Source organism: Scyliorhinus torazame, chromosome 5 (genome assembly GCF_047496885.1).
Source record: "Scyliorhinus torazame isolate Kashiwa2021f chromosome 5, sScyTor2.1, whole genome shotgun sequence".
NCBI classification, from domain to species: domain Eukaryota; kingdom Metazoa; phylum Chordata; class Chondrichthyes; order Carcharhiniformes; family Scyliorhinidae; genus Scyliorhinus; species Scyliorhinus torazame.
In genome coordinates this window covers 70,541,671-70,613,759 of record NC_092711.1, presented here as the reverse complement: position 1 = coordinate 70,613,759, position 72,089 = coordinate 70,541,671, and the positions used below count along the sequence as shown (strand labels likewise).

General features: G+C 46.4%; 1 gene segment (V, D, J or C); it reads right to left on the bottom strand.

The window, feature by feature from the left end:
• Window positions 1-17,439: 17,439 nt before the first annotated feature.
• Window positions 17,440-41,999, bottom strand: LOC140418331 (Ig heavy chain C region-like). The segment is given in 7 exon segments: window positions 17,440-17,859; window positions 18,000-18,127; window positions 22,019-22,348; window positions 24,720-25,028; window positions 25,884-26,189; window positions 26,386-26,685; window positions 41,925-41,999. Coding segments are annotated over 7 exon segments (1,425 nt in total).
• Between the last annotated feature and the right edge of the window lie 30,090 nt (window positions 42,000-72,089).

The window sequence follows — 72,089 nt, the reverse complement described above, 5'->3', positions numbered from 1 at the left end:
AACAATGAGACATTGGTTCAATATTTTTATTTCTATCACACAACCCATTCCAGACAGAGACCATGAGATTACTGGACACCGACGGGAGGTCTCATCAGAAAGATCTGTGAGCACGTTATTCTAATCTGATCAATCTGGTTGAAGGTAGATCTGGTCAGGAACACCGAGCTTTTGTATTGATCGTTTTTCACTTTAGTAACGTGTTCTTAACTTGTCAACTCACTCTGGTTATTTATTTATCAAAGTGGAACACATGAACCCATTAATTCATCTGGTAAATTATGTTCTTTAGTCAGTCTGTGTGATCTACTTTTCCCATGGTTTATAACTGAATATCTCCTCTCTTCCTTCTAAACTTAAGAATGTCTTTGTATTTAGTCCATCTTCTGACCCTCTGGCTCAGTGTCGAGAACATACATTGTCTGTACTTTCAGATTATTTAAATCTTCATGTCTAATCTTATCCTCAGTCTGACCTCTGAGAACCTGCTTCTATTGTAGGTCCTTTGTTTTAATGTGTGTAAGTGACATTAGAACAAAGAAAAGTACAGCACAGGAATAGACCCTTCGGCCCTCAAAGCCAGTGCCGACCAAGCTGCCCGACTAAACTACAATCTTCTACACTTCTATTACTGTTGAATAATGTTTATTAAAGTTATTCAGATCTTCTCCGCATTGCCTCCCTCTGTCTACATTCCCCATCATGAGAATCAAGAAGGTTCTTACTTTTGTTGCTTTAGAGTTTTCTCTTGCTCAGTGCAAACATTTCTATTATATTCTTTCTCCTTGTAACCTGTTTACTTGAATTTCTGTAACATTTGGCCTTTACACACACTTCCTTGAGGGGAACTCCGGGATTTTCTATATGTAAACTGTGGTCGCCGAAACCCGAGTGCAGCTAGCCCTCAACCAGTGGTCGGACATGGCGCTGATCATTAAGTCTTCCCTCGCCTACGTGAAAGAGGCGGGAGACGCGGACGTGACTGAGCAGCGCGAGCTGAAATCTTTCCTCGCCCGGCTCCAGGGGAAGCGAAGGGGCCCGCGCTCCTCTGCTCCCTCCAGGCACTCATTCAGAACTTCTTGGTCCTCTGGGACAGGAAGTATGTGGCATGCTTCCTGCAAGAAACCCACACTGTCCCAGGAGACAAAGTCACATGGCTCCTGGAGTGGCAGAGAGGAGGGGGGTGGGGTCTATATGAGTCACCTAACCTTACGTTTAGGTGGGTTGGCTATCTTGATGGTCCCACATTTTCAGCCGGAGATTTTGAAGGTCAAGGAGCCAGTGCCAGGTTGGTTGCAGCACCTGACGGTCCACGAGGTGGGTGAGGTGTTTCACCTTGTGAATGTCTACGCACCTCAGGCTGGCCAGCAGCAGATGACTTTCTTCGAGCAAGTATCCACTCTCCTTGGCATCATCGCCGCAGGCAAGTGCATTGTCCGGGGGGGGGGGGGGGGGGGGATTTTAATTTTAATTGCACGCTCGGGACAAAGGACCGCCTCGGTACCCTGTGCAGCTCTCGTGCGGTGGTGAAGTTAAGGAACCTGGTCGGGTTCTTTGACTTGGTGGATGTCTGGCACTCCATCCTGACTCCAGCGTCTTCACTTTTTTGAGGCCTGGGGTCGGAGTGTGCAGAATTGACCGCCTCTACATTTCAAGGTCACAGCTGCCCCGTTACCATCTTTTTCTTTTTTAATTTAGAGCATCCAATTAATTTTTTCCAATTAAGGGCAATTTAGCATGGTCAATCCATCTACCCTGCACATCGTTTGGGTTGTGGGGGTGAAACCCATGCAAACACTGGGAGAATGTGCAAACTCTACACGGACAGTGACCCAGAGCCGGGATCGAACCTGGGACCTCGGCACCGTGAGGCAGCCGTGCTAACCACTTCTGCCACCGTGCTGCCCTGCCCCGCCCCATTTCCTGATGGCCTCTGTGCAGCAGGTGCCGTGCTCGGACCACAGTCTGGTCTGGGTGGGGCTCGCCCTGTCTCGTGCTCAGACACGGTCCACGTACTGGCACTTCAACAACCTACTGCTGGAGGACAAGTGGTTCCTTGGCTCGTTCGTCGGATCTGGACGGGCTTGAGAAGGAAGTGGAGAGGCTTCCCCATGAGGTTATGGTGGGACGTGGGCAAGACTCCCATGCCTACCTTCTGTCATGAGAATGCGAGGGGGTCGACAAAGAGGCCGAAATCCAAGGTCGAGGAGATGGTCAAGGAGGTACGTTACCTGGAGTCATGTCTCAGTCAGCCCGATGAGGATCTGGCCCCGTGCTTGATGTTCAGGGAGAAGAAGGGCGCATGCGGGATCTGCAACTTGTTGAGACCCGTGGCCCGTTTCTGAGGTCATAGATCCAGATCCTCATGGACCCCAGTTCTCCTACTTCTGGCAAAAATGCGTGGGGTCCATCAGCAGTTCCTTACACTGCTGGCTGATGATTGGTCCCTCATCTCGGGTCAGGGCACAAATTCGAAACATCTAGTGCCCATTTCTCCTGGATCCGTCCAAGGAGGATGCTTTGAGTTTTGTGGAAGGACCTGCCGCAGATCGGCCCAGAGGGCGCCGGGAGGTTTGATAACCCTATAAGCCTGAGGGAGCTGACCTTTGCCCTCGACAGTCTGTCCAGGAGCAAAAACCCCGGGCTGACCATGCAGACTTTCAGAGTGTTCTGGAACTTCTGGGGAGCGACGACGCAGGGGTCCTGGGGGAAAAGTCTCGCGACTGGGGAGATGCCACCATTACCCTGCTGCCAAAGAGGGAGGATCTCCCCCACCTTAAAAAATGGTGACCGGTCTCCCTCCTCAGCACAGATTACAAAATCTTCACCAACATTTATTGCCCATCCCTAATTGTCCTTGAGAAGGTGGTGAGCTGTCTTCTTGAACTGCTGCTGTCGGTGTGGTGTTGGGACACCCACTGTGCTTTTCGAGAGGGAATTCCAGGAGTTTGACCCAGCCACAGTAAAGGTTCAGTCGAAGGGGCGACATGGGAGCACAGTGGTTAGCACTGCTGCCTCGCAGTGCCAGGGACCCAGGTTCGATAACGGCCTTGGGTGACTCTCTCGCGTCCTTTGCAGCCTCCTTAAATCTACTTCACATATTACTTCCCTTCCTGTACGAGTCATACATTCAATCCCGTCATCCAACACATTCGTACAGATTGTAAATGGTTGGGAGCCTAGCACTGATCCTGGTGCCATTCCATTTGTCACACCTTACCCACCCAGAAATGACCCATTTATACCTACTGTCTGCTTCCTGTTAGCTAACCAATCCTCTATCCATGCTGATATGTCCCCCCCCCCCCCCCCCCCACACACACACAATGAGCTTATTTTGTGCAATAACCTTTGATGTGGCACAATGGGAAATACCTTCTGGAAATCCAGATAAAGCACATCTACAGGTTCCCCTTTATTGACATCCCTTGTTACTTCCTCAGAGAACCTTGATAAATTAGTCAATCACGATTGATTCCCTGAACCCCATTTTCATTTTCAAACAATGTATCAAAAGAAAAATCAAATCTCCTCTCCCCCTCTGGCCCCTTTGCCAATTACCTTAGAGGGACTCACTTTCTGTTAAAGAGCCTGCCAACCCCTCTCACCCACTTTACGGAAAGTGAAAAATGTAATCAGGAGAAGTCCAACAAATTCAAATATTTTCCTGTTAAAAGTTTATTGCCGAAACAGAACACGGTTAAAAAAAGTAACAGAAAATTACTTGAGGATGAAAGACAACCAGAGTAACAGGATGGTCACAATGTTCTGGTCCCAAATGGTTTCCCTGCGGCTCCTCTGTACCCTGTTCCCGTGACTTTGGACACGGGGGCACTGAACCCTGGGGGTCGCATCACCGTCAGCCCGTCACCCTCGCTCCTGATTAGTTGGAGATTCATTTCCCAGTCAGGCCTCCAGCACCTTCCTGTCTCTATTAGTGAACAGGCCCCTTTATTCTCAGCTAAATTCAGCCCTCAGCTGTCACTGACACGAGCAATAAAGACAGAAAGGTGCCAGAGGCTCAAACCAGAAGTCCGAATTTGTGGATTACGACCCCCATAAAGGTCAGCAACTTCTTGAAAAAAAATCGAATTCCCAGTCAACAAATTAAAGGATCACACGGCGGGACTTCAAGTTTTATGACTTTTAATGCAACAAACAAACAAACTAGAAGCTACTTTAACCTACACATAGAACTTTGCTCTTTTTTAATAATAATAATCTTTATTATTGTCACAAGTAGCCTTACATTAACACTGCAATGAAGATACTGTGAAAAGCCCCTAGTCGCCACAGTCCGGCGCCTGTTCGGGTACACTGAGGGAGAATTCAGGATGTCTAAATTCATCTAACAAGCACATCTTTCGGGACTTGTGGGAGGAAGCCGGAGCACCCGGAGGTAACCCACGCAGACACGGGGAGAACGTGCAGACTCTGTACAACAGTGGCCCAAGTGGGAATTGAACCTGGGACCCTGGCGCTGTGAAGCACCAGTGCTAACCACTGTGCTACCGTACCAAAGGTTTGCAATCTAAAGTCGAACTGCACGATTATAGTGAGGAATGAGGAATAGCGATCTCTACAGCCACCTCGTTCAACACTCTGGGATATTGATCATCAGGTATTGGGCATTTATTCGCTTCCAACCCCATTCATTTCTCCAGTACCACTTTTCACTAATTCTCATCTCTTTCTGTCCCTCGTGCTCACTTGTCGCTTGGTTCGCTCGTGTTTTGGTGAAATTTTTGCATCTTCCTCTGTGAAATCAGACACACATTGCTTAGTTTCTCTGCCATTTCCTCATTCCCTATTATGAACTGTCCTGTATCTGCCTGGAATGGACCCACATTTGTCTTTGACAATCTTTTCCTTTTTACATATCTATAGAAGCTTCACCAGTCGGTTTTTATGTTTCTCCCCAGTTTGCCCTCATATTCTATTGCTCTTTATCAGTTTATTGGTCCTCCTTTGCTGAATTGTAAAACATTTCCCAATCCTCAGGTTACCACTATTTTGACCACGTTATGAGCCTCTTCCATTGATCTAATGGAATCTTTAACTTTTCTTGTTAGCCACGGTTGCATCACTTTTCCTGTTTGATTTTTATTCCTTAAATAAATCTATATTTGTTGTATATATGTGAAATAAAAGTCACAAAAATCCCAGAGGACCATCGGCTTCTCTCCTCGCTGAAATTCCTTTAGTTTATTTCAAATAGCTTGCAAGCTTACGCTCCCTCTGATGAAGGCAGGAGACCCATGTCTCTTGAAACTCCCAGAGCGAGTGAGACAAAGGGAGGCAACACATACATGTGGTCTCATATACATTCATGCAGCATCACGTGCCACATACACGAATACAAGATTCCGATAGGCCCTTTCCTTGACCTAGTCATATAATCTAACTGCCACTGATTCTGATAGGCTCATTACACATTCCTTTCCTTCCTCTGGGCCTCTGCCTCCCAGCATCCTTTGTGCAAAGAGCCAGTCCTGATAGCCACCCATCCCCCTCTCGCCATGCTTTGCCCATCTCTTTGTTCACTCCCTGCAACCTGAATTAATGTCCATAATGCACTATTCTAACTGGTCATCCCAGTCTAATGCTCTTTTCTTTAGTTCAATTCCTCAATTTAACCTGAGGGTCAGCAAACCTCAGGCGAGGGGCCTGGTTGAGAAGGTGGGGCCTTCATGAATAAACTCAGCCAGTACGGGAGTTGAATCCTCACTGTTGGCCTTGCTCTGCATCACAAACAGTAGTCCAGCCAACTGAGCAAACCGACCCCTGATAAATATGTAATAATTCTTTAAATATTAAGTATTCCCTGCACCAATCATTTTCCCAGTCCACATCGGACAACTTCCTCCTCAAAGCCTGATAGTTTTCTTCGATGAGGAACACTCAGATAACTTAAACAAAAGAACCACGTAACCACCAGGGCCCATCTCCAAGACAACGTGGCCTGGTTCGAAAGTTCCAAAAAGAAATGGAAACTAAATATCTTCAACTTCCAAACACCCTTTCACTCCGAGATCCTTGTGCAATTTGAAGCCAGGAATTAGCAACAAGGCTCAAACAGCATCAGCCCACTGGAGCCAAAGTAGTGAGACCGGCCAGTACAGCAGAAAGGAACCCTCCAACCATCCCCACTGACCACCTGTCAGAATGACCAAAATGCAGTCCTGGGTGTAGAGCAGAAACAATAACAGCAGAATCCAACCCCATAATCAACTGTGAAATTGTTGGCGTCACAGCAGGTGCGATGAAGTATGCAATCCCATCGCACATTGAGAGGTGGATGGCGTCTCTCCAGTGTGAACTCGCTGGTGTCTCCGCAGATGAGATAACTGAGTGAATCCCTTTCCACACTGAGAGCAGGTGAATGGCCTTTCCCCAGTGTGAACTCGCTGGTGTCTCTGCAGGTGAGGTAACAGAGTGAATGCCTTCCCACACTGAGAGCAGGTGAATGGCCTCTCCCCAGTGTGAATTTGCTGATGTCTCTGCAGGGTGGATGACCGAGTGAATCCTTTCCCACACTGAGAGCAGCTGAATGGCCTCTCCCCAGTGAGAGCTCGCTGGTGTCTCTGCAGGCTTGATGAATCAATGAATCCCTTCCCACACTGAGAACAGGCGAATGGCCTCTCCCCAGTGTGAACTCGCTGGTGTGACTGCAGGGTGGATAATTGAGTAAATCCCTTCCCACACTGAGAGCAGGTGAATGGCCTCTCCCCAGTGTGAACTCGCTGGTGTCTCCGCAGGTTGGCTGAATCGCTGAATCCCTTCCCACACTCAGAGCAGGTGAATGGCCTCTTCCCAGTGTGAACTCGCTGGTGTGACTGCAGGTGAGATAACTGAGTGAATCCTTTCTCACACTGGGAACAGATGAACGGCCTCTCCCCAGTGTGAACTCGCTGATGTGACTGCAGGTGAGATAACTGAGTGAATCCCTTCTCACACTGGGAGCAGGTGAACGGCCTCTCCCCAGTGTGACTGCGTCGATGAGTTCCCAGCTCTGATGGGGCTTTGAATCCCTTCCCACAGTCCGCACATTTCCACGGTTTCTCCATGTTTTGGGTCTCCTCGTGTCTCTCCTGGGTGGATGATCAGCTGAATCCTTGACCACACACACAACACGGGGACGGTCTTTACCTGCTGTAAATGGTATGATGTTTGTTCAGGCTGTGTAACTGGTTAAAGCTCTTTCCACAGTCAGTTCACTGGAACACTCTCACTCGGGTGTGTGTTGTGTGGGTCTCGGTGCTTTTCCAGTCACATTGATGTTTCAAATCTATAGAAGCCAACAGATCAGACAAACATTTCTTCTAGATTCAAAGGTCAAGCACGGGCTTGGAGGGCCGAAGGGCCTGTTCCTGTGCTGTACATTTCTTTGTTCTGTACATATTCAGGTTGTAAGGAATCGAGTGACTCTGTCACACCGAGACTTGACTATTGAGATTTCTATCTGTAATTCCTCCTCGTCTAATATCCTGTAAAAACAATTTACAAAAGTCATGACTGTCAATACAGGATAGAAACTCAGAATGGACAATTCTAGTTTTGGTGGCATATTTTTTCCTCTCTTATTCCCCTAAAGTTGTAAACATTCTCCCTCCATTCTCACTCTGCTGACTATAATATTCACCCTCCCTATTCTCCTGAAGGTGCTGATTCAGGCTGATTGACAGATCCAAGCTCACAACTTCCTGTCCAGGAGATCACAACAAATATGAGCTGCAGTTGGCCATTCGGCCCATCAAGCCTGAACCATTCAATGGGATCATTTGCCGATCTACCTCAGCACCGTTTTCCCCACACTATCCCCATGTCCCTCGACATCTTCAATATCTTGAAACCTATCAGTCTGTGTCTTGAAAATACTTGATGACTGAATCTCCAGAATGCTCTGAGGGAGGGAATTCCAAAGCTTCACCACATCCTCAAATAAAGAAATCCCTCCTCATCTCAGCTTTCTCTCCATTTACCTGCCAGTTCCGCATAACACTTGACATCCTGAATCAGAAATATGTCTGTGCCGGGGTGTCTGGTATTTGATACGGGTGCGGGAGCTGCTATTCTGCAGGTTCTAGTGCCGCTCACCTCAAATCTGTCACTGATCCTGATAGCCTGGCACTCATCTACCTAATCCTTGAATTCATATTTGTTACCATGTCTCTGGAAGACTTCAGGGCTCGGATTGGTAGGATTATGCCAGTAAAAGTGAAATCCGTTGATAAACAGCGCAGGTGGATTCAGCGGGAATGGAGCCGCCTTTTCAACATGGCGGCCTGACCCTTGGGAGGTCTCTCGACCCCGCCCTCTCCGGGGCTCTCTGGGAGGCGGCAAAAATGATGACTACCGAAATTATCCGTGTTACTGACCAGAGGCTGAGTGTGCTGACTCAATATCTGTGAGCTCATAAGGCCCAGCTCCAAAACGCCATGAAGATGCTCGATGATCCGGAGGAGAGAATCCTGAACATTCAGTAAGATGCCTACTCGACGGAGACAAGAATTCAATCCTTTGAAAACCAGCCGAGTGGCGTGGCGGAGGTCCTGGAGGACTGAGGGTCGGAGAAAGAACATCCGAGTCGTCGGTCTGTCCAATGGTCATCATAGAATTTACAGTGTAGAAGGAGGCTACTCGGCCCATCGAGTCTGCACCTTGGAAACAGAACCCCATCCAAGCCCATACCCCATCCCTGTAACCCAGTAATCCCACCTAACCTTTTATTTGGGCACTAAGGGCAATTTATCATGGCCAATCCACCTAACCTGCACATCTTTGGACTGTGGGAGGAAACTGGAGCACCCGGAATAAACCTACGCAGACACGGGGAGAATGTGCAGATTCCAGACAGACAGTGACCCAAGCCGTGAATCGAACCTGTGACCCTAGAGCTGTGAAGCAACTGTGCTACCGTGCTGCCCATGAATGCTGTTTTTTTCTGTCCATTCAGTGTGGAGGGTAAGGCTCCCGTTAGGTTCTGCGAGGATCGACTGCCACGTTTTCTCAAGTTGGATGTGAAGCCTGGGCGTTTCAAATTAGAAACGGTGCATCGGTCTTTGAGGCCGAGGGATAGTTTTCATCCCAGGCCTGTAATCATTCACTTCCACAACTTGAAAGAATGAACGGCGAGGTAGCACCTGGCCCCAGGAAGGAGTGAGGATTTACTTCTTCCAGGACTTTTCGGCAGCAACACAAACGAAGCGTCGAAGCTTTGATGAAGTTCAAAGGCAGCTCAGGGCTGTGGTGAGTGAATTATGTCAGGCTTTATCCTGCAACCCAAAAAATGGTATCCAACAACCCCATCAAGTCGTTCAACAACCCAACTATTGCCTTGGCCTTCATTAAATCCATGGAGGGATGATTTGCAGCTCGGACTAACTCAGGTTCTAATCCGGATTCTTTCCCTGTCATAATATTGTCTGAATTTCAGAATCACAGAAATACACATAGGGACAGGAGTAGGCCATTCAGCCTCTCGAGTCTGTACGCCATTTAGTGAGATCAGGCTGATCTGTGACCTAACTCCATATCCATTAATATCTTTGCTTAACAAAACTCTACCTCAGATTTAAACTTAACAACTGATCCAGTTTCACCTGCTGTTTGTGGGAGAGAGTTCCAAACCTCTGCCACCCTGCGTATGAAGAATTTCTTCCTGACACCTGTACTGAACGGTCTAGCCCTAATTTTTAGACAATGATCCCTAGTTTTAGAATCTCCAACCAGTGGAAATAGTTTATCTTCATCGACCCTGTCGTTCCCTGTTAATAGCTCAAATACTTCAATTAGATCACACCTTAAATGTCTAAATTTTAGCAAAAACAGGCGTATTTGTGGTTAAAACTTTGGATCAGAGCCGCTGCATTCTCTCCCTCGCCTCCCACAGCATCCTGGGACACAATTCATCCAGAGCTAGTAATCTAATAATGGCAGGGTAGCAGAGTGGTTAGCACTGCTGCTTCACAGCACCAGGTATCCGGGTTCGATTCCGAGCTTGGTTCACTGTCTGTGTGGAGTCTGCACGTTCTCCCTGTGTCTGCGCGGGTTTCCTCCGCATGCTCCAGTTTCCACCCACAAGTCCCAAAAGATGAGCTTGTAAGGTGAATTGGACATGCTGAATTCTCCCTCTGTGTACCCGAACAGGCGCCGGAATGTGGCGACTACGGGATTTTAATAGTAACTTCATTGCAGTGTTAATGTCAGCCTACTTGTGACACTAATGATAAAGATTATGAATGGGCCGAAGGGCCTCTTTCCGTGCTGTAAAACTCTATGATTCTAAAGATAGAGGTGGGAGAGGGAGGGAGATTGAGAAGGAGTTTATAGAGAAACTGCCAAAGCCACAACATTCACCAGCTCGGAGGACACACCTTAGCTCCCTTTCCAATCTGAAAGCAGCCTGAGCTGGATTTACATTCCCCTTAATTGATCATTGCTGGGTGATAATCCTGTACTTCCTCACCTCACACCACTGTGACAGCACCTTCACTACACAGACTGCAGCAACTGACCAAACATGACCTTCCCAGTTATTTCTGAAGGCACCGCCTTCCCAACCTGGCCCCTTGCCTGAGGTGCGGTGATCCTCAGGTCACATCACCGCCGGTCAGCTCTCTCCCGGGACCAGGCCCTGGTTCACAGACGCCATCTTTGGGAAAACAGAGCGCATGCGCTGGCGTCTTGGTGACGCAACAACTAGTGGGTTTCTGTTCCCAGCCGGGTCCTAGTGTCGGTGAGAAAATTGCAGTGAAACAGGTTTTAAATAAGTTTCACCTACTCCCAGGATCCAGCTGATCTTTGTAGCCTGGAGGTGTCTATGGATCACGGATACATTTAGTGTGAGAAGCTGCAGCCTCTATATAGCTACCTGAAGGGGGTTATACAGCGTTTGATTACATTTCGTGGTCCTTTCCAGTTCATTATCAGGATGTTTGTGTGATATTTTCTTCCCCTCAGAGTGATATTTCTTCATTTAAAATACTTTCAGCAGCAAGCTTACTGGTGATTTTTTAAAGGAAAGGAGGTTATTTATTATCACACTATTTCCTGGACGTTTGAAAATCTCAGTCTCTCGTCTATTTCACACTCACTGACACATACACAGAAATTAGGTACAAGTCAAGTTGAAGCTGTAATGATGAAAATGGAATGTAGACTGCAATCTTTATATTGCTGCAGGTCTGTGGTCTTCTTGTTGAGCTGGTCCTTTAGTTGGAGTCAAGGGTTTTTAGAAACAAATAATTCTCATGAGGCTCTGAAGCTTCTTGTCGATGAATAGCCAGGAGGTTGGTTCTCAGGTGGGCTTGGAAGCTGGAATAAGTTCAGTACTGTGGCTGCACTGGGAGACATTCAGCTCTGCTGGTTCAGCTGCTTCAGATGCTTCTCACACACACATTTGCTTTGTTCAGGGTTTATTATACTGCATCCCTGACAATTAACTGCAGAGTTAAAACTCTGAGACCCAGAACATCCCGATACAATAGCAGTTTACGATGCTCATTCACGCTTATCTATGCCCCAATTCGAGCTCATTCTCCTGTGTTCAATACGGCACTTGGAGACAAACAGTGCCGTGATTTCATATTCCTCAAATGCTGGTTCATACTGACACAACGAGACATTTAAACTTCACAGGTGGTTCTAAGTTTCCTTATTCAGGTCCGTGTTTAACTAATTATTGGTCAGAGAATCGAATATTGCCCACAGTTTAATGTCCATAATAACCTGTTAAATTGCAGCTATCTTGGCAGAGTTTGTGGATCTTACAGTCTATAATATCTAGTATCCTTGTGCTGAGCGTAAGATCTTGAATCTAACCTTGGGCCTGGTTAAAACAGTGAATTGTAGCTGGGTGAGGACCTTGGAGGTGGGTGGGTGGTTACTCTGGCTGCCGACTGTGTTGCGTGGTTTTGTCTATTCCCAGTGGCTCCTCAGAGGGAGCATGCGGTATCCACCGGAATGCTTGACACCTTCCACAACCACCGGAATGCTTGACACCTTCCACAACCACACCTCAGCGGACAGAGTGTTCCAGAGACACTGGGAACAATATTCTGGTTCAGTTAGGAAGGTTCCCGGCACTTTTGTTGGGACTTCTAGCTGATTTTGGTCTTTTTGTTTGACTGGACCACATGCTTGGGGAAAGCAAGAGAGGAAAGAAGGTTCGATAGAAACTAGAATGATCTGTTGTGAATTTCTATCCTATTCATACAGTGCTCATTTTTGGAAACCTCTTTTTCAGAGCATTAGAATGGGAGGTTTGGCAGCTGGGCAACTCGAACCAAACATCATATTGAGATCTGACGGTGTCACTCAATTCATTACGACCTAAAAAGCACAAACTTTCAATGTGTTTGTCTGTTCTGTCTGTGGGCAAAGATTTCAAATATCAGTGTGACTGGAAAAGCACCGACACACACACAGCACATACCCGAGCGAGAAAGTTCCAGTGAACTAACTGTGGAAAGAGATTTAACCAGTTTCACAGCCTGAAAGAACACCACACCATTGACAGCAAGGAAAGACTGTACACGTGCTCTGTGTGTGGACGAGGATTCAACTGATCATTGGATTGGATTGGATTGGATTTGTTTATTGTCACGTGTACCGAGATACAATGAAAAGTATTTTTCTGCGAGCAGCTCAACAGATCATGAAGTACATGAAAAGAAAAGGGTATAAAAGAAAATACATAATAGGGCAACACAAGGTACACAATGTAACTGTGTAAGCACCGGCATCGGATGAAGCATACAGAGGTGTAGTGTCAATTAGGTCAGTCCATAAGATGGTTGTTTAGGAGTCAGGTAACAGCGGGAAGAAGAGGACTTCTGGTGGTGGCTATGAAGGAGTAAGTCACACATTTGCTGGCTCCCACTCGAGTCAGCATTTTGGGCCTTTTCCCCCAATTTTCTACCGGACTTGAATTGTAAAACTGATGACAGAGGCAATTGTGTACTGAATTCCCACATTGGTGAATGGAGAGAAGGACTAGACATGCTCATCAAGGAAGAAACAGAAAGACAGAGAATGCTTGGGCTGAAGCTGCAGCAGGAGACAGCATAGCGGATGACCGGACCTCTGGTTTGTCGACCCAGCAATCTCTGGAGCAGCTGATGCAAGTTATTCAGGAAGGCTTTGCTAAGCAGAAACTGGACAGCTTGGACCCGATAAAAGAGTCAATTGAGCGGCTGGAGCTTAGATTGGACGCCCAAGATTGGGCGATCCAGAAGGTAGAGAAGGCACTGGCTGAGCAGGAGGAACATCAAACTGCGGTGGAGTTGGAGGTGGGGATGCTGAGAGACCAGCAGAAGAAGCCCCTGGAAAAGGTGGAGGACCAAGAGAATAGGTCTCGCCGGCAGAAATTGAGAATTGTTGGGCTCCCGGAGGGGTCTGAAGGAGCGGACGCTGGGGCATACATCACGGACATGTTTGAGAAGCTGCTGGGGGATGGGGCATTCCCCCGACCCTTGGAGGTGGACAGGGCTCACAGAGAGCTCGCGAGGAAGCCGTGAATGGGAGACCCGCTGAGGGCAATGGTCGTGAGATTCCACAGGTACTTGGATAAGGAGCGCATTCTACAATGGGCCAAGCAGACGCGGAGCTGTAAGTGGGATAACAGTATCCTGCGGATCTATCAGGACCTGAGTGTGGAGGTGGCCAGGAGAAGAGCAGGCTTCAACCAGATCAGGTCAATCCTTTTTAAGAAAAAGGTGAAGTTCAAACTGTTGTCTCCGGTCCATCTTTGGGTCATGCATGAGGAGCAGCACTTTTATTTTGAGTCACCTGAGGACGCGCTGGACTTCGCGAAAAGGAAAGGACTGGTGGTGGACCGAGAACTTTTGAACTTTGCTGCAATGTTCATGTTTTTTTTTGGTGTTTCTGTTCTTCTTTTAAAAAAAGTTTCTTATTTCTCGTTTTCTGGAAGCTCTTTGTAATGCATTTTGCATTGATTTGGGACCAGCGGTAGAGCTGAGTGAGTTAAGGTTTTCATTTGCACTGTTGGGGGATGGAGGGGTGCTTGTTTAGATTTTGGTGTTTTCTGTCGGGCAATTGTGTGGGGATTGTATGATGTTGGAGTTTGTTTGTATGAGCAAGGGGAGGGTGGTGAGGGAACAATAGGTGGGAGACTATCCAGCGCCAGGGATGGGGGCCATCAAGCGAGCTGGGCGGGCTTGCTCACGGAAGCGCAATGGGGAGGTGGGGGTGCATATGTTCGGTTTATTAAAGGGTTTGGGTTACAGAGTGTTGTTACTAGGGGGAGGGAGGGGGTGAATGTTCTGCTGACGAAGGAGGGATTTGGGCTAAGGGACAGAGAGGAGGTTAGGGGCGGAGGCTGTCGTGGAGCATGGGCTGCAGGTGGGCCCATAAAAGGGGATGGCTGATCGTTGAAAGGGTGGGTGGGGCAATGAGTCCCCCCACGAGGCTGATCACCTGGAATGTTTGAGGGTTAAATGGGCCGGTCAAGAGGGCACATGTGTTCACGCATCTTAGGGGACTGAAGGCAGACGTGGTAATGTTGCAGGAGATGCACCTTAGAGTAACTGATCAGATTAGATGGAGGAAAGGCTGGGTCAGTCTGGTCTTTCAATCGGGTCTAGACACAGAGACTGGAGGGGGTCGCGATCCTGATCAATAAACGGGTGCTGTTTGAGGCGGGTAGAATAATTTCAGATGTGGGAGATCGGTACATTATGGTCCGTGGGAAACTGGAGGGGATGCAGGTGGTATTAGTATATGTGTACGTGCCAAATTGGGATGATGTGAAGTTTATAAAGAGGATGCTGGGGAAGATACCGGACCTGGACTCACACATTTTGGTCATAGGAGGGGACTTCAACATAGTTATTGGCCCTGGCTTGGACTGGTCAAGCTCGAAAACAGGCAGGGTGCCAGCGATGGCAAAGGAACTAAAAGGGTTCATGGAGCAGACGGCGGCAATATGGCCTCCCCTCTGGTCGGACAATCTACGTACTGTGTTAGAAAAGCTTCCTGGACACACTGCACAAACACCACCCCATCCAAACTATTTGATCTAAAGAGTTTCCACTCAATGTTTGGGAAGTTGAAGTCACCCATGACTACTACCCTGTGACTTCTGCACCTTTCCAAAATCTGTTTCCCAATCTGTTCCTCCACATCTCTGCTACTATTGGGGGGCCTATAGAAAACTCCCAACAAGGTGACTGCTCCTTTCCTATTTCTGACTTCAACCCATACTGCCTCAGTAGGTAGATACTCCTCGAACTGCCTTTCTGCAGCTGTTATACTATCTCTAATTAACAATGCCCTCCCCCCCCCCCCCACCTCTTTTACCACCCTCCCGAATCTTATTGAAACATCTATAACCAGGGACCTCCAACAACCATTTCTATCCAAGTTTCCGTGATGGCCACCACATCGTAGTCCCAAGTACCGATCCATGCCTGGCGTTCACCCACCTTATTCCTGATGCTTCTTGCGTTTAAGTATATACACTTCAACCCATCTCCGTGCCGGCAAGTACTCTCCTTTGTCAGTGTTCCCTTCCCCACTGCCTCACTACACGTTTTCCCGTCCTGAATATCGTCTAACTTAGTTGCTGGACTACAAATCCGGTTCCCATTCCCCTGCCAAATTTGTTTAAACCCTCCCGAAGAGTACTAGAAAACCTCCCTCCCAGGATATTGGTGCCCCTCTGGTTCAGATGCAACCCGTCCTGCTTGTACAGGTCCCACCTTCCCCAGAATGCACTCCAATTATCCAAATACCGGAAGCCCTCCCTCAAACACCATTCCTGCAGCCATGTGTTCAACTGCACTCCCTCCCTATTCCTCGCCTCGCTATCACGTGGCACCGGCATCAAACCAGAGATGACAACTCTGTCTGTCCTGGCTTTTAACTTCCAGCCTAACTCCCTAAACTTGTTTATTACCTCCACACCCCTTTTCCCACCTACGTCGTTGGTACCAATGTGCACCACGACTTCTAGCTGCTCCCCCTCCCTCTTAAGGATCCTGAAGACACGATCCGAGACATCCCTGGCCCTGGCAACCAGGAGGCAACATACCTTCCGGGAGTCTCGCTCGCGACCACAGAATCTTCTATCTATTCCCCTAATCATTGAATCTCCTATTAATATTGCTTTTCCATTCTCCCCCTTCCCTTCTGAGCCCCAGAGTCAGACTCAGTGCCAGAGACCTGGCCGCTGGGGCCTTCCCCCGGTAGGTCATCCCCCCCCAACAGCATCCAAAACGGTATACTTGTTTTGAAGGGGAAGGGCCACGAGGGATCTCTGCACTGTCTGCCTGTTTGTTTCCTTTCCCCTGACTGTAACCCAGCTACTCTTGTCCTGTACCTTGGGTGTGGTTACCTCCCTGTAACTCTTCTCTATAACCCCCTCTGCCTCCCGGATGATCCGAAGTTCATCCAGCTCCAGCTCCAGTTCCCTAACACGGTCTCCAAGGAGCTGGAGTTGGGTGCACTTCCCGCAGGTATAGTCAGCGGGGACACTGGTGGTATCCCTCACCACCCACATCCTACAGGAGTAGCATGCAACTGGCCTAGCCTCCATCCCCTCTTGCCTTACAGAATATAGCTGCCCTCTGGACCAACTGGACCTCCGCCCTCCGACTCTGCTCCCAGTCAGTTGCACTCTCTGTAAACTCCTGGCTCCCTTCTCACTCTTTGAGGAAATGTAGGAAACAAAATGAAAGGAACACCTTACTCCCTCCTCACCCAACTCCCTCAGTCACCAAACTCTCACTATAGCACTCAAATGCACCAAATTCAGCACTCAGTGCAAACAAAATCTGCACTGTCGGAGGATCACTTTTATACTGTGAATCTAGCCTCTGAAAACTGGCCTAATCCAATGAACTAAAGGTTAGTCCCGGATATGGAGAGATTTTCTGATTAGAAGAGGTTGAGTTGTTTGGGCCTGTACTCATTGGAGTTGAGACGAATGAGAGGTGACCTTTTTGAGACAGAAGCATTCTCAGGGGGGTTGACAGGGTAGATGCTGAGAGGATGTTTCCTCTTGTGGGAGAGTCCAGGACCAGAGGGCATAATCTCAAAGTAAGGGGTCTCAAATTTAAGACAGACATGAGGCGACATTTCTTCTCTCAGAGCGCAGTGAATCTGTGGAATTCTTTAGCTGTGCAATCATTCTGTCTCTGGAGTTTAACCATAAAAAGGCAAAGGTGAAGGTGTGTTTACCCGGATGGGCCGCTTGGTGGCGCAGTGGCTCTTTCACTGAGGGGCCTTGAGTTCAGACACATCCCAGACAGGACTGGTGAGAAATATCTGTCTGGGAAAGGGGAGAAAACTGTGTAATCGGGGAAATGGAGCGGTGCCGATGGGCCTGAGAGAAAGGAGTTCAGACAAGTCTTATTTTCTTCATTTTTCATTCAATATTTATTAAAATTTCAGAGAAAATATTCCACAAAAGTTTATTTTGAAGTTGACGAAAGGAAACATAACGATTGAGGGTCACAGTGAGAACAGAACACATACCCTCTGAGCTGCCAAATGTATGTACAACTGTAACAGACACCAGAAAGAGAGAACAGGAGCTCAATATAAAGGGAAGGCCAAAGTTATGAGTAAGGAACGAGATAAATTACTTTACTTAGACATGATATTGAGGGAAATTATTAGCTACAATTACATTACAGCCAAAATTATCTCGTACATTTCAAACTGGGAAACAGAAATACTGTCCAAGATTGTCTCAGTTACAGATGCAGAATAATAAACTGAGAAGATTTTACTGTTAGAGTCACCAAGAGGAGATATTGTATTTGTGCCACACAGAGATCATAATAAACAGTTGAGGAAAATCTACAGCGTCCGAACGTCAACCGATCACTTGATCTGTAAAAGAGAGAGAAAATGATGAAGCAGATGTTTATAATCTGGGACATTGATGTTAGAGTTTTTAATCAATCAAACATTTAGAGATTTTTGAAACGGCTTCTGTCAGTTTGAAGTGTGAGTGGATTGAATCTTCTCACCTTCACCAGAGTGACTGCAGCGCTGTAGGAAATGCTCAGGAAGAACAGGGTGATGAATGTGGAAGCGGTTGTCCAGATGTTCCCGTTATCATCCTCATCGTCTTCAGTCCAGGTGTGCTCTGTGGTATCTATGAGGATAGAGCCAAATAAATATAATTAGATTGTTTATTAATCCACGATTTATTTTTAATATTCTTGTTTCATTTTCTCCCGCTGCTAATTCATTCTTTAATATATTTCCATTGCATATCTACTGTTAAGTTCATGACACTCAGAAATTGATGTCTTTAACTTTTTTTTTCTAATTAAGGGGCAATTTAGCATGGCCAATCCACCTACCCTGCACATCTTTGGGTTGTCGGGGTGAGACCCACGGGTCATGGGGAGAATGTGAAAACTCCACTGGGACAGGGACCCAGGAGCGGGATCAACCCCAGGTCCATGGTGGCGTGAGGCAGCAGCGCTAACCACTATGCCACCGTGCCGCCATTGCCTGACGTTTCTGTTTGTTCCTTAGCTTTTGTGTCTGTGTCGATGCGAAATTCCGTGTTTTGATTTACTCCTCTGTTGTGTGTCCAGATGTCTGTGTAGGTTCACTGTGTGTTCATCGTGTCAATGAGTATTGGTCTGTGTATTTGTGTGTCAGCGCCTGTGTGAGAATTTTTTTTTTCATAGAATTTACAGTGCAGAAGGAGGCCATTCGGCCCATCGAGTCTGCACTGGCTCATGGAAAGAGCACCCTACCCAAGGTCAACACCTCTACCCTATCCCCATAACCCAGTAACCCCACCCAACACTAAGGGCAATTTTGGACACTAAGGGCAATTTATCATGGCCAATCCACCTAACCTGCACATCTTTGGACTGTGGGAGGAAACCGGAGCACCCGGAGGAAACCCACGCACACACGGGGAGGATGTGCAGACTCCGCACAGACAGTGGCCCAAACCGGAACTTTGTTTGTCTTCTGTCAATGTGTATATATGAGTGATATATTGTATGTATATGTGTTGAAATCTATGTTTATATATTATTGCCTGTGTTAATATGTGTTTATACTTTCCTGTCTAGTAATATCTGTGTTAATGTGTCTTTTTGCGTTCAACATGCATGCCAGTGTCTTAATGTTTGTGCCTGGATAAATGCGTTTGTGTGTGTGTGTGTGTGTGTGTGTGTGAATGCGTGTATTTCATCATAGAATCATCATCATATAATCCCTACAGTGGAGAACGAGGCCATTCGGCCTATTGAGTCTGCACCGACCCTTCGAAAGAACACCCTACCGAGGTGCACGGTGCACGCCCTGCCCTATCCCCAGAACCTCGTAACACCACCTAACGTTTTGGGCGCGAAGGGGTGATATAGCATGGCTAATCCACCTAACCTGCACATCTTTGGACTGTGGGAGGAAACTGGAGCACGCGGAGGAAACACGGACACAGGAGAGTGTGGAAACTCAGCACGGACAATCACCTGAGGATGGAATTGAACCCGGGTTGATGGCGCTGTGAGGCAGCAGTGCTATTTGTGCTTTGATGTTTGTTTATAACTATCTATTGCTGTGTATTGATGCCTCCATGTGTATTCATGTGTGTTTGTATGAGCGTATGTACGAATCTGTTAATATGTGACTACGTGTGCCCATTAGTGTGTTAATGTGGATTATTGTCTCTGTTTTAATGGAAATATTTCTGTCATTGTGAAATTGTGCGATTGTGGGCGGCACTGTAGCACAGTGGTTAGCACTGTTGCTTCACAGCGCCAGAGTCCCAGGTTCGATTTCTGGCTTGGGTTCCTGTCTGTGCGGAGTCTGCTCGTTCTCCCTGTGTCCGTGTGGGTTTCGTCCGGTGCTCCGGTTTCTTCCCACAAGTCCCGAAAGATGTGCTTGTGAGGTAATTTGGACATTCTGAATTCTCCCTCTGTGTACCCGAACAGGCGCCAAGAGTGTGGCGACTAGGGGTTTTTCACAGTAACTTCTTGCAGTGTTAATATAAGCCTACCTGTGACAATAAACATAATTTTTACTATTATGTATACGTAATTGCTCACAGTTGTGTTTCATATTCTTGTGTCAGTCTGCGTGTATGGTTTTATATGTTTGTGTTTGCATATTTGTGTATCTGTGTGGACATGTGGATGTATGTGCATGTTTGTGCATGCCGGCCTGTGTGTGTGGATTTGTGCGTGTGTGTCCACGAGTGTCTCTGTGTACATAAACGTGTGCTTCTTTGTGTTTATGTGCCTGTTTGTAAATTTTTGTTCATTTATGTGTATATGTATGCATGTGTTTCTATGTGTACATATATGTGTGTGTTTGTGTGCTCATGTATATGGTTGTGTGTGTGTGTACATGTGCCTGTATGTTTAGTGTTTGTGTCTTTATCTGTCTGTGTATTTGTATCAGCTGCCTGTAGCTTTGCCAGTTGTGGGTATTATTGGTACCGATGTTGAACTTTCTGCTTATAAATGTGTTTTCTGTGAGTTGCAAGCTGACATCATTGACAGAATGCAAAAATACAAGGAAGTGTCTCAGGAGAGAAAAACGAAAACCCAGGCAGAATTTAATCACCAGTCTGGATTTGGATTTTGGGAAATCAGTTGTCGCATATGGATAAGAGGAACAAGGGTGCTGAAGAAAATTATGTTGCGTGAATAGATAGTTTAAGAACATCTTTAGCATGATGGGCTTTTGAAATCTTCAGCCAGTAAGCTACAAGCCATCTTGTAATGTCAGTAACTGAGTCCTTAGTGTAGAGACACATCCACTCCCAAATTCCCCGCTTGGGGAGTAGGTGGATAGTGATTTAATAGTCTCTCCCTCTCTGGCCAGCTGAACAAATTCTCTTTGGGTTCCCCATGCTGAAGAGGTGGAGATACAGAGAGTTCACTCATCACCTTCCTCCTCTTTTGGTCGGGAAAGTGGAGGTAAAATGGGTTTATAATGCCCATCCCTCTCTCTCTGTTGGGGAAGTGGGCGGACAGTGCATTTATTTAGGCCCACCCCCTCTCTTTGTTGGAAGCGGCTGTACAGTGAATTAACTAATGCCCCAGCTCCTTGGTGGGAAAGTGGGGGTACAGGGTTAATTAATGCTCCTCCCCCACTATTTGTTGGGGCGTGGTGATACACTGGATTAACTACTGCCCCCCATGCTTTGGTGTGGAAGTGAGGGGTATAGTGGGTTCACTAAGTCCCTTCCTCTTTGTTAGGGAGTTGGGGTGCAGGGCATCAGCGAACGTCCATTCCCCACTCTCTGTTGGAGAAGTGGGGATGCAGTGGATTAACTATAACCCCTCCCCCTCTTTATTTTGGGAAGTGTGGTTGCAGTGGATTAATTGATGCCCCTTCCTCTCTCTTTTGAGAAAGTGACAGTAGAGTGCATTAACTAATGCCCCTCCTCCTGTCTCTGTTGGGGTGGTGGGGGGACAGTGGATTAACTAACGCCCCTCCTCCTGATTTTGTAGGAGAGATGGAGATATAATGGATTAAACATTTCCCTTTCCCCTCTCCGTGATGGGTGATTGTTGGTCCTTGTTTCTGTTTGATTATCAATTCAGTTCCCAGTGGGTGTGATGTTGCAATTTTAAGCTGACATCAATTTTAAAGGGATGGGCAATGGGAGAAGCAGGAACACCGAGATCTAAATGTGATGTGTTTGTCTGTCTGAAATGGGAAAGTGTCCGATTTCTCCTCAGCGGGAAGAAAGTCAATGAATATATTTTGTGAATCCTGCAATGAATGAATTTTACTCTGTCTCTGACCCAGGGTGTATCTGAGCTGGGAGCTCTGGTTGTATCTGACCTGGGGCTGGGACCTGTAGAAATCTTGGTCTCCTTGAACAGATCTAATATCAGCAAAGTCGAAGCTCCATTAATTAAGCGGCTGTACATTTAAATCACAATTGGAGGAAAAAAACCTTTATTATTTTTAATTTAGTTAGAGGTGCAATTGACAGATTCTCATTGACATGAATTAACGGAGTCCATCAGAGCGAGGGAAATGTTCACAAAACTGGGTTTACCGCTGGATTTATCAACCGTTCTGTTGATGATCTTCAAGGGGATGGCTTCATGTCCCACCACACAGGAGTAAGAAGCGCCGCTGGCCCACTCCTCCGCTGCAATGGATAACAGGCTGTACATGAAGAAGGAGCTATTGCCGTTCTCCGCCATCACCTCGGTGTTCTTGTAGTTCCCGGGATTCACCGGCTTGTCGTTGACGGTCCACTTGACGAAGATCTCTCGGGGGGAGAAACCTCTCACTAAGCAGCTGAGGGAGACGAATCTCTGAGCGGAGACGTCTTCAGCCGAGGGCAGGAGGACAGAGACGGACGGTTCCCGCGGGTTGGGATCTGCAGAAAATGTACAATAAATGTCAGTAAAATGGGGAATTCCGGAGACAATGGAACCGCGGGTTAGATGTGAGAGAAATGTGTTTTGTGTTGGATTTTAAAGGTATTCATTTCCCACTTTGGGATCTGTCCGGTTTCCCAGCTCGGAGCTGAGGTGGACACAATCCTTTACCCTGAGAATTTACGGAAGTTGAATTCGAAAGTTTCAGAAAGTGTACAGCAGGTAAACAGGCCATTCGGCCCGACTGTTCTGTGCTGGTGTATAAGCTCCACACCAAGCTCCTCCCACCTTACTCCCAGAGGATTGTAAAACTGCCAATGTAACACCCTTATTCAAAAGGGAGGGAGACAAAAACAGGTAACTATAGGCCAGTGACCTTAACATCTGTCAGTGGGAAACGGTTCGAGTCCATTATAACGGATCCAATCGCTGAGCATTTAGAAATACTCAATATAATCAAACAGAATCAGCACAACTTCGTGAGGGGTAAATCATTGCCTGACAAATTTAGATGGAGAAAGACTGGAGAAAGCTGAAGTAACTGGGGAATTGGGGGTCCTCGTGCAGAAACCACACAAAGCAAGTTCTACAGGGAATGTTGACATTTATTTCAAAGGAAATAGAATATAAACATGGGGAAGTCTGGCTAAAACTATACAAGGCACTAGTTAGTCGACACCTGGTATACTTTGAATAGTCTCGGTGCCCTTATCTACGGAAGACAGATTGGTTTTGAAGACAGTCCAGAGAAGGATCACGAGGTTGATCCTGAGTATGGAGGGATTTTCTTAGCAGCTGAGGGTAACTTTGCTGGGTTGTACTTATTGGAGTTTAGAAGAATGAAGGCGGCTTAATCGAGACATGAAAGATTCTCAGGGAGCTTGGTAGGATAGACGCTGAGTGGTTGTTTTCCCCTGTGGGAGTGTCTAGGACCAGAGCGCAGGATCACAATGTAAGGGTTCGCCCATTTCAGACCGAGATGAGGTGGAATTTCCTCTCTCAGAGAGTAAGACCATAAGACCATAAGACATAGGATCGGAAGTAAGGCCATTCGGCCCATCGAGTCCACTCCACCATTCAATCATGGCTGATTTCAACTCCATTTACCCGCTCTCTCTCCGTAGCCCTTAATTCCTCGAGAAATCAAGAATTTATCAACTTCTGCCTTGAAGACACTCAACGTCCCGGCCTCCACTGCCCTCTGTGGCAATGAATTCCACAGACCCACCACTCTCTGGCTGAAGAAATTTCTCATCATCTCTGTTCTAAAGTGACTCCCTTTTATTCTAAGGCTGTGCCCCCGGGTCCTAGTCTCCCCTGTTAATGGAAACAACTTCCCTCCGTCCACCCTATCTAAGCCATTCATTATCTTGTAAGTTTCTATTAGATCTCCCCTCAACCTCCTAAACTCCAATGAATATAATCCCAGGATCCTCAGACGTTCATCGTATGTTAGGCCTACCATTCCTGGGATCATCCGTGTGAATCTCCGCTGGACCCGCTCCAGTGCCAGTATGTCCTTCCTGAGGTGTGGGGCCCAAAATTGCTCACAGTATTCTAAATGGGGCCTAACTAATGCTTTATAAAGCTTCAGAAGTACATCCCTGCTTTTATATTCCAAGCCTCTTGCGATGAATGACAACATTGCATTTGCTTTCTTAATTAAGGACTCAACCTGCAAGTTTACCTTGAGAGAATCCTGGACTAGGACTCCCAAGTCCCTTTGCACTTCAGCATTATGAATTTTGTCACCGTTTAGAAAATAGTCCATGCCTCGATTCTTTTTTCCAAAGTGCAAGACCTCGCACTTGCCCACGTTGAATTTCATCAGCCATTTCTTGGACCACTCACCTAAACTGTCTAAATCTTTCTGCAGCCTCCCCACCTCCTCCATACTACATGCCCCTCCACCTATCTGAGAAGTGAAGCTGTGGAATTATTTAACCCAGGGGCGTAGATTCTGGGTTGTTCAGTATGTTCAAGGTTGAGAGAGACATATTTTAAATCAGTAAAGGCATCAAGAGATTTGTGGATAAGGCAGGAAAGAGGAGTTGAAGATTATCACAGCAGATCAGTCATGATCTCACTGAAGGCTGGACCGGTGTTGATGGGCCCAATGGCCTACATCTGCTCTTAGGTCTTGTGGTCTATAGTCTCGCTCCATCTAAACCCAGTATCACTACATTTAATTCATTGTCCATTCATCTGCTTATCAATTTCCCCCTTAAACACTAAACGCCCAGAGTATTTAGTTAGTGGAATTACCAATCAGAATGGACCATAAATACCCTGAATGGTAAATACTGACCACTGCACTGACACTAGAAATAGACACAATGACTCATTTATTGCTTCAGTCTCACCGCTCACCTATTTTTTTGTGGATTGAAATTCTTAAAGGAGTTGGCAGGTCCTGGTGGCTCGCCACACAGTCAAACACAGCCCCACTCAGCCAGGCTTGTGTCGAGATGTTTAATTTGCTGACCACGCTCTCAGTATCTGCCCCAGGCTGCTCGGCAATCTCTGATTTCAGCGGCTTCTTTGCTTCACTCCAGGACACGTTGACTCCATAAGGAGCATTCGAAATGACGCAGGTTAAGGTTACAGTCGCCTCCAGTAAGACCTGTTCTATTTGTGGTGACAGTATTGTTACTGAGGCATCAGTGCAAAGGGAAGGATCTGCGAATGAAAAAAGTGGAAATCAACCCAAGTTTGATCTTCAGAATCAGGACAGCAGGATTCAGCCTGAACTCTAAATGGGAATAAATCAACTTCGAAACATCAACCTCTAAATAATCAACTTCGAAACATCAACCTCTAAAGACCGCCTTTAATCTTCTATACGCAATGGAAAACCAGTTTGGTTTGTGAAAACTATTCTCATTGTGAAATACAGTCAGCCCCGATATCATTCTAACGAATCAGCATTTCAGCATTCCCAATACAAATATTCCATTCCTGATCTCAGGAACGAAGTACTAGCGGTTGATCCATAAATAGGTTGGATGAACTTTCCAACACTTTCCCCCGGAGCTGTTATCAGTTAAGTGTTTGAGACACCCACTGACTCTCAAATATAATCAGCTGTCTCAGGATAAAGCTGGTATCAAGTCCACCAGGGGCTGGTTTAGCACGGGGCTAAATCGCTGGCTTTTAAAGCAGACCAAGGCAGGCCACCAGCGCGGGTCCAATTCCCATACCAGCCTCCCCGAACAGGCGCCGGAATGTGACGACTAGGGGCTTTTCACAGTAACTTCATTTGAAGCCTACTTGTGACAATAAGCGATTTTCATTTCATTCATTCACCTCACTCACTAAATTACTTCAAATTATAGGGATACAGTTATTTCCATATTCATAAAATCGTGAATGATAAGCAACCCTCATGCAGCTCTTACATCAGAATGAAACACAAACTACATGGCAGTAAATTAGAAGTTGTTCTGTGCTTTGCACTAACTTCAGTAAATTCCTGATTTGGATTAACATCAGAGTGCAGGATGATTTATTGTTTCCCCTGTTTGAGTCTCTTACCAGACGCGGTGATGTTGTGACTTTGGGTGACCTCTTGATGAGTGACCTGGCAGGTATAGACGGCTTTGCTGAACCATTCCCCAGCGGAGACTGTCAGCCGACTGCTCGCCGAGAAGTTCCCGTTCACTTCACAGGGGGGCGAGGTGACAAATCCTGAACCCATGGCTTGTCCATTCTTCAGCCACTTCACCGTCATTGACTTTGGATGGAAATCGTTGATTGAACAGACCATGGTTGCAAATTTCTTGCTTGAGATTTCTTCATTGGAACTCACGGTGAGGAGAACATTTGGAGTGTTGACTCCGCCTTCAAGAAACACAAGTTAGACATTTCTTGAAGAAGATGTAACGAATAAAATGACTAATTATATTTGAACAGTTTCTCTGTGGTCACTATTTCTCGCAGGAATCAGAACTATGCAGAGAACCATAAATGTGTTATGACCAAAGATGTAAATAAAGTAATCAAAGCATCTGTTTCTCACAGATTCCACAACACTTACATTTCATTCCAATGCTCTTGTCTGAGCCGCTGTGTCGAACCTCACAGCTGATTTCGCTGCATCCCCCCTCTGACTCGGTGATGGTTAACTGGCTGCTCAGGGTGTAGGTTCCCTTCTTGTTTCTCACTGACGGGTATTTCTTAACTCCAGTGGTGATCAGCTGCCCATTTTTCTTCCAGGTAAGGCTGGTGATTTCTGGGGAGTAGTCCATCGCTAAACAGCCGTAGGTCACAGAGCCGTCGTTGTTGTGTTGCTGACAGGAGGAGACCAGGCTGTAGAGAGTGGGCGGAGATGGTGTTGCTGGGAAAGAATGGCCCATTCAACAAGTTAGACTCTGTTATTTGTGATCTATAAGTTACCAAGCACATCAAAATGTGACGATGCATTTATCCTAACATGTTCTCATTAACTGTTACATCCATATTTCAGCGTCTATTAGTTCTATGATTTGAGAATCGCCATCTTTTGCATCCCTTTCTCCGTTTCGAACACATACAAAAAAAATAACATTTGATGCCGCCTGAATGATGTAACTGTCATTGGATTGAAGGAGAGGAGCAGAGGGTTTCCCCCATTATTTCAGCTACCATGTAAAATAAAATAGAAATGTCACCATAGTCCCGGAGACTGCCCTTTCCTTCTGAGAGCTGACTCGTGGTGATTTAACCTGAGGGTTACCACACCTCAGGCGAGGGGCAAGGTTGAGAATGGGGGTCTTTATGAATATCCTCAGCCGGTACAACAATTGAATCCGCGCTGTTGGGATCGCTCTTCATCACAAACCAGCCGTCCAGCTAACTGAGTTGTGTACGTCACAATCCAGCTAACTGAGCTTTGTACGTCACAATCCAGCTAACTGAGCTGAGTACGTCACAATCCAGCTAACTGAGCTGTGTACGTCACAATCCAGCTGAGTACGTCACAATCCAGCTAACTGAGCTGTGGACGTCACAATCCAGCTAACTGAGATGTGTACGTCACAATCCAGCTAACTGAGCTGTGTATGTCACAATCCAGCTAACAAAGCTGTATACGTCACAATCCAGCTAACTGAGCTGTGTATGTCACAATCCAGCTAACTGAGCTGTGTATGTCACAATTCAGCTAACTGAGCTGTATACGTCACAATCCAGCTAACTGAGCTGTGTACGTCACAATCCAGCTAACTGAGCTGTGTACGTCACAATCCAGCTAACTGAGATGTGTACGTCACAATCCAGCAAACTGAGCTGTGTATGTCACAATCCAGCTAACAAAGCTGTATACGTCACAATCCAGCTAACTGAGCTGTGTATGTCACAATCCAGCTAACTGAGCTGTGTATGTCACAATTCAGCTAACTGAGCTGTATACGTCACAATCCAGCTAGCAGAGCTGTGTACGTCACAATCCAGCTAACAGAGCTGTGTACTTCACAATCCAGCTATCTGAGCTGTGTACGTCACAATCCAGCTAACTGAGCTGTGTACATCACAATCCAGCTCACTGAGCTGTGTACGTCACAATCCAGCTAACTGAGATGTGGACATCACAATCCAGCTAACTGAGCTGTGTACATCACAATCCAGCTAACTGAGCTGTGTACGTCACAATCCAGCTCACTGAGCTGTGTACGTCACAATCCAGCTAACTGAGCTGTGTATGTCACACTCCAGCTAACTGAGCTGTGTACGCCACAGTCCAGCTAACTGAGCTGTGTACGTCACAATCCAACTAACTGAGCTGTATACGTCACAATCCAGCTAACTGAGCTGTGTACGTCACAATCCAGCTAGCTGAGCTGTGTACGTCACACTCCAGCTAACTGAGCTGTGTACGCCACAGTCCAGCTAACTGAGCTGCGTACGTCACAATCCAGCTAGCTGAGCTGTGTACGTCACACTCCAGCTAACTGAGCTGTGTACGCCACAGTCCAGCTAACTGAGCTGTGTACGCCACAGTCCAGCTAACTGAGCTGCGTACGTCACAATCCAGCTAGCTGAGCTGTGTACGCCACAGTCCAGCTAACTGAGCTGTGTACGTCACACTCCAGCTAACTGAGCTGTGTACGCCACAGTCCAGCTAACTGAGCTGTGTACGCCACAGTCCAGCTAACTGAGCTGCGTACGTCACAATCCAGCTAGCTGAGCTGTGTACGCCACAGTCCAGCTAACTGAGCTGTGTACGTCACAATCCAGCTAACTGAGCTGTGTACGTCACAATCCAGCTAACTGAGCTGCGTACGTCACAATCCAGCTAGCTGAGCTGTGTACGTCACACTCCAGCTAACTGAGCTGTGTACGCCACAGTCCAGCTAACTGAGCTGTGTACGCCACAGTCCAGCTAACTGAGCTGCGTACGTCACAATCCAGCTAGCTGAGCTGTGTACGCCACAGTCCAGCTAACTGAGCTGTGTACGTCACACTCCAGCTAACTGAGCTGTGTACGCCACAGTCCAGCTAACTGAGCTGTGTACGCCACAGTCCAGCTAACTGAGCTGCGTACGTCACAATCCAGCTAGCTGAGCTGTGTACGCCACAGTCCAGCTAACTGAGCTGTGTACGTCACAATCCAGCTAACTGAGCTGTGTACGTCACACTCCAGCTAACTGAGCTGTGTACGCCACAGTCCAGCTAACTGAGCTGTGTACGCCACAGTCCAGCTAACTGAGCTGCGTACGTCACAATCCAGCTAGCTGAGCTGTGTACGCCACAGTCCAGCTAACTGAGCTGTGTACGTCACAATCCAGCTAACTGAGCTGCGTACGTCACAATCCAGCTAGCTGAGCTGTGTACGCCACACTCCAGCTAACTGAGCTGCGTACGTCACAATCCAGCTAGCTGAGCTGTCTACATCACACTCCAGCTAACTGAGCTGTGTACATCACAATCCAGCTAACTGAGCTGCGTACGTCACAATCCAGCTAACTGAGCTGTGTACGTCACAATCCAGCTAACTGAGCTGTGTACGTCACACTCCAGCTAACTGAGCTGTGTACGCCACAATCCAGCTCACTGAGCTGTGTACGTCACAATCCAGCTAACTGAGCTGTGTACGCCACAATCCAGCTCACTGAGCTGTGTACGTCACAATCCAGCTCACTGAGCTGTGTACGCCACAATCCAGCTCACTGAGCTGTGTGCGTCACAATCCAGCTAACTGAGCTGTGTACGTCACAATCAATTTGTGTTAAAAATGTCTCTTCATTTGTATCTTTGCAATTTGGGAAATTCCCTTTGTTCAAATTTACTGATCCCTCCCCCACCCCCCCCCCTCTCTCCATTTCACTACCCCCATTCCCCAAACCAGAGAGTAGTGTCTTTGCTTCAAAAATACCTTCGGAATGCACATTTATATAATTACAATAAGGTTCTACATTTGAGTAATTGCAATAGTCTCTCATTTTAGGATCATGAGGGAGTCGGCCATTCAGCCGGTCGAGCCTCCTCCCCCATTCAATAAGCTCCTGGCTGTGCTGATTGTGGTGTTAACTCCACATTCCGCCTGTCACTGAGACCGGGCTGTCTGCAATCCCTCCGCACCCCGCCCCGCGCTCCCTGTGCGTCCCCATCTCTCTGCGGTTCCCGCTGGATCTCTGCACCTTTCTCCTGGTCCCTTCACTTTCGTTTAGCTCTCTGCTCTTTTCCACGGCTCTCTGCGCTTTCCTCCGCATCTCTGCACTTTCTCTCGACTCTGCATTTTCTTCCTGCTCTTTAATGCTTTGCCCAGGTGTGCTGCACTTTTCCCAGTTCTTTGTGCTTTTCCCGGTTCCTGGATCTTTGTGCGGGCTTTTTGAGGTTTTCGCCAGCACTGTGCGCTTTACCCCGATTCTTATGGCTTATCGCCCACTCCATGGACTTTCTTCCGGCTCTCTGCACTTCCCTCGGCTCTGTGCTCCTTCACCCTACTCCCTGCATCTTTCCCCGGCTCCCTGCATCTTTCCCCGGCTCTCTGCGTCTTTCCCCGGCTCCCTGCCTCTTTCCCCGGCTCCCTGCCTCTTTCCCCGGCTCCCTGCATCTTTCCCCGGCTCCCTGCACAGCCCCCGGCTCTCTGCACAGCCCCCGGCTCTCTGCACCTTCCCCCGGCTCCCTGCAACTCCCCCCCCCCCCCCCCGCGGCTCCCTGCACTACCCCCCCCCCCCTCATCCCCCGCCCCCGGCTCTCTGCACTTCCCCCGGTACCCTGCACCCCCCTCCCCCCTTGGCTCTCTGCAGTTCCCCCGGCTCCCCGCACTCGCCACCCCCCCCCCCCCGCCCCTCGCACCCCCACCCCCACCCTGCTCTCTGCACCTTTCCCTTGCTCTCTCCACTTCTTTCCAACTCTTTGTCCTTTTCTACGACTCTCTGTGTGTTCCGCTGCATCTCGGTCTATTCCCCTGCATTTCTGTCCTTTCCCCTGCATCTCGATGCTTTCCTCCCAACTCTGCCTTTTCGCCGCCTCTTTGCTCTTTTCCACCGCCTCGGCGCTTTCTCCCGGCTCCGGGGTCTTTCCCCGGCTCTCTGCACTTTCCCCGGCTCCCGGCAGTCCCATGTCTTGCAGCCACATTCGGGCGCCACTCGTCATCAGTTTCGCTCCAGTTCTCCATTCCTCTCTCGTTGCAGCCGCTCCCTTGCCCATTTCCTGGGCATGAGTGAGAGAGGATGAGTGAGTAACTGAGTGAGGGTAGGAGAGGGAGAGAGGATGAGTGAGTAACTGAGTGAGGGTAGGAGAGTGAGTGTGGGTGAGTGAGTAACTGAGTGAGGGCAGGGGAGTGAGTGCGGGTGAGTGAGTAACTGAGTGAGGGTAGGAGAGTGAGTGTGGGTGAGTGAGTAACTGAGTGAGGGTAGGAGAGTGAGTGTGGGTGAGTGAGTAACTGAGTGAGGGTAGGAGAGTGAGTGTGGGTGAGTGAGTAACTGAGTGAGGGCAGGGGAGTGAGTGCGGGTGAGTGAGTAACTGAGTGAGGGTAGGAGAGTGAGTGTGGGTGAGTGAGTAACTGAGTGAGGGTAGGAGAGTGAGTGTGGGTGAATGAGTAACTGAGTGAGGGCAGGGGAGTGAGTGCGGGTGAGTGAGTAACTGAGTGAGGGTAGGAGAGTGAGTGTGGGTGAGTGAGTAACTGAGTGAGGGTAGGAGAGTGAGTGCGGGTGAGTGAGGAACTGAGTGAGGGTAGGAGAGTGAGTGTGGGTGAGTGAGTAACTGAGTGAGGGTAGGAGAGCGAGTGTGGGTGAGTAACTGAGTGAGGGTAGGAGAGTGAGTGTGGGTGAGTGAGTAACTGAGTGAGGGTAGGAGAGTGAGTGTGGGTTAGTGAGTAACTGAGTGAGGGTGAGTGAGTTGGGTGATTGAGGATGTATGAATGTTGATAAGTGGCGGATCAGGGGTGACTGACTGAGTGAGGGTAGGTATGTCACCGAGGACGAATGAAGGGTGTGTGAGGGAGAGTGAGTGAGACGCAGAGAATGAGTGACGCTGGGTGAGTGAGGTTGTGTAGTGAGAGTCAGTGAAGGTGAGTGAGCGAGGGTCAGTGAATGAGGGTGAGTGAGTGAGGGTGGGTGAGTGAGGGTGAGTGAATGAGGGTGAGTGAGTCAGGGGGTCGACTGCTGGTGAGTGAATGGAGTGGGTGAATGAATGAGGGGGAGTCAGTGAGCGTGGGTGAGTGAGGGTGAATGAGTGAGGATGGTTGAGGGACGAATGAGTGAGGGTGGGTGAGTGAGAGTGTGTCAGGGAGGGTGGGTGAGTGAGAGTGTGTCAGGGAGGGTGGGTAAGTGAGGGTGGGTGAGTGAGGGTGTGTCAGGGAGGGTGGCTGAGTGAGGGTAGGTGAGTGAGTGAACGTGAGTGTGGGTGGGAGAGTGAGCGAGTGTGAGCGCCTGAATGAGGGTGAGTGAGGATACGTAGGTATTTGAGGATGAGTGAGTGACGGTAGTTTAGTGAATGAGAGTGTGTGAGGGTGGGTGAGTGAGTGTATGTGAGGGTGGGTGAGTGAGGGTGTGTGAGGGTGAGTGAGTGAGAGTGTGTGAGGGTGGGTGAGTGAGGGTCTGTGAGGGTGAGCAAGTGGGCGTGGGTGGGTGACTGAGTGAGGGTGAGCGCCTGAATGAGGGTGGGTGAGGATGGGTGGGTTATTGAGGATGAGTGGGTGAGAGAGTGTGAGTGAGGGTGAACGAATTAGGTTGGGCGTGTAAGGGTGAGTCAATAATGGTGAGTGGTGCTGAATAAGGATGGGTGAGTGTGCGTGAGGGTGAGAGTGAGGGTGGGTGAGTGAGAATGTGTCAGGGAGGGTTGGTGAGCTGAGGTGGGTGAGTGAGAGTGTGTGAGGCGTGTGAGTGAGGGTGGGTGAGTGAGGGTGGGTGGGTGAGTGGTGGTGGGTGAGTGAGTGAAGGTGAGTAAGGGTGGGAGTGAGGGTGTGTGAGGGTGGTTTACAGAATGAGGGTGGGGGAGTGAGGTGTGTGAGGGTGGGTGAGTGGGAGTGTGTCAGGGAGGGTGGGTGAGTGAGGGTGTGTGAGGGTGGGGGAGTGAGGGTGGGGGAGTGAGGGTGTGTGAGGGTGGTTTACAGAATGAGGGCTTGTGAGGGCGGGTGAGTGGGGGTGTGTGAGTGAGGGTGGGTGGGTGAGTGGTGGTGGGTGAGTGAGTGAGTGAAGGTGAGTAAGGGTGGGAGTGAGGGTGTGTGAGGGTGGTTTACAGAATGATGGTGGGGGAGTGAGGTGTGTGAGGGTGGGTGAGTGAGAGTGTGTCAGGGAGGGTGGGTGAGTGAGGGTGTGTGAGGGTGGGGGAGGGTGTGTGAGGGGGTGTGAATGAGAGTGTGTCAGGGAGGGTGGGTGAGTGAGGGTGTGTGAGGGTGGGGGAGTCAGGGTGTGTGAGGGTGGGGGAGTGAGGGTGTGTGAGGGTGGTTTACAGAATGAGGGCTTGTGAGGGCGGGTGAGTGGGGGTGTGTGAATGACTGAGTGAGGGTGAGAGCCTGAATGAGGGGAGTGAGGGTGGGTGTGGATGGGTGGGTGAGGGTAGTGAGGGCGGGCGAATGAGTGTGGGTGGGTGGCTGAGTGAGGCTGAGAGCCTGATTGAGAATGGGTGAGGATGAGTGAGGATGGGTGGGTGTTTGAGGAGGAGTGAGTGAGAGTGTGTGAGTGAGGGTGAGAGTTAGTTTGGGCGTCTAAGGGTGAGTCAATGACAGTGAGTGTTGCTGAATGAGGATGTGTGAGTGTGTGTGTGAGGGTGTGAGAGTAAGGGTGGGTGAGTGAGAGTGTGTGAGGTGGGGGAGTGAGTATGGGTGGGTGACTGAGTGAGGGTGAGAGCCTGAATGAGGGGGGGGAAGGATGGGTGGGTGTTTGAGGATGAGTGGGTGAGAGTGTGTGAGTGAGGGTGAGAGTTAGGTTGGGCGTCTATGGGTGAGTCAATGACAGTGAGTGTTGCTGAATGAGGATGTGTGAGTGTGTGTGTGAGGGTGTGAGAGCGAGGGCGGGTCAGTGAGAGTGTGTCAGGGGGGTGAATGACGGTAGATGAATGAGGGTGGGAGTGTGAGTCTGCGTGTGAGGGTGGTTAAGGAAAGGTGTATCATTGAGGATGGTTGAGTGAGGGTCAATGAGTGACGGTGAGAATGGTGAGTGAGGGTACGTGAGTGAGTGTGGGTGAGTGATCATTCCCAGGTGCTCCCAGCCCATTGGGACGATGTTTCTTGGGATGATTTTCCGCTCAGGCTCAGCTTTCTGTTGCCTGTTGTCCACAGCCGAGCTGGGGGATCCGCCATTCGGGTCCACCACCCCCACCTCCTCCTCTTCCTCTCCATCGATCCTGTCCTGATTCTCCACATTGACCAGCTTTCAGTAACACCGGCTGTGTACAGTCAGACAGCAGTGTAGATCACTGGGCAGCTGCTTTAATACTTTCAGTAACACCGGCTGTGTACAGTCAGACAGCAGTGTAGATCACTGGACAGCTGCTTTAATACTTTCAGTAACACCGGCTGTGTACAGTCAGACAGCAGTGTAGATCACTGGACAGCTGCTCTAATACTTTCAGTAACACTGGCTGTGTACAGTCAGACAGCAGTGTAGATCACAGGGCAGCTGCTTTAATACTTTCAGTAACGCCGGCTGTGTACAGTCAGACAGCAGTGTAGATCACTGGGCAGCTGCTTTAATACTTTCAGTAACACCGGCTGTGTAAAGTCAGACAGCAGTGTAGACCACTGGACAGCTGCTTTAATACTTTCAGTAACACCGGCTGTGTACAGTCAGACAGCAGTGTAGATCACTGGGCAGCTGCTTTAATACTTTCAGTAACACTGGCTGTGTACAGTCAGACAGCAGTGTAGATCACTGGGCAGCTGCTTTAATACTTTCAGTAACACCGGCTGTGTACAGTCAGACAGCAGTGTAGATCACTGGGCAGCTGTTTTAATACTTTCAGTAACATCGGCTGTGTACAGTCAGACAGCAGTGTAGATCACTGGACAGCTGCTTTAATACTTTCAGTAACACCGGCTGTGTACAGTCAGACAGCAGTGTAGATCACTGGGCAGCTGCTTTAATACTTACAGTAACACTGGCTGTGTACAGTCAGACAGCAGTGTAGATCACTGGGCAGCTGCTTTAATACTTTCAGTAACACCGGCTGTGTACAGTCAGACAGCAGTGTAGATCACTGGACAGCTGCTTTAATACTTTCAGTAACACCGGCTGTGTACACTCAGACAACAGTGTAGATCACTGGGCAGCTGCTTTAATACTTTCAGTCACACCGGCTGTGTACAATCAGGCAGCAGTGTAGATCACTGGGCAGCTGCTTTAATACTTTCAGTAACACCGGCTGTGTACAGTCAGACAGCAGTGTAGATCACTGGACAGCTGCTTTAATACTTTCAGTAACACCCGCTGTGTACAGTCAGACAGCAGTGTAGATCACTGTACAGCTGCTTTAATACTTTCAGTAACACCGGCTGTGTACAGTCAGACAGCAGTGTAGATCACTGGGCAGCTGCTTTAATACTTTCAGTAACACCGGCTGTGTACAGTCAGACAGCAGTGTAGATCACTGGACAGCTGCTTTAATACTTTCAGTAACACCGGCTGTGTACAGTCAGACAGCAGTGTAGATCACTGGGCAGCTGCTTTAATACTTTCAGTAACACCGGCTGTGTACAGTCAGAAAGCAGTGTAGATCACTGGGCAGCTGCTTTAATGCCGATGTAATTTCATTTTCCACAAAACCATTTAGAACTGGGACAATGAGCATTCCTGCGACTTAACGGATTTTCATTTTGTAAATGGGATTTTTCTGCCCGTAGAATTCTTGTCATATTGTGTCAGAGAGAGTGTGTTGTGTTTATTCATTCTTATGATGGAGGCGTCTCTGGCTCGGCCAGCATTTATTTCCCATCCCTCATTGCCTTTGAGAATGTGGCGAGCTTCCGTCTTCAACCATTGCAGTCCATGTGGTGTTTCCCCGAGTCAGTTACATGATTTTGAACCAGCGACAGTGCAGGAACGGTGATATATTTTATAGTCATGATGCTGAATGGCTTGGGATTGAACTTCCAGTTGGTGGTGTTCCCATGTCTCTGCTGTCCTTGTCCAGGTGGCCGCTGTCATGGGTTTGGAAGGTGCTGTCTAGGGAGACATGATGAGCTTCTGCAGCGGATCTTTAAATGGCGGACAGGCTTTGGGGAGTCAGGAGATGAGTTTTTCACCGCAGGATTCCTCACCTTTGATCTGTTCTTCTGGCCTCAACATTTCTATGACTCGCCCAGATCACTTTCTGGTCCATGTTAATCCCCAAGAGGTTGTTAGTGGGGATTCAATGATGGTAATGCCAGTGAATGTCAAGGGGCGGTGGTTAGATCCGTTCTTACTGGAGGTGGGCATTGCCTTCAATTGGGTGACTTAACTGTTACTTACCACTTGTCAGCCAGAACCGGATAGAGCCTCCATGTTGCTTTATTTACAGGTTTATTTAGTGATTGCACAGTTGCAAATTGTGCTGAGCATGGTGCAATCATCTGCCATCAACCCCTGTTCAGACCTGATGATGGAAAGAAGGCCATTGATGAATAAGCTGAAGATGGCTGGATCTGGGACACTGCCCTGAAGAAGTCTCGCAGTGATGTCCTGGAACTGAGCTGATTGGCCTCCAGCAATGGAATCCATCCACCTTGGTGCTGGTTGTGACTCCAACCAGCGGAGATTCTTCCCCTGATTCCCATCCATTCATTCTTTGGTTGGGCTGCTTGACGTCTCACGTTTCAATGCTGCCTTGATTTGGCGGCACGGCAGCACAGTGGTTAACCCTGTTGCTTCACAGCACCAGGGACCCGGGTTCGATTCCCACTTGGGTCATTGCCTGTGCGGAGTCTGCACATTCTCCCCGGAGTCTTCGTGGGTTTTATCCGGGTGATCCGATTTCCTCCCACAAGTCCCGAAAATCGACCTGTTAGGTGGTTTGGATATTCCGAATTCTCCCTCTGTGTACCCGAACAGGCGCCAGAGTGTGGTGACTGGGGGCTTTTCACAGTAACTTCATTGCAGTTAATGTAAGCCTACTTGTGACAATAAAAATGATTATTATTATTGATGTTAGTTCAGTCGCTCTCACCTGTGTATCTGAAAGTGTGTGCGTGTGAGGGAGAATTTGGGTATGTGAGAGCCCGTGACTGTGTGTATGCATGTGTCTGCATGCATGCGTGTGAATGCGTGTGTGTGTTTCTGCGAGAGATGGATCAAGAGAGTGGGAGAGAGAGAGTACACGTGTGAGTGTGTGTGTGCGAGAGAGTATCTGTGTGTGAGAGAATATCTGTGTGTGAGAGCGCGATTGTGTGTATTTGTGCGAGCGACAGGATGTGTGTGTGTGTGAGGAGCAAAATAGTGTGCACAGGAGAGAGACTGCATGCGCAAAACTATGTGCGTGAGAGGGCATGTGTGTGAAAGAGTGCTTTCACAAGAGAGCATGTGTATGAGAGAGCATGTATGCACCAAAGCATGTGAGTGAGACAGCATGTATGTAAGAGAGCATGTGTGCAAGAGATCATGTGTGTGAGAACACGTGTGTGTGAGTGTGTAACAGACCATATGTGTGAGAGAACATGTGTGCAAGAGAGCATGTGTGAGAGAGCATGTGTGTGAGAGAACGTGTGCATGAGACAGCATGTGTGCAAAAGAACATGTGTGTGAGAGAGCATGACTGCGAGACAGCATGTGTGAGGGAGCATGTGTGCGAGAAATCATGAGTACGAGAGAGACCATGAGGTGTGTCAGAGCGCGTGTGTGCAAGAAAGAATGAGAGAGTGTGTGTGGGTGTGAGCGTGTGTGTGAGAGTGTGTGTGTGAGAGCATGAGTGTGGAGAGTGAGTGTATGAGAGAGTGTGTATGTGAGAGAGCAAGTGTATGAGAGAGCATGTGAGTGAGAGGGCATGTGTGTCAGGGAGCATGTGTGCAAGAGAGCGTGAGTGTGAGAGATATGTGATTGAGAGCGTGTGTGTGAGAAAGCATGTGTGGGAGAGTACATGGGTGTGAGAGCATGTGTGCAACAGAGCAAGTGTGTGAGAGAGCATGTGTGTAAACGAGCATGAGTGTGAGTGAGCAAGTGAGTGAGAGAGTGTGCGAGAGAGTGTGAGTATCAGAGCGCATGTGTATGAGAGAGCATGTATGCAAGAGAGGATATATGTGTGAGAGAGCAGGCGTACAAGAGAGTATGTGTGTGCGAGAGGCCATGTGTGTGAGAGAGCGTGTGTGTGTGAGAGAGCGTGTGTGTGAGAGCATGTGTGTGAGAGAGCATGAGAGAGCATGCCTGCGAGAGACCATGCATGTCAGAGAGAGTGTATGTGTGAGAGAGTGTATGTGTGAGAGAACGGATGTGTGAGAGAGCCTGTATGTGAGAGAGCGTTTTTGTGTTGGAGAGATGTGTGTGACAGGGCATGTGTGTGAACGAGCGTGTGTGCAAGAGATAATGTGTGCGAGAGTGCATGTGTGTGAGAGTGTGTGTCTGTGAATGATTGTGTATGTGAGTGAGATTGGTAAAATGTGTAAGAGAGAGTGTGTGAGAGCGTGTGAGAGAGGCAGATTGTCTGTGAAAGAGAGAGAGGGATAATGTGCCTGTGTATGTGAGAGAGCGAGTGACCGTCTGTTGGTGTGTGAGGGAGAGTTGGAGAGAGAGAAAGTTGGAGACAGAGAGTATGTAAGAGAATGAGTGTGTGAGGCAGTGCGTGCGTGACCGAGTGTGTGTGTGAGAGGGACTGTGTGTTTTTGAAGAGCTATTGTGTATGTGAGAGTCTCTGTGAGAGAGAGTGTCTGTGTGTTTGAGGGATAGTCCGGGTTTCTGGGAGAGAGGGAGTGTGTGAGGGAGAAAGAGTGTGCGGATGAGAGCGTACCTAGTGGTGTCAAATTTCACTCTGAAACACAGGGGAACGAATCATTCAAACTGGTTGATTCTAATTGATAAATGGTCAACTTACAACAAAAGAAATTCAATAACCTCTTTGAAATTAAACTGATACTAATTTCAAACTCCCTTCGCCTTTCAGCTATTTCTCCTGTCTGTCTGAACTGGGCAGAATGTATTTTCACTGAGAATGAACACATTAAATATAACAGATTGAGGGGAGTTTAATGTCTGTGACAGAGATCCAGTGTTTGATAAGAAATAAACAAACCAGGAAACATTCACATTGGAAACTGATTACCTGATTTTATCCAATGTCTTAATTAAATACAATCAACAAAACAATGGAGGCGGGCCACCTCATCAACCGGAGCAATTAAATGTATTGTTTTCTAAATTATTTTCAGGACAATTAAACATTCTCCAATAGCTTTGATATCACACGCCAGTATGCTACTCAATTGTAGCAGTTAATTTATGTTGAACTAGTTAGTACTAATGTCGCATTGCAAGTTATTGCCAATTGTCAATTAGTTGACCTGTCAGCTGATTTGTACTCTATAATATAAATAATAAAACATGGTTCTCTGTAATTCAAAACCTGCTCCTGCCTGAAATTTGATAAATAATTTGGATTTAATTAAATATTATACTTCAAATTATCGGATGGAATAATTCAGACATGTGTAATATCTCATCTGTTTGTTAAAGCGGTATTCCCTAATTGATAAACTGTTGTAACTCGAAACTATATATATATATATATATATATACCAATAAAGTCCTTGGTATTTTGTGATCAATAAAAGTGTTTCTGAGATTTAATCATTCAGGCAATTCGATTAACTTTATTATTGAAAATATTGCTTCAGAAAAGGAGATCCAAATTAATCAGTGCAAAACTTAATGAAAACAATTCAGTCAGATCCTCCACAGCCCTGAAACATAGTGAGAAAATGATGGAGAAATGTTCTTGTTCAATTTACGAGTTAAGAAGAAATAAGCTTGAGGCTCCGATAAAATCTATTCTTCGATTGTATAATTTGTTTTATTTCTATAATGTTATATGGTGTACAGCACAGCTCTGCGAGACAGGATGTTATTATTTTTTGCAAAGCTAATATTCTCCTTTTGTAATTAAATTAATCTCTTTGAATTTCAAGCTTTTACTTGTCAATCTCCAGCACTGTGAAGTCTGAGCATTTCTACAATTTAAATAAAATCATAAGAACAATTCTTGCACTGTCAGCGACTTCCACCTCTGGGAAAACTCTTTATGATTAGGTTAGAGACAACTACAAATGACGTTGAAGTGATAATATTCTTGCTGCTGCACATAATTAATACAATAACCGGATACATAAATTGCCAAACTGCAATATAAAACTCCTATTTAAGTAACTGCAAACGTAATCAGAGAAATAAAAATTAATTCAAATATATCTTGTGTAATTGAACAGTGCTGTAGAATCAGTATGTTATTATTAAAACAGTTTCATAAATAATCACAAAATATTCCCAGCCTACAAACCTTTCCGGTCATGCTGATGGTGTGCAAAGCACAGCAGAATTGTGGAAGGAGATTGATGATTAATGATATTAATATGGAAACATATTTGGATAATATGGTGATAATACCGCATTATAATTGTTTAAGTTATATTAATTTTACTCACGAATTTGAAAACGTTTTAATTAAATAGTTTCAGACTGCAGTAACGAATTGCGTTCTTAATGACGCCATGGTTTAGTTTAATCAGTAATCATTAGGTAAAATTTAAAAATGTCAATCAAATCTTTAATTCCTTTCTTTATTTTCGAAACCGGCCACGTTTACTCCCCACAATTGTGTTTCAAGGAGATTCAAACGCGCAAACCTTTTTACATTTAACCAGAAAACGTGTAACTGCTCAATGTCACCCAGTTTGAACAATGCAGAAACAACGTAGAAACAGAAAACCGCTTCACAAATTGTACTTATTCAAAGTCACCCAGACACACCATCTCCTCAGCAGCAAAACACCAAAACTCATCGTGAGGACTGAACCCGTTTCATTGAGAAGCAGCTCAATTCTACATTCAACAGAATCAAACGTAACATTTCAAAAACATCTGAATATCGAATCCAGCAAATCAGTTCGGCACCAAATGTATGAATTATCAAACTAAATAGAAATACAGAACAACAGTAACATCATTGTGAGGATGTGGGGTATGTCCAAAATATTTTTGAAACTTTACCATATTTTATTCATGTTGGACCATATTTCAAACGCATTTCAACAGTTGACAGGAGAGATAAAAGCTGCATCCATCAATCCCACCAAGATGGAACATTGAAGAAAAGCCAGGCTGTGATTGCAGGAACAAATTATGTTCGTAAAGAGCATTTAAAACTGTGGCTTAGTTTTTAAAAAACTCTAAAATCCTGACCGTTGTCCACCCACAATCGTGTGCCAAGCAGTTTCAAACACGTGTCTTATTTTCATTCAATTACAAAACATGGAAACGCTCAATATCACCGAGTTTAAAGAGTATAGAAACGCCAGAACCGTTTCACAAACTTTACTCATTCAAAATCACCCAGACACAATCTCCTCAGCAGAAAACACCAAATTACATCACCGAGGGGCTGAAACTCGTCTCATGGAGAACCAGCTCAATTCTTCAAACACTTTCAATAGAATCAAACAGCATTTCAAGAAAATTTATATCTAGAACCCACCAAATCCGCCTTTCAGCAAGTGAATGAACAATTAAAACAAACAGAAATATGGAAGAATATCATCAGCATTGTCAATATGCGGGAAGTGTTCAATAAATTGACACAGATACTTCAGCATATTTTGTGAATATTGGGTAGATTTCTAACACTTGTGCAGGAGGCGGTAAAATCTGCAGCCACCAGGTGTCACCGAGATTAAACATTGCAGAAATACCAAACTGTTTAACAGGCGTTAGGTATTTAAAGTAACCCGGCCACAGTATCCTCAGCAAATAAACATCAAATCATAACATGCAGGGACTGAATCCCTCAGCAGCACCTTTTGTCAAGAGGCAGAATAATTCATTTTTCGGCAGAATCACATGAAACATTGCAACAAAATCTCAATACAGAATCCAGCAAACCCGCAATTCAGTGAACGAATGCATAGTTAAAATAGAAATAAATAAATAAAATAAAGACTCAAGTAAAACAGTTCATAAATAATGGAATGGTTCTTACCTGCAGTCACCGTCACCATGGTCCCCTGTCCCCAGTAGTCCATAGCGTCACAGTGTCACATTCCCTGGGCAGCTCCGTACAATAACCGCACCTGCACAAAATAGACAGAAATCCAGCATTATTTTAAATATTCACAAACCAGCGGCAAAGTAAACTTGTAATGAATTTTCAGTAAATTAGAATTGCATTTGTGGATATCGCTTGCTGTTCAGAAATGACCCTAATGTTTTATATTTCAGAGTAACACATGAACATGTTATTGAAATCACTAACTAATGAGTGAAGAATTATCACAGATTTCCATATTAATTATTGTCATTTTGTCAGTGCTGGACATGAATAATACTTCACTTAGAATAAAGTTGGATTGTAAAAGCGATCACTGACCCAGCCTCAGTTAATTGGTGCTGAGGGGCTTTTTGTATTGACAGTAACTGCTGTGCCCCAGTTATCACAGTGAGACACAGCGTGTCAAATACTGCGGCAGACTGTTAACTGTAAAATACAGGGATTTAATTTCACTGCGCGTTCAAAAAACTAACTCTGTCTCTTCCAAGAGCGAATGGGTGAGTTATTTCAGCTTGTCCTGGTCATTACATTTATAAAGAGGATCGGAACACTTTTAAACCCTCGGGGCACATTTAGCGTGTCGGTCAACAATGATAAAGTGGAAGATTTTTATACCTTTTTACAAACTAATATTGTGTTTTATTTAAGCCTCATTTAAGTTGACAATCCTGCTGGGGCCCTGATCACCAATTTGGATAAACTCTTTCACTGAGGTTTTTGTATGAGGATGTCGCTGTGGACAGCACTGTGACCCACTGCTGTAGTCACAGTGACAGACACCCGCACAAAAACTGCACTCACTCTCTGTTCAGTCCTGCCGCTCAATATTCTCTTCAAATAGATGCGTCGTTTAGAATTCATGCAACATTTCACAAAACACAATGCACAAAGGTCTCCTCTGTGTAACAGACATATTCAAGATAACATTATATCCAGACCTGTAATTGCTAAAACTGCTAACAGAGAAGATAAACACAACTAAAGTCTCACCACATTAAGTAGGTTGGTTTGTTAGATTTTACGATTACATTTTCTCCAGATTGGTTTTGTAGCGGACGGCTTGGGGTCTGGCTCGCTGATATTAACATCACATTTAAAACAAGTACTGACCTTCAGGTTAAGATGAAAGTTGCTGAATTCCCTCTCGAGCTGTTCTTGTGCGGGTCCAGCCCTGGTTCCTCTCGCTGTGGTGTCTTGCACAGTAATAGATGGCGGTGTCTTCGGTCTTCAGGTTCGTCATGGCCAAAGAGAAGATGCTGTTTGAAAGGTCTTTGGACGCAGTGAATCGGCCTTGAATCGCTGAGGCGTAGTACTGATAGGATGAAGTATAGTAGACAGCCAGCCACTCCAGCCCCTGCCCGGGAACCTGGCGGACCCAGTACATGTAGTAGCTGTTGAGATCGAAGCCGCTGGTTTTGCAGGTCAGTCTCAGGGAGCCGCCGGGACGCCCGCTCTCTGCCTCCGGCTGAGTCAACACAACATCCGACTGGACACCTGTAAAAATATATCAAAAAGCCCGAGGATTAATGCTGATGAAATGATTGGTGACTCTGGAACATTCCAGAGAGAGACTAACACTGAGACAGTAACAGTGAGAGACTTGGACAATAAAAACTACTCACGGGATAAGAAAGTCAGCAACAAACTGAGAGAAATGGCCCACCTCATCCTTCTGGTCATTTGGGGGAAATGGTTGTGTCCGGAACTCAGTGAACAAACCAGCTCCCGGACTGTTGGATTCGGGTCCCAGTGAGCGGCATTTAAATACCCGGCAGAAGGGGCGGGTTTCCAGGCGCCGCCTGTTGATTCCCTGGTGGAGGCGGCGACTGGATCCACGTCCCACCTTGCACCCCCCCCCCCCCCACCCCCCCCCCCCCGCCCCCCCCCCCCCCCTACAGAATGGACCCAGAGATTTACTATGAGTTATTATTAAATAGACATTTATCTGTAACGGGATATTTGTTTGTCTGAATTGATTCTTTATAATGTCCCCATTGCGAAATTACGTCTGCTCATCTGTTAAGAAAAGAATTATTCCATTGCAAATTCAGTCCCTTTATTTCTACTCCAATATATTGAGATGATCTTAAAAAGACTAATTATTTTGTCAGGGAATAGGTTGTATGTCAGTCTGATTTGCAACACTCCGGGTCCCTATTCCATTTGCAAAAAAGTATAATTTATCAGAGGAATTGTTGACGATTTATGTCGGAATGCGGGAATGAACAAGGTGATTCCATTTGCAGTGCGGATGGCTATCACTGAGCATTGCGGGTCTGCAGACAAGGCTCCTAACATTACACAATGACTCTCCTTCCATTTCTGGAACTGCCCCTGAGCCTCAGACAGTCCTGTGAACATTAGCGGTAAAAGAAACCCGCTTGCAAACATAAAATTGACATTAACATTTGACAGAATGAATCAGAACGGACAGGGCGATCAGCAAAGTTATCCTTCAGCATCCAAATCAATGCCGCTAATTTCACTGACCACCGGCTGTCTAACATTCGCTATGTTGGGAACACAGGATATCAGGATTTTGGGGAATATTACACAATATCACAAGGATAAATGTTTTATCTTCCACTGAAGCAGGTCATGAACTGGTCATTTCTCCACTCATTGGCAGAAATGAGAGGGACTGTTAAATAATAATGGAAATCAGCACAAATTAAACTGTACCGAACACGGTGCTAATCAGGTATAAGAGACGCCTCCGTTTATATGAAGTGAACTACTCCGAGAATATTCCAGGAATTCAGGCGGGTTCAAGGCAGTTTTATGATTTTATTTCAGTACCTCATCTTATTGGGCTTGTGGATTGGGTCCATCAACACCACCCACTCTCACTTCATTAGGTTCTTAACAAACGGACTTCAATAACTACAGTGACCTTTACTCAGAACTAATATAAATTAAATAGCATCTGGTCAGTTTACAATGTTCCGATCGCGTTTAATCTCAGCGTGATCACAGCATTCACTGAATATATTTATTTAGATGGAACACCATTTAAAACGTTTACTTCATGTGCGACTGAAACATTTATTGTTTAAATGGATAAATCCCATTTTGTCCATTCATATTCAGGCTAATCTGCCCCACACAGTATTTGGCAGCAATCCAACCGCTTGCAGCAGGCAGGCTCGAATGTTCAAAGTTGTTTACAGGAAACATCTGGATTTTTTTTCAGAGATCTGTTTCCTCAGTACTGACCGTTTGGCTGCAAGCCAACTTCAAACTCTTAACATTGTCAATGAGGACTACTTATGAACAAATCTACCCAGCAACAGTACTGGAGATCATTTTACGTTTTAAATTGCGAACCTATATGAACTGTTCCCATCTCAGGAAAGGAGAGTTATCCAGCTTTTCTAGCCTCTCTTAGCAACAACAGCCGGCTGGAGATCTCTCCCACATCTCATAACATTGTGATGATGGATAGAAATACAATTAGACTATCAGACAGGGGCCCATTTGCAACAGATCAACATGTATATTCTGTATTTTTTCCTACATGCTTCCATGGAATGTGGGACTCACCGGCAAGACCACCATGTGTTCCCTGTCTCTAATTGCTGTTGAACTGAGTGGTTTGCAGGGGCAGCTCAGAAGGAACTGAAGAGTCAGACATGTTGCTGTCTGACTGGAGCCACATGTAGGTGAGACCAGGGAGGGATGTCACATTTCCTTCATTGGTGAAGCAGAGGGGATTCCATGGACACAGTTAGTCTATATTCCAGATTTATTAATTGAACTCAAATTCCCCCACCGGCCATGGTAGGATTTGTTCGCAAGTTCCCACAGAATTAGCCTGAGCCTTTGCATTATTGGTTCAATGGCATTAATACTCCCCATCACCCAACCAAAAGATAAAAGGATTACTGCTTTGATGTAGGGATGGATGTTGGTTGGATGCCTAAATATGTTGATTGAGGAATCAGTGAATGGGGTTGCTGGATGGATGGATAGATGGTTCTGAAAGATGCTGTTCTACATTCTCAGTTTTGCGCTTGATGACTTCACAAATTAAAGCTGGTCCTTTATAAATTGCGTCAGAATGATACAATCGGTGGCTGAAGATTTTCTGTGTGAATTCCAGACTATTGGGAACAGACCAGCTGGGCGTTACTAGGAGGAAACTGGAGATACTCCTGTGGTGCTGGTGTTCTTCTCTGCTGATGGTGAATCTTCATCTCAATGACAGAAAGCGGGAACATGATTAGGTTGAGGAGGGACGGTAATATTTGGAACATGTGGTCATTTCATGTACAATAAGTCACTCAAGATGTCCTCACCCAAATTAATGAAGACACCAGACTAAAAACATATTAATGTGAAAACAGAAATACTGCGAAACTCAGTGGACAGCTGCAGACTTTGAATTACTTTCCAAAACAGTGTAATAACAAATCGGGATTTAAAGGTGCAATAACGTCACATTAGGTACAGACATTTTCATTTCTACCATCACCGCCTGGAAATTCCGCTCCAAATCACTGACTACCCTGACTTGGAAATATCTCGCCGAATCTTCGCTGTCGCTGGTTCAAATGACTAGAACTGGATCAGAAATTGGCTAGCTGAAAGAAGACAGAGGGTGGTGGTTGATGGGAAATGTTCAGAATGGAGTACAGTCACAAGTGGAGTACCACAAGGATCTGTTCTGGGGCCGTTGCTGTTTGTCATTTTTATCAATGACCTAGAGGAAGGCACAGAAGGGTGGGTGAGTAAATTTGCAGACGATACTAAAGTCGGTGGTGTTGTCGATAGTGTGGAAGGATGTAGCAGGTTACAGAGGGATATAGATAAGCTGCAGAGCTGGGCTGAGAGGTGGCAAATGGAGTTTAATGTAGAGAAGTGTGAGGTGATTCACTTTGGAAGGAATAACAGGAATGCGGAATATTTGGCTAATGGTAAAGTTCTTGAAAGTGTGGATGAGCAGAGGGATCTAGGTGTCCATGTACATAGATCCCTGAAAGTTGCCACCCAGGTTGATAGGGTTGTGAAGAAGGCCTATGGAGTGTTGGCCTTTATTGGTAGAGGGATTGAGTTCCGGAGTCGGGAGGTCATGTTGCAGCTGTACAGAACTCTGGTTCGCCGGCATTTGGAGTATTGCGTACAGTTCTGGTCACCGCATTATAGGAAGGACGTGGAGGCTTTGGAGCGGGTGCAGAGGAGATTTACCAGGATGTTGCCTGGTATGGAGGGAAAATCTTATGAGGAAAGGCTGATGGACTTGAGGTTGTTTTCGTTGGAGAGAAGAAGGTTAAGAGGAGACTTAATAAAGGCATACAAAATGATCAGGGGTTGGATAGGGTGGACAGTGAGAGCCTTCTCCCGCGGATGGATATGGCTGGCACGAGGGGACATAACTTTAAACTGAGGGGTAATAGATATAGGACAGAGGTCAGAGGTAGGTTCTTTACGCAAAGAGTACTGAGGCCGTGGAATGCCCTACCTGCTACAGTAGTGAACTCGCCAACATTGAGGGCATTTAAAAGTTTATTGGATAAACATATGGATGATAATGGCATAGTGTAGGTTAGATGGCTTTTGTTTCGGTGCAACATCGTGGGCCGAAGGGCCTGTACTGCTCTGTATTGTTCTATGTTCTATGTAGAACTCCCTCCCTAACAGCATCGTCGGTGTGCCTGCACTGGAGTGATGGCAGAGGTTCAAACACGCAGTTCACCGCCCTTTGTGAAGGGTAATTAGCGATGGACAATAAATCATGGCGAGCCTGCGACGGCCACACCGTATAACTTAATTTAAAACTGTTGTAATCTTTGTGAAACGATGGTAGTTGGTGAATCTAATTATTTATGTTCATAAATAAATGAAAAACTGTGAATATAATTACTATGTTTCTGAACATTTATGGCCTTCTCCTTCTCTGCTGGAAGATATAACCCATCCCACAGGAGATTCATGATGCAAAATCACAACCAATATGTGAAAGCAAAGTGGACAGAGGAAACTGCAGCAACTATTGGCATATCTCACTCATAGCAGCACTGGGAAGGCCATTGCTAGTTTCACACTTTAAATACTTCATCTGGAAGCAAGGTGCGGTATTCATGTCGCAAGATTTACTCTGGACATGATCTGCTCCCTCTGCCACACCCCTTCACCTTACTTTCATCAATCTCAATAAACTTTCGGCACCGTCAGCAGAGCAGGGACTATAAGATTTGGAGACATTTGGCTGTCTGCTAAAGCTCCACTGTTTCATTCACTCTTTCCCTGGCAAAACACTGTACAGATTGATGATTCCACTTCCGACAGATTCTAAGTGAATAATTGAATGAAAGAGGACCGTGTCCCACACCCAACTTTATTGGACAGCATCCTGCTGATCTTCGCCTTCCCTGAAGATATGGATGAAGTCCACTTGCACACTAGGCCAGGCTGCAACCTCTACAACCTTCCAGTCATCAAAACGGAGACATAATCACAATACATCCTCAACAGAGAATTCCTCTACGCGGAATCATCCAAACAAAACATCATCTACAGAAACTATGTCTCCGGTGCCTGTAACTTGTTCTTCCTTACCAATGAGTAGTATGAGGAAAACCGTGGTCGTGGGACACGGTGTTGCACTTTCGCCAATGGTCACACAAAATAAGAGCAGGCGATAATTTCTGCTGCCGAGTTTCCGCGCTGAGAGGCTGCCTTGAAGTAGAATGTGATGCTGACATGGAGAAAGCAGATCCGACCTTTGTTTTACTCATTGAATGTCCATGGAATAATATCAAGCTGACACTTTGGAACAAGCTGATGGTTTATAAGGCCCGAGCTCTCAGAACCTTGTTGTATGGATGTGAAACAACGACTTACAGCTGTCAAGAAAAATAGCTCAGCCAATTTCATCTTTGTTGTCCGCAATGCATTATGGATATTTACTGGCGGGACAAAATCAGAAATGCGGCAGTTCTCTCAAAGACAGAGTTTGCAAGTCTCTTTGAGACAATTAAAAATAGATGGTTTGCACATTTCCAGTATGGTCCCTAAATGTGACATGGTCACACGGCCAAGGAATTTCCACTTTGCGAAGTAGCCGGAGCCACGCACCCAGTGGGAAGCCCGATATTCCGCTTCAATGATTCTTCCAAGTGTGACATAATGTCCCTGAACCTAAACATTGATCATCACACTTGGGTGTCACCAGCTGCAAACTGAAAATAATGGCGACACCTCCGGCGGGCTGGTGCGAACCACCAGGACCAGTGGATTTAGCAGCTTTGAAATAGACACAAACCGAGAAAATGACAACCCAGAAGACAATTGGTAGCTTCAGGTGCAACATTTGTGGAACTATTTGCTGTGTATCTATTGGAAATAGAAGGATGCCGTGGCCTTTGTGAAATTTAGTTGTACGCAACATGTGTTTCACACAAACACACACACACACACACACAGTCTCTCACACACGCATTCTCTCTGTCTTACACGCACACCCACATTTCACCTTTAAAATTAAAATCCCATGTTAACTTCCTGGGAACCTTCGGAGACAATGGCCCCAACCATTTTCCAGGTGGTATAATGAATCAATAAACTCTCCCCAACACTATGTTTGTTAGATGAATGTTACATTTCCCATAGACTCCAGACAACGCCCAGGTAAACATTTCTCTATTTAACAAAGATGAACAAAAATGCATGACCAGGAATTGAGCCGCTTTGCTCTGGTGCTGATCTCAATGTGGGAGAATCAGTCAGCGACACCTGCAATTAGTTACACTTTAAATGTTGGCACCTCCCGCAGAAGGCGATGTGATATTACATTTGTGGAAATGGATTATGGATACATCAACATCATAGATTATACCTGACAGCGACATTTTCACAGTAACTGCAATTGCAAATTTTGGCCAGCAGATAGAATTTAAATCGAGATGCCTTGCATTCCCATTGCCTCAATAATTACTGCTGTCTCTGCTAATTTTAAATTGGACTTCATCTGCATTTTTGTCAGACTAGACTCTGTCTTTGTTTATAATACACAACAGTCTGTTTAAATTAATACTGCACCGGTACTTGTCAATGTTTATATCACACAATCAATGTGATCCTATTTTCAATATACAGGATCTATCTCTGCAGTTTTGCCACATCCAGTCCTGAATATTAATGAATAAATAAACAAAAAGCCGGCATAGGAGCCTCAATAAAATCCCCCTCTTCAATGATGGGGGACTCCAGCACGTCAGAGCAAAAAACAAGACTGAAAGTTTCTGCCAGAGGTGCCGAGAGGATGATCCATCTCGGCCTCCTCCGGTGGTCTGCATCATCATGGGTGTCAGTCTTCAGGAAATTTGATTCACTCCACACGATATCAAGAAATGGCAGACGGTGCTGCAAATGCATTAGCCCTGGCAACATTCAACAATGTTGAAGGTTTGTGCTCCAGAACTGGCAGCACCCCAGACAAGTTCCTCCAGTACAGGTACAGCACTGGCATGTACCCAACAATGTGTAACATTGCCAAACATGACCCGTCCACAAAAGGCATGAAAAATCCAACCTGGCTAATTATTTCCCTGTCAGTCCGCATTCGATCATCAGCAACTTCATGAGAAGTGTCAAGGATCACCCTGTCACATATAGTCTCCATAGCATAATGTTCCCGGCCCTAGCTTCTCAATTCATCATAAGGTCAGAAGTGGGATGTTCGCTGATGATTACTAAATGTTCTGCACCATATTCGACTCCTCTAATACTGAAGCAGTCTGTCTTCATATACAGCAAGACTTGGACAACATTCAGGCTTGGGCTGACAAGTGTCAGGCAATGGCCATCCCAAAAAGGGAGATTCTAACCATCTCCCCTGGATTTTAAATGACACTACCGTGATTGAATCCCCCACTATCAGCATCCTCTGGATTATCATTGATTAATAACTGAATTGGAAGACTCTTTTAAATAATATGGCTACAAGAGCAGCTCAGTGGCTGGAAATTCTGCGGTGAGTTTTAACCTCCTGACTTCCTAAACCAGATCCATCATCGTAAGGCAGAAGTCGGGAGTTTAACTGAATGTTCTCCATTTGTCTCACATGTTTAACTGAATGTTCTCCATTTGTGCCCCTCAAGCAACACGAGAGAATCGCGACGCCATCCAGGACAAAGCAGCCGTCTCGACAACTCCCCATCGACCAGCTTAAACATTCACTCCCTGAATCACGGGTGTACAATTCTAGCAGCGTGAACGATATTCAAGAATCTATTGCAGCAACTGCCTCCTTCTATAGCACCTTCCAAACCCACAAACTCAGCCATCTAAAAGGACCAGGCCCCGAGCGGTGCATTGCAACAGCAGGCCTTGCAGGTTCCCCGCCAAGCCACACACCATCTTGATGGGAACTATGTTTCTGTTCCTTCACTGTCACTGGTCAAAATCCTGGAATCCCTTCCTATCAGCACTGTGGGTGCACTTGCTCAGGGTGGGATGCAATGGTTCAATAAGAGGGCTCAACACCACATTCTCAAGGGCAATTAGGAATTGGCATCAAATGTTGACGCTACTGGTGACGCCAAGATCCTATTAAATCATTTTAAACATATCTCTCAGCTTACATTCACCTAGCCGCCTTGGTTTAAAGTACATTCGGCCGTGTCTCTATCACATTGCAACAGGCTCTCTCTCTGTTTTCCTGCACTCGGCTGAATATCAGTTGTTAATATACCAGCCCACACCCTGTTTATATTACAAATCATTAATTATGACGCACTGACCCATGTCTAGGTTAATCTGGCAAGAAATGCGTCACAATCGTCATTGCATCAGAACGTTTATCTGTGCATCGTAAACTGGAACAACATTCTGTTTGCATCACATGTGGTTCTGTCTCAATTATTACTCTACTAGATAGTTAGATTCTAATAAAGTAAATCCTGCTTTAGTTAATGCTACACCTGCCCATGTCCCTGTTTATATAACACTAGGCCCTGCCTGTTATTCTTGTATTGTACAATATCCTTCTTATTGCTGCATTGTTTGTGTCTCAATTTGTATCAGTCGACACTCCGCTCGAGCAGAACTCAGTTTAGATTGCACTAGACCCAGTCTCTGCTTATGGTGCCGGTGGCACGGTGGCACAGAGGTTAGCACTGCTGCCTCATAGCTCCAGGGTTCAATTCTTGACTATCGTGCCAAGTTTGCACTTTCTCCCTGTGTCTGAGTGGCTTTCCTCCGGGTGCTCTGGTTTCCTTCCATAGTCCAAAGATGCGTCGGTTAAGTTTATTGGCCATTCTAAATTGCGCAGGTCATGGTGCAAGGGCGGGGGATGGGGGAGGGTGATCTTTCATAGGTAGGTGTAGATGCTATGGGCCGAATGACCTTCTGCCCTATAGGGATTCTATATTTGATCCTAAATCTGCCTATTTTTTCGAGACCTGCTCACTTTTATTAATGCACCAGATGATATCTCTGTTTTTAACTGTGGGCGCATTATTCCACATGTCTTTGAGATGGAAATATAATATATTAAATACATATTTTGGACAAGAAATCAGTATATGGCAACAGCCTGAAACGGGATGTATAGTGTCTCCAGTGTGTGCGATGCAACATTTGATATTAATTTTCAGTGCAGTTAGCGGAATTAGATTTCAGTTGGCATTTCTTCTTTGCCAATGCCCAAGACCAATTTCTGCCCCAGAGAGCTGTATGTGTAGGAGGATGCAGAGTATTGTGTTCCCATGTGCTTGCTGCCCTTGTGATTCTCGGAGGTCTCGGGTATGGAAGGTGCTGTTGAAGAATTCTTGGCGAGTTGTTGCAGTGCATCCCGTCGATGTTACACACTGCAGCTACTGTGTGGCCGTTGTGAAGAGAATGAATGTTGCTGTAACATTAAGTACTCAGTTATTTATCTAATGGTCCTTTGCTTATGTTGCACAATTACAACTGGTCCATTCCCTTAGTTTATTGCACTAGGCCCAGGCAATAGAAGTTAAGTTGCACAATTTGAAATGGCTGCAAGAAGATCAGGGAGATCTGTGGTTGTATGTCCACAAAGCTAGGGTGCTGACAAGACAGATGGCGACGTTTATCTGGGCATAGATCAGCATTGCTCGCTGAAGAATTTTACATTATTACTGTTACCTCAGTTTTTCTTTATCTTCACAATTTCCACCCCAGCCACTTTCGACATTATTGTGCATGGTTTACCGCAGCAAATACTGAGGCCGGGTCCAATGTAATATGAACAGAGATATGGCCCAATGCAGAACTGAGGCTGTGACTAATTTAATACAGAGACAGGTTTAAATTAATAGAAACAGAGTCAGGTTCTAGGTTAATGTAAACAGAGACAAACAGGTTCCATGTGTCCATAAGATATAGGAGCAGAATTAGGCCATTCGACCCATCGAGACTGCTCCGCCATTAAATCCTGGCCGATATGTTCCGAATCCCCATTCTCCTGCCTTCTTCCAATAACCCCTGAACTCCTTATTGATCAAGGCATGTCCTCTAATTGGTGGCCTAGTTTAATATGAACAATCAGAAACAGATCCTTATTGAATATAAACTGACACGGGTACGAGGTAGTATAACATAAACAGAGGTGGGTTCACGGCCTGGTACAATACAAAGGCAGGGCCTACTGTCCCTTCAAACACTCGCAGGACAGTTGCATCATTGCTTGGAGGCAAGATGTCGCCAGGACTTCTTCAATCATACTGTCCCCATCAAACATTCCCAGAGCAGCTGCAGATTGCATGAGGGGCTGGTTTAGCACAGCGGGCTAAATAGCTGGGTTGCAATGCAGACCAAAGCCAGCAGCGCGGGTTCGATTACCCTACCGGCCTCTCTGAACAGGCGGTGGAATGTGGCGACTTGAGGCTTTTCACAGTAACTTAATTGAAGCCTACTTGTGACAATAAGCGATTATTATTATATGGAATTAAATTATTATATGGAATAACTCGCTTAGACACATTAAAGGCCTGGAAATCAAGGGTTCTATACCAGGTAAAAGCTCTTCTGCACTCTTCCTTCCGAGATCCCGAAGCCAGGTTGACAGTGAGGTTAGTTACTGCGTAAAGAAACCTCTGCATCTTTTCATCAAACTCACCCAGGTCAGGTCCAGCAGAGTTCAGATACGGAGTAGATCTCCCTGTGCACATTCATAACAAACACTCACAGGGCTGGTTTAGTGCAGGTTACATGCAAGTAAAGCTTGCTCCACCCTGGGCAAACAAATGCTCCAAGGTCACGGCAGCTTGGTGAAGTACAAGGAAAGATTCTCCGGCCCTGCCACATCAAATCCTCGCCACCAGGTGCAGCCCAGATCAGACATAGAGTAAAATTGTCCTACAGTTCTCATTAAACACTCCAAGATCATTGAATGCTCCAACCACATTTTAGAGTTAAACTCCCTCTACGTATTCCAATTCATTGGATTCAATCCATTTAGTTGGAAACCAATGGGGTGCGATTGGGCTGAGAGAATGTATTGGCCACATGTTGACTTCATGTTGTCGATTAAGCACAATGACCCATCGTGGAGAGTTATGAGAAAGGCAGAGAAAGAGATAGGATGCAGAAAAACTCTACGAACACATTTTGCAGGTCCTTATATTTAGAGATTAGAGGGAATCTTTCCTAATTCTGAACATGGATATCATCATGAAATTTTTCTCATGTAACTGATGAATAAAAAATGTCGAAAAACAAGCATTACTGGAATCCGTTGATCTATTTGCATCCTTGCCTCTATTTCAGTGTTGTGTTGGTGGGGAAATATTTGTTTTGTTTTTCTCAGTCCACAATCTAAACTGGGACTTCTATTTCTGTGTACATAAACACCTCACGTATTGATTAGTTTCAACTCCAAATCGTGGTTTATTTTAAGAATATTGACAGTTGGTTAAAATGAATAGAAACTTCCATTGGAACAGATGTTACTTAATTGAAAGAAAAATAGATTTAAATTAAGTATTCATTCTGAAAGTTATGAAGCCTCAATTAATGAAGCATCTTTAACCAGCTACTTTTCCACTGAATGTTACTTTGATTGAAATATTAACCAGTTTAAAGTATTTAAATTAAAACGTAAGGCAGTGGAGTGATCTATTGTCACATTAATCTCAGATCATTCGACATGTTACAACTTGCATTTTAAAATGTAAACATTTGGAAAGAGCTTGCTTTTGTAAAACGCTTTACTCGACCTCAGGTCATCCCAACGCCCTTAAAACTCACTGATATATTTTTGCTGAATTTAGTCACTGCTGTAATGTTGGAAACAGAGCAGGGAATTTGTGCACAGCAAGCTCCCACATACTGAGATGTGATAAGTGACCAGCTAATCTGTGATTTTAGTTGAAGAACGGACATTGGTCTAGCATACTGGGAAAAGCAGCTCTGCTCTTTAGAATTATACCAATGAGGTAGTCCACCTGAAATGTGAATCTGTTTCTCTCTCTGCTGATGCCCACTGACCTGCTGAGCAGCCTTTTTTGTTGTTTTAGTTTTAGATTTCCAGAATCTGCAGCACTTTGAACAGTTTTGGATTCATTTTCACCATAAGGCCATCAATGGCAAAGTCAGCATTAACTGTCCATCCCGAGGAGCCGGATGTGAACCACCTTTATGATAAGGTGCACTTCGGGCGGTTTAATTCACATTTGACTTTCTGTAGCATCTTCCCATCAACTGACCTGCTTGCTCGGCAATATCGGAGATAGTTAATAGCCAACCCATCATTGTTGAACTAGAGTTACATACAGGGCAGACAGATTAAGGAGGGAAGCTTTCTTCTCCTGAGGACATTGGTGAATCTGCTGGACTTGGCGAAATTTCGATTGCTTCATGAGTATTATGAACGACACGATGATTTTTATTTCTGATTTATTAATTCATTCAATTGCTATTTCCCCCAGCTACCATAAAACTATAAGAGGGAGGAGCAGATATTGGCCATTCAGCTGATGGAATATGATCTGCCATTCAATGAGATCGTGGCTGATCTGATAAAATACACAACTGCTTCCGGTTGCGGCTCTGCGGAGCTAAGCCGCACGATTCGGCAGCTCCCGCTACCACGGACATTCGGGCTCGCTAGAGGAGCCCCAACGGAACTTTTTTTGACGTCAACCCGTGGGGAAGGGAAGAGCGAGGTCCCCCTCCAACGTCTATGAAAGGGACCAGAAGTGTAACGGCCAAAAAAATCGGCACTGGAGCAGCGGGAGAAGCGAGGGAAAGAAAACAAAATGGCGGCGGCCAGAGACAAAGGGGAGCTGCAGGAGTTCATCAAGCGCTGCTTCAAGGAGCAGCGCGAGGAGATGCGCAAGGAGATGCTGGCGCCTATGCTTTTGGCAATTGAAGGACTCGGGATCAGCCAGAAGGCCCACGAGGTTAAGATCCAGGAGTTAGAGAAAAGAGTCAGTCAGAACGAGGACGATCTCTTCGGCCTGGCGGTGAGAGTGGAGCAGCATGAGGCATGACACAAGAGGTGGGCGGGAAGACTCGAAGACCTGGAGAACAGATCGAGGAGAAATAATCTTCGGATCCTCCGTCTCCCTGAAGGATTGGAGGGAGCCGATCCCGGGGCATACGCGAGCACGATGCTCGGGGCGATGATGGGCAAGGAGGCCCCTTCGAGGCTGCTGGAGTTGGATGGGGCACACCGGGTGCTGGCGAGGAAGCCCCAGGCAAATGAGCCACCAGGGCGATGGTGGTGAGGTTTCACCTGTTCACGGACAGAGAGTGGGTCCAGAAATGGGCCAAGAAGGAGCGAAGCAGTAAGTGGGACAATGCAGAGATCCGAATATACCCGGACTGGAGCACGGAGGTTGCAAAGCGGAGAGTGGGTTTCAACTGGGCCAAAGCGGTGCTGCACCGAAAAGGAGTGAAATTCGGAATGCTGCAGCCGGCGCAACTGTGGGTCACATACAAGGACCAACACTATTACTTCGAAACGCCTGAAGAGGCGTGGACCTTTATTCAAACAGAAAAGTTGGACTCTAACTGAGGGTTTGTGATGGTGGGGGGGATGTTTGAGGTTTGATGTGTGATGGTTGGTGTACATAAGGGGTCAACCACACGCAGGAATGTTACATGGTCTGGGGGAGAGAGACAAGGCCGCGACAGGAGCTGCGCCAGAGGGGGCGGAGTGGGCTGTGGAAAGCGCGAGGTTTTTCCCGCGCGCGGGAAGAAAGGCGGGAAGGGGAACGAAGGAACGCAGATAGATTGGGGGACTCCCACAAGGGGAGGTCAATGGGACAGCGGGGAAAGCCGGGGTCAGCAGGTGTCAGCTGACTTACGGGAGTGACATGGGAGAGCAAAAAAGCTAGACAGGGGTCTAACGGGGGGGAGGGGAGGGGGGAAGGGGGGGAAGGGTTGCTGCTGCACTGACCGAAAGGGAATGGGACACAGAAGAGGTGGTCGGGGCGGGGGTCCCCCGTCTGGGGGACTGGAAGGTGAGGGAGGCGTGGACACGGGACTGGCCCGGAAAAGGAGATGGCTAGTCGGCGGGGTGGGGGGGGGGGGGGGGGGTGCTGAGAGCCCCTCCAATCCGGCTGATAACGTGGAATGTGAGGGGCCTGAATGGGCCGGTGAAGAGGGCTCGAGTGTTCGTGCACTTAAAGGGACTGAAGGCGGACGTGGTCATGCTCCAAGAGACACACCTGAAGGTGGCGTACCAGTTCAGGCTAAGAAAGGGATGGGTAGGACAGGTATTCCACTCGGGACTGGACGCGAAGAATAGAGGGGTGGCAATATTGGTGGGAAAGCGGGTGTCATTTGAGGCCAAGGCTATTGTAGTGGACAATGGAGGGCGATATGTAATGGTGAGCAGTAGGCTGCAAGGGACGTGGGTGGTGTTGGTCAGCGTATACGCCCCGAACTGGGATGATGCAGGATTCATGAAGCGCATGTTGGGGCGCATTCCAGACCTGGAGATAGGAGGCCTGATAATGGGAGGGGACTTCAATACAGTGTTGGATCCAGCACTGGACCGCTCCAAATCAAGGACTGGAAAGAGGCCGGCGGTGCCAAGGTACTTAGGGGGTTTATGGATCAGATGGGGGGAGTGGACCCATGGTGGTTTGCAAGGCCGCAGGCCAGGGAATTTTCTTTCTTCTCCCATGTACACAAAGCCTACTCCTGGATAGATTTTTTTGTTCTGGGCAGGGTGCTCATCCCGAGGGTGGAGGGGACGGAGTATTCGGCCATAGCCGTTTCGGACCATGCCCCTCACTGGGTGGAACTGGAGCTGGGAGAGGAGAGGGACCAACGCCCGCTGTGGAGGCTGGATGTAGGACTGCTGGCGGACGGGGTGGTGTGTGGGAAGGTGAGGGGGTGTATCGAAAGGTACTTGGAGGCCAACGACAATGGGGAGGTGCGGGTGGGGGTGGTATGGGAGGCGTTGAAGGCTGTGATCAGGGGAGAGCTCATTTCCATTAGGGCCCATAGGGAGAAGACAGAGGGCATGGAAAGGGAGAGGTTAGTGGGGGAGATTTTGAGAGTGGACAGGAGATACGCAGAGGCCCCAGAGGAAAGATTACTTGGGGAAAGACGACGGCTCCAGACGGAGTTTGACCTGTTGACCACAGGGAAGGCTGAGGCACAGTGGAGGAAAGCGCAGGGGGCGACCTACGAGTATGGGGAAAAGGCTAGTCGGATGCTGGCACACCAGCTCCGTAAGAGGATGGCAGCGAGGGAAATAGGGGGAGTCAGAGATGGAAGGGGAGCCACGGTTCGGAGTGCAACGAAAATAAACGAGGGATTTAAGGCCTTCTATGAAGAGCTGTACAGATCCCAGCCCCCAGCGGGGGAAGAGGGGACGAGACGATTCCACGACCGGCTGAGATTCCCGAGTGTGGAGGAGCAAGAGGTGGCTGGTTTGGGGGCACCTATTGGGTTGGAGGAGCTGAGCAAATGTTTGGGGAGGCCGATTTGGGTTGGAGGAGCTGAGCAGGCGGGGAAGGCCCCGGGACCGGACGGGTTCCCGGTGGAGTTCTACAGGAAGTTCGTAGGCCTGTTGGCCCCGCTATTAGTGAGGACCTCTAATGAGGCAAGAGAGGAGGGGACACTGCCTCCGACAATGTCGGAAGCGACAATTTCTTTGATCCTAAAGCGGGACAAGGACCCACAGCAATGTGGGTCATACAGGCCGATCTCGCTCCTTAATGTGGAGGCAAAGTTGCTGGCAAAAGTGCTGGCCACGAGGGTCGAAGACTGTGTCCCGGGGGTGATCCATGAAGACCAGGAGCGATTCGTAAAGGGCAGGCAATTAAACAGTAACGTGCGGCGGCTCTTAAACGTGATGATGATGCCATCGGTGGAGGGAGAGGCGGAGATAGTGGTAGTTATGGACGCAGAGAAGGCCTTTGACCGAGTAGAGTGGGCGTACCTCTGGGAGGTGCTGCATAGGTTTGGGTTTGGGGGAGGGTTTATCAGTTGGGTTAAGCTCCTTTACAGAGCTCCGGTTGCGAGTGTAGTGACGAACCGGCGGAGGTCGGAGTACTTTCGACTGTACGAGGGACGAGGCAGGGGTGCCCCCTGTCCCCCCTGTTGTTCGCATTGGCGATCAAACCATTGGCCATGTTATTGAGGGAGTCTAATAAATGGAGGGGGGTGGTCCGAGGAGGAGAAGAGCATCGGGTGTCGCTGTATGCGGATGACCTGTTGCTGTAGGTGGCGGATCCAATGGAGGGGATGGTGGCGGTCATGCAGACTCTAAGGGAGTTTGAGGACTTTTTGGGCTGTAAGCTCAATGTAGGGAAGAGTGAGCTCTTTGTATTACAGGCGGGGGACCAAGAAAGAGGGATAGGGGACCTACCGCTGAGGAGAGCGGAGGGGAGTTTTCGGTATCTGGGGATCCAGATAGCCAGGAGTTGGGGGGCCCTACCTAAACTGAATCTGACGAGGCTGGTGGAGCAAATGGAGGAAGATTTCAAAAGGTGGGACATTTTACCGCTTTCGCTGGCGGGTAGGGTGCAGTCGGTCAAAATGGTGGTCCTTCCGAAGTTTCTGTTTGTGTTTCAGTTCCTTCCCATCGTGATCACTGAGGCCTTTTTAAAGAGAGTAGGTAGGAGTATTATGGGGTTTGTGTGGGCGAACAAGACCCCAAGGGTAAGGAGAGGGTTCCTGGAATGCAGTAGGGACCGAGGAGGGTTGGCGCTGCCAAACCTGGGTAGCAACTACTGGGCAGCAAACGTGGCGATGATCCGCAAGTGGGTTATGGACGGAGAGGGGGCGGCATGGAAGAGGTGGAGATGGCGTCCTGTAAAGGAACGAGCCTGGGGGCGTTGGTGACGGCACCGCTGCTGCTCTCACCGTCAAAATATACCACGAGCCCGGTGGTGGCGGCAACACTAAGGATCTGGGGCCAGTGGAGACGGCTCAGGGGTGCAATGGGAGCATCGATGTGGTCCCCGATCAGGTGTAACCACCGGTTTGTCCCGGGGAAGATGGACGGGGGGGGGTGTTCCAGAGCTGGCATCAGGTGGCGATTAGAAGAATGGGTGACCTGTTCATTGACGGGACGTTTGCGAGTCTAGGGGCACTGGAGGAGAAGTTCGAGTTACCCCCGTGAAACGCCTTTAGATATATGCAGGTGAGGGCTTTTGTGAGGCGACAGTTGAGGGAGTTCCCGTTGCTCCCGGCACAAGAAATTCAAGACAGGGTGACCTCGGGTGTATGGGTCGGGGAGGGCAAGGTGTCGGCAAGACACCAGGAGATGAAAGAAAAGGGGGAAGCGCTGGTAGAAGAGTTGAAGGGTAAATGGGAGGAGGAGTTGGGGGAAGAGATCTAGGAAGGTTTGTGGGCTGATGCCCTAGGTAGGGTTAATTCCTCCTCCTTGTGTGCCAGGCTCAGCCTGATACAATTTAAGGTGGTTCACAGAGCTCACATGACGGGGGCGAGGTTGAGCAGGTTCTTTGGGGTAGAGGACAGATGTGGAAGGTGCTCGGGGAGCCTGGCGAACCATGTCCATATGTTTTGGTCATGTCCGGCACTAGATTGGTTCTGGAGAGGAGTGGTGGGAGCAATATCTCAGGTGGCGAAAGTCCGGGTCAAGCCAAGCTGGGGGCTAGCACTATTTGGAGTAGTGGATGAGACGGGAGTGCAGGAGGCGAAAGAGGCCGGCATTCTGGCCTTTGCATCCCTAGTAGCCCGGTGAAGGACCTTGCTAATGTGGAAGGAGGCGAAGCCCCCCAGCGTGGAGGCCTGGATAAATGATATGGGTGGGTTCATAAAGTTGGAGAGAATTAAGTTTGCCTTGAGAGGGTCTGCGCAGAGGTTCTACAGGCGGTGGCAACCGTTCCTAGACTATCTCGCGAAGCGTTAGAGGAAGGTCGGTCAGCAGCAGCAACCTGGGGGGGGGGGGGGGCGGGGGGGATGCCCTGGGAGGGGGGGAAAGGGGGGGAAGGGGGGCTGCCTGGGAGGGTGGACGAGCAAGAGTTAACATGGAGGGTTGAGGAAACTGGCACGTACGGGAGAGAGCCCGTGTACAAAGCTATGTAAATATATCATCTTGTCATGTATATCTTGCTCCGCGCGATTTCTTGCTCTTTTGTTGCCGGGGTAAGGTGCCGCTCATTTCAGACGAGGATGAGGAGGAATTTCTTCTCTCAGAGGGTAGTGATTCTATGGAATGCTTATTGTTATTGTTTGTAAGGGAGAAAAAGTGTGTTAAAAAACTTTAATAAATATATATTTTTAAAAATATCCACAACTCCACTTTGCCGCCTCATCCCCATAAACCTTGATTGCCTTACTGATGAAAAATCTGCCTGTCTCAGCCTTGAACATATTTATTGATCAGGCCAACTCTCTACGGCAAAGCATTCCACAGAATCGCTACCCTCTGAGAGAAGAAATTCCTCTTCATCCTCGTCTGAAATGAGCGGCACCTTACTCTGAGATTGTGGCTTATGGCCCTAGACTCACCCACAAGCCGAAACAACCCCTATAGTCTCCACTGTCAAGCCCCTTAAGAACACTATATATCTCAGAAAGTTCACCACTCATTCTCCTAAACTCCAATGCGTGTCGGCCTAACCGACTTAAACTCTGCCCATGTCAGTCTCTGAGGTGCAATTGGTTTGTTTGGCTGTTTAACGAAAGGCCTGTGATTCAAGGCCAGATTCTTCTTTTTCTGCTGACAGGTAGAGTAACGATGGGCCGAAAGGTCTCTTTCTGTGCTGTGAAATGCTACCTAGCTTTGAAAATCCCTCCATACTCGGGCTTAACCTGAAGAACCTTCTCTGGACTGCCTCCAAAATATCTATCCTTATATAAGGAGACCAAAACTGTTCACAACATTACAATATGCCCTGGTGGAATTTGTACTCCTGTGTCTGGAGTATTAGTTCAGACCTCCAGATTACCAGTTTTGTAATAATATTGCGAGACTATCCCAAAGACTGTAATATCATCACATCTAAAAGGTGGAACAATTGAACATTAAACACTCCTGCATTGGATCACAGGTCTGGATCATGTGCTCAGGTATCTGTTGTGGTTGGTGATATTGATTCTACTGAGACAAGACTGTTAACCTATCATGGTTTGCTTTTTGACATTCTGAAATATTGCTCGAGGAATCTAAAGTTCAAACTCAGGGTCCAGTCTTACATGGGTCAATTTAATTTTCAGAGGCTGGTCTTTTATTAGTCTTGGGTCTTATGCTGACACGATGCTAATGGTGAATCGTATTCCATTGGCTCCACACAAAATATCAGTTATTCCAAAAATAGAGCAAGGCAGAAACATAAGTACAATTTGATCTTCCCACTGCATGAGCTGCACGATCAGAGCGGTTGGAAGCTGGGATTGTTTTCCTTTAACCGAGCAGGTTATGGCAAGGCCTGGTAAAAATGTTCAAAATTAAGAATTGTTTTGTTTGATTAATGAGGAAGAAACTTGAGTCACTGGCAGGTGGGTCAGAAAAAGAGGACACTGATTAATTAGATATTAATTAATTCCCCCCCCCCGCCCTCTAATTATAAACCGATCAAATTGCAACAGGACCAGACAGGGCGGATACAGAAAGGATGGTCCCGATGGTGGGGGAAGCTAGAACGAGGGGTCACCATCTAATAATACGAGGTAAACCATTTAGGATTGTGATGAGGAACAATATCTTCACCCTGGGAGCCGTGAATCTGTGGAATTCTCTACCACAGAACGAAGTTGAGTCGAAAGTATTGCATGTTTTAAAGAAACAGTTAGACATAGCTCTTGGGGATCAAAGCTCTAAAGGGACCAAATGAAACGGGGGAAAGTGGAGCAGGCTCGAAGGGCAGAATGGTTTACTCCTGCTCTATTTTTTATGTCACTGTATTACATCAAATCCGTTCTCAGGCCGAATGAGACCCTGTCTCTATTTAAATTAAAGTAAACCCTGTCCCTGTCTATACTACACTGTTCTGTTTCTGTTCCACGCATTTAATGCTACATTAGACCAATCATAGGATTATATTACATTAAGTTCCGCCTCTTTTATGTTCCACAGGACACTAGGGCCTAACTCTATTGATATTTTACCGGACCATGTTCCTGTTGCCTGTCTCGATATAAGGAATGATTGTATATATTTGCATGTTTGTACGAGCAGAATCATTGTTGATTTGGAGATTATATTCATTCTTGTTAATACCTATAAGTAGTTCTATGAAATTTCTATTTGCTCTGCTATCATGTGGGTAATATTGAGTTGAATATTTTACCAACGTCCCAGTAATGAACTGGGCTTGAGGGACAGGTCTACATGCGAACACCGGTGCACAGTACTTTCCAAACATTAATGGAAATCTTTGTTTTGTTCAAAATATTGAATTTACTCTTGTGTACACTCTATCCATTGGAAAGTTGTTTTCATCGTGAGGATTATTTTCCTGCCTCGTTTCATATTCGCCAATCATCTGATGCACTGGCAGTGTTAGACAGATCAGTGCTCTCACAGAATCCCCAGATCGGCACCCACAGGATAAATGTCCACCCAATCATAGAACTCTCATCTGGCTAAGAAGAGCAAGTGAAATCTCTGCAAAAAGGTATTGGCCGTTCGTGTAGGTGTATATATATAATATTGTTCTTAAGTTTTGCAACTGTAATCGATCAAGACGTAATGTTATCTTCAGAATTAATTATTTCACTTTGCGATGTCTTCATGCATCTCGGCCCTAATCTCTGGTATGCATTCCATACTCTTCTTGACCTCAATTCCCTTAATAAAATCATCCCATACAACCTGCCTCGTCGACCAAGTGTTTAATCATCTGACCTAATAACTCTTTACACATATATTAATCCAGACCCTGCAGCAGGAATGACTGCAATAGACCCTACCTCAGTTTATAATATTCCAGACCCTGAATCAACAATCACTGCTCTATATCCTATATCATTTAAGGGTGATCAAACTTTGTATCAGTGATTTCTGCACCAGAACCTGTCTCGGTATATGCTAGTCTAGACCTTGCATCAGTAATCACTGCACTAGATCCAATCTCAGTCGCACTGTTGCTTCACAGCGCCAGAGTCCCAACTGTGCACGTTCTCCCCATGTCTGCGTGGGTTTCCATCGGGTGCTCCGGTTTCCCCCCACAAGTCCCGAAAGATGTGCTGTTCGGTAATTTGGACAACCTGGATTCTCCGTCTGTGTACACAAACAGGCGCCAGAATGTGGCGACTAGGATCTCTTCACAGTGACTTCATTGCAGAGCTAATGTCAGCTTACTTGTGACAAAAATATTATTCGATTAGTTTAGGTTAATCTGCACCCTATATGAGTGATAATCATTTTAGACCTTGTCATGGAGTCATGGAGAGTTAGCGGTTTACAATACAGAAAGATGCCCTTCACCCATCATATCTGCGATGGCAATGAAGCACCTATCTATTCTAAGATCGTCCATAGATGGTCTTCCTACCATAAAACCATAAGACACAGGAGCAGAATTCGACGATTAGACCAATCGAGGGTGCTCCGCATTCAATCACGACTGTTAAGTTTCTAATAGCCTATCTCCTGCCTTCTCACCATAACCCCTGATCCCCTTATTAATCATAAAATTATCCATCTCTGTCAGCCTGGTTAGATATGGGGAAAGATCCTTCGGCACTGCCACATCAAATGCTCACCAATCTGTGCAGCTCAGGTTAGATACAGGGTAATTTTTTTCTCTACAGTTCCCATTAAACACTACAAGGTAATTGAATACTCCAACCACATTTTAAAGTAGAACTCCCTCTATATATTCCAATTAATTGGATTCGATCCATTTAGTTGGAAGCCAATGGGGTGAGATTGGGCTGAGAGAATATATTGGGCACATGTTGACTTCAAGTTGTCGATTAAAGGAAATGGCCCATCGTGGAGAGACATGAGACAGAACCAGTTAGGAGAAAGACACAGATATCAGAGACAGGAAAACTCTACGAACACATTTCGCATGTCATTATATTTCGAAATTAGAGGGACACTTTCCTAATTCTGAACATGGATATCATCATGAATTTTTTCTCATATAACTGATAAAGAAACAAATGTCCAAAAACAATCACTACTGGAATCCGTTGATCTATTTACATCTTTATCTCTATTTCTGTGCTGTGTCGGTGGGGAAATAGTTGTTATGTTGTTGTCAGTCTATAATCTAATCTGAGACTTCTATTTCTGTGTTTATTTACATAAACACCTCACTAGTCACAATGAAATGTTCATGTCAGCAAAACGAGATAAACACAGTCACATTGATTAGTTTCAACCCAAAATAGTAGTTTATTTTAAGAATATTGACAGTTGGTTAAAATGTATAGAAACATCCATTAGATCAGATGTTACTTAATTGAAATAAAAAATACATTTAAATTAAGTATTCATTCTGAAAGTTCTGATGCCTCAATTAATGAAGCATCTTTAACCAGGTTGTTATTCCACTGAATATTAATTTGATTGAAATAGTCACCGATTTAAACTAGATAAATTAAAACATCAGGCAGAGGAGTGTCCGATAGTCACAGTAATCTCAGATCTTTCAACATATTACAACTTGCATTTTAAAATGTAAACATTTGGAAAGAGCTTGCTTTTGTAAAACGCTTTACCCGACCTCAGGACATCCCAGCGCCCTTAAAACTCACTGATATATTTTGCTGAATTTAGTCACTGCTGTAATGTTGTAAACGGAGCAGGGAATGTGTGCACAGCAAGCTCCCACATACTGAGATGTGATAAGTGACCAGCTGATCTGTGATTTATGTTCAAGAACGGACATTGGTCGAGGATACCGGGAAAAGCAGCTCTGCTCTTTAGAAATATATCAATGAGGTGGTCCACCTGAAATGTGAGTCTGTTTCTCTCTCTGCTGATGCTCACTGACCTGCTGAGCAGCCTTTTTTGTTGTTTTTGTTTTAGATTTCCGGAATCTGCAGCACTTTGCACAGTTTTTAACATTCATTCTCGGCCTATGACCCTCACTGGCAAAGTCAGCATTAACTGTCCATCCTGAGAAGCCGGATGTGAACCACCTTTTAGATAAGGTGCACGTTTGACGGTTGAATTCACATTTGACTTTATGTAGCAGCTTCTCTTCGGCTGACTTGCTTGTTCGGCAATACCAGAGGTCGATAAGCGTCAACCACATCACTGCTGAACTAGTCAGATATAGGCCAGACAGGGGAAGGAGGGAAGATTTCTTCTCCTGAAGGATGTTGGTGAACCTGCTGAGCTTTGGGAAATTTCGATAACTTCATGAGCATTATGAATGACACAACGATTTTTATTTCTGATTTATTAATTCATTTAATTGAAAGTTCCCCCAGGTGCCATAAAACCATAAGAGGGAGGAGCAGCAGTAGGGACATCACGGTAGCACACGTGGATAGCATTGTGGCTTCACAGCGCCAGGGTCCCAGGTCTGATTCCCCTCTGGGTCACTGTCTGTGCGGAGTTTGCACGTTCTCCCCGTGTCTGCGTGGGTTTACTCCGGGTGCTCCGGTTTCCTCCTACAGTCCAAAGACGTGCAGGTTAGGTGGATTGGCCATGCTAAATTTTCCGTAGTGTCCAAAAAAGGTTAGGAGGGGTTATTGGGTTACGGGGATAGGGTGGAAGTGAGGGCTTAATATGGGTCGGTGCAGACTCGATGGGCCGAATGGTCTCCTTCTGCACTGTATGTTATATGTTCAGTTGGCCTTTCGCCCCATGGAATCTGATCAGGCATTCAATGAGATCGTGGCTGATCTGATAAAATCCTCAACTCCACGTTTCCGCCTTATCCGCATAACCCTTGATTACCTTACTGATGAAAAATCTGACTGTCTCAGCCTTGAACATATTTATTGACCCGGCCTCTCCAATTCTCTGTGGAAAGAATTCCATAGAATCACTCCCCACTGAGAGAATAAATTCCTCTTCATCCTCGTCTGAAGTGAGTGACACCTTACTCTGAGATTGTGCCCTATGGCCCTAGACTCTCCCACAAGCAGAAACAATCTCTAGCATCCACGCTGTCAAGCGCCCTGAGAATACCAAATATCTCAGTAAGTTTGCCTCTCCTTCTTCTAAACTCCAATGCGTGTAGGCCTTACCTACTTAACCTCTCCTCATGTCAGTCTCTTTGGTGCAATTGGTCAACGTGTTTGGCTGTAAACCGAAATGTCTGTGCTTCAAGACCATCTAGGGCCGGATTCTTCACTATTTGATGACAGGCGCAGTAACGATGGGCCGAAGGACCCCTTTCTGTGCTGTGAAATTCCAGCTGCCTATGAAAATCCATCCGTATTCGAGATTAACCTAATGAACCTTCTCTGCACTGCCTCCAAAATATCTATCCTTAGGTAAGGAGTCCAAAGCTGCTCAAATCATTGCAGTATATCCTGGTGGAGTTTGTACTCCTGCATCTGGAGTAATAGCTCAGGTCTCCAGATTACCAGTCTAGTAATAACATTGCGAAGCATCCCTAAGATTGTAATATCATCACATCCAAAAGATGGAGCAACTGAACATAAAACGCCTCTTCTGCTTTGGACCAGAGGTCTGGATCATGGGCTCAAGTACCTGTTGTGAGAGGTGATATTGATTCTACTAAAAGAACACTGTTAACCTATCATGGTTTGCATTTTGACATTACATTCTGAAATATTGCTTAGTGTATCTAAAGTTCAAACTCTTTAATTTAATTTTCAGAGGCTGGTCTTTAATTAGTCTTGTGTATTATACTGACACGATGGTAATGGTGAATGGGAATTCCACTGGCTCCATATAAAATGTCAATAATTCCAAAAATAGCATCTAAAAACAAGCAAGGCAGAAAAATATATACAACTTGATCTTCCCACTGCATGAGCTGCACGGTCAGAGTGGTTGGAAGCTGGGATTGTTTTCTTAAGAACCTAGCAGTTTCTGGGCAGGCGTGGTAAAGACGTACAAAATTCTGAAGGATTTTGTTTGATTAATTAGGAAGAAACGTCGTTCACTGGCAGGAGGGTCAGAAATCAGCAGATACTATTTTCTGAAATATTAATTTCCCCCTCTGATTATAAAGCTATCAAATTGTAACAGGATTAGACAGGGCGGATGCAGAAAGGATGTTCCCGATTTGTTTTTTTTGGGGGGGGAGCTAGAACCAGGGGTCATAGTTTCAGGATGCGGGGTAAACCATTTAGGACTGAGATGAAGAGCAATATCTTCACCCTGGGAGTCGTGAATCCAAGGTATCCTCTACCAGAGAACGAAGTTATGTCCAAAGTATCGTATGTTTTCAAGAGGGAGTTCGATAAAGCTCTCGGGGATCAAAATTCTGAAGGGACCAAATGATATGGGGGAAAGTGGGAACAGGTTACTGAGGTGGATGATCAGCCCTGATCAGAATGAATAGCGGAGCAGGTTCGAAGGGCCGAATGGTCCACTCCTGCTCTATTTTCTATGCACTATATTACATCAAATCTGTTTATTCTCGTGTTGAATGAGACCCTGTCTTTATTTATATTTAAGTAAACCCTGTCCTTGTCTATGCTACACTGTTCTGTTTGTGCTACACTCAATTAATACAACGCTAAAACCATACATTGGATGATATTACATTAAGTTCGGCCTCTTTTATATTCCACAGGAATTTGTCTCTTTCCATCACAGCAGGACCTGTCTCTGTTCATATTACACCAGACCATGTTCCTGTTGTCTGTCTCGATATTAAAATTATTGTATATATTTGCTTGTTTGTACAATAGAATCATTGTTGATTTGGAGATTATGTTAATTCTTGTTAATTAGTTGTATGACATTGGTATTTGCTCTGCTATCATGTGGGCAATATTGAGTTGAATATTTTACCAACGTCCCAGTAATGAACTGGGCTTGAGGGACATGTCTACATGGGAACACCGGTGCACTGCAATTTCCAAACGTTAACCGTGGGCAGCACGGTAGCATTGTGGATAGTACAATTACTTCACAGTTCCAGGGTCCCAGGTTCGATTCCGGCCTGGGTCACTGTCTGCGCGGAGTCTGCACATCCTCCCCATGTCTGCATGGGTTTCCTCCGGGTGCTCCGGTTTCCTCCCACAGTCCAAAGATGTGCAGGTTAGGTGGATTTGCCATGATAAATTGCCCTTAGTGTCCAAAATTGCCCTTAGTGTTGGGTGGGGTTACTGGGTTATGGGGATAGGGTGGAGGTGTTGACCTTGGGTCGGGTGCTCTTGCCAAGAGCCGGTGCAGACTCGATGGGCCGGATGGCCTCCTTCTGCTCTGTAAATTCTATGATATTAATGGCAATCTCTGTTTTGTTCAGAATTATAAATTTACTCTTGTGTTCAGGTGAGGAAGGAGCAGCGCTCCGAAAGCTAGTGACATCGAAACAAACCTGTTGGACTTTAACCTGGTGTTGTAAAACTTCTTACTGTCCTTCCTTAGATACGGGGACCAAAACTGCTCACAACATTCCAAATGGGATGTGTCCCGAGCCTTATACATCAGAAGTGCATCGCTGCCCTTGTTTTCTAGCCCACTCAACATGAATGCCAACATGCATTTTCCTTTAAAACTGCCAATTGAACCTCCATGTTAACCTTAAGAATTTAAAAGCAAATTACTGCGGAGGCTGGAATCTGAAACGAAAGAGGAAATGCTGGAAAATCTCAGCAGGTCTGGCAGCATCTGTAGGGAGAGAAAACAGCCAAGGTTTCGAGTCCAATGACTCTTTGGCAAACCATAGAGAATCCTGACCTAGAACTCCTAAGTCCCTTTGTGCTTCTGATTTGCTGAGCCTTTTCCCAATAGAAAAATAGTCTATGTCCCTATTTTTCCAACCAAAGTGCACAACCTCAATCTCACACTTTTCTACGTTGCATTCCATCTGCCAATTCTTTGCCCACTTTCTTAGCCAGTCCAGGTCCTTCTGCAGCCTCCCTGCTTCCTTAACACAACCTGCCCCTCTACATACCTTTGTATCATCTGAAAACTTAGCAACAGTGCCCTCAGTTCAATAAAAATAAAAAATCTTTATTAGTGTCACAAGTAGGCTCACATTAACACATGAAGTTATGGTGAAAATCTTCTAGTCGCCATAGTACAGCACCTGTTCAGGTACACTGAGGGATAATTCAGAATATCCAATTCACCTAACAGGACATCTTTCGGAACTTGCGAGTGCAAACCGGAGCACCCAGAGGAAACCCACGCAGACATGCGGGGAATGTGCAGACTCCGCACAGACAGTGACCCAAGCCGGGAATTGAAACCGGTTCCCTGGCGCTGTGAAGCAACAGTGCTAACCACTGTGCTGCCATGTCGCCCTGTTCATTTATCTAGATCATTAATGCATACTATGAATAGCTGTGGTTCTAACACTGACCCTCCTTGAAAAATACCCCTGTATCCACACTCTCTACCTTCTGTCGTCATCCAATTCTCTCTCTATGCCAGTATCTTTCCCATAACACCATGGGCTCTTATCTTATTTAACAGCCTCCGGTATCATATTGTCAAAGGCCCTTTGGAAATCCCAATTGATCACGTCCACTGGTTCTCCTTTGTCGAACTTCCTTGTTACCTCCTCAAAGAATTCTAATTGATTTGTGAGGCATGATCTCCCATTGGAGAATCCATGCTGACTCAATCCTATTTTATTATGCATTTCTCAATACTCCGAAATCTCATCCCTAATTTTTAATAATAATAAATGTAGAGTATCAATTCTTTCTTTCCAATTGAGCGGCAATTTAGCTTGGCCAATTCACCGACCCTGCACATCTCTTTGGTTTATAGGGGTGAGACCCATACAGAAATGGGGAGAATGAGCAAACTCCACACGGACTGTAACCCGGGGCCAGGATCGAACACGGGTCCTTGGTGCCGTGAGACAGCAGTGCTAACCACTGCGCACCACAGTGGTTCCCTCACTCTCATCCTTAATAATATACTCTAAAATCTTACCAACAACCGAACTCAAGCTAACCAGCCTATAATATCCTGTCTCCTGCCTCCCTCCCTTCTTAAACAGGGGTGTTACATTAACCATTTTCCAATCCTCTGGGACCGTCCCTATCGCCAGTTAATCCTGAAAGTTTGCCACCAATGCCTCCACAATGTCCTCAGCGATCTATTTTAGAACCCTGGGCAGTAGTCCATTCGGTGGGTGTGAATTATCCACTTTCAGACCTTTCAGTTCCCCCAGCACCTTCTCTTTAGTGATGGCCCCTTCATTTTCCCCTGTCCCCTGACTGCTGAAGATCTGGTATCCCACTGGTGTCTTCCACTGTAAAGAAAAATGCAAAGTACCTATTCAGTTCCCCTGACATTTCTTTGTTCCCTATTACTACATCTGCAGCCTCAGTGGTCCATTCTTGCCTCGCTTCTACCTTTTATGTATCGGAAAAAATCTCTCAGCAATATTATTATATGTTATTAGCCAGCTTACACTCATATTTAATCTCCGCACCCCCCTTATTGATTTTTAGTTGTCCTCTGCTTGCTTTGAAAAGCTTCCCAATCCTCTGGCTTCCCAATAATCTTCGCCACATTGCATGCTTTTTCGTTTGCTTTCATGCTGTCATTGAATTCCTTCGTCAGCATGTTTCCTCCGCTTTAGGATTAATTTATGTTGTCCTTGCTAGTAATCCCCCCAAACTCCT